Source organism: Schistocerca americana, chromosome 7, assembly GCF_021461395.2.
Source record: "Schistocerca americana isolate TAMUIC-IGC-003095 chromosome 7, iqSchAmer2.1, whole genome shotgun sequence".
Lineage (NCBI taxonomy): Eukaryota > Metazoa > Arthropoda > Insecta > Orthoptera > Acrididae > Schistocerca > Schistocerca americana.
This window is the reverse complement of record NC_060125.1, coordinates 333,936,929-334,009,017: the sequence shown is the minus strand read 5'-3', so window position 1 is coordinate 334,009,017 and position 72,089 is coordinate 333,936,929.

The following is a 72,089-nucleotide window of genomic DNA, read 5'->3' as shown; positions in this document are numbered from 1 at the left end:
TCGCAGGTTCGAATCCTGCCTCGGGCATGGATGTGTGTGATATCCTTAGGTTAGTTAGGTTTAAGTAGTTCTAAGTTCTAGGGGACTGATGACCTCAGATGTTAAGTCCCATAGTGCTCAGAGCCATTTGAACCATTTGAACGGAACAACACCTGAACTAACTGTCCAAAATAATTTAAATAATTTCGTCAGAACGCATTTAAATTAACTTCGGAAGCCGTTTCACTGCTACTTCCTGCCTGAAACGTATATTTTAGCCAACATATCGAGGGTAGATTGAAGTCATCACGAACTGTATGAGTGGGGTACCATTTTCAAATGAGACTCAAGTTTCCTTTGAAGTCTTCAGCAACTGTGTCACCCGAGTCGGGTGGTCGGTAAATGGTAACAATTTTTATTTAGTCAAATATAAGCCTGATACAAACTCACTACAAGGTAAACTACTCTTGACAGCAATAAGCATTCCACCATCAACTTCATTTAATCTATTCTTACTGAACACAATTAGGTTCAATGTAAAAATTTCGGCTGAACTTATTTCCGGCTTTATCCAACTTTCTTTACCTATAACAGTCTGAGTTTCAGTGCTTCCAGTTTGCGCTTGGAGCTCTGGTTCTTTTCCTACAATTACAACACCGATTGTTTCTAGGTCTGTTTTCTTGTGTTGATCCTGAACCCTGTTACACCAAGGTCTATCTACAGATTTCCAAGACCCTCTAACCTAAGAAACCTCCCAGCCCCTCCACACAGTCACAACCACCCATGTAGCCACTTACTGTGTGTAATGGACCCCGACCTGTTAGGCGGAATCCAGAAACCCACCACTCTATGGTGCAAGTCGAAGAATCTGCAGCCCACACTGTCACGGAACTGTCTCAGCCTCTGTTTTAAACCATTCACTTGGCCCTTCACCAAAGGACCACAGTCGGTTCTGTCGTCGATGCAACAGATGGTGAGTTCTGCTTACTTCTCGTTAGCGAGTCTGGCAGTCCTTACAATTTCCGCTAGCTTCTTGAAACCAGAGATAATCTCTTCTGATCCATGACATGAGCCATCACCTGGAGTTCGATGCACCCTCTACTCTTCATGGCATCCAGAATCTTATTTTCACACCTGGAATGAATCCTTGGAATACGCACACAGAGTGCACATTGGATACCTTCCCCTCATTGGCAGCCAGATCCCTAAGGGGCCCCATTACGCGACTAATGTTGTAACTCTGAACTACCAGTAAACCCCCCCCAGACCTTGTGGGCCAAGGAAGAGTATATATGACCCAGGACGTCATCAGCCATAGAGACCACCCGAAACCTGTTCTTAAGGTGAACAAGGATGGTCCTCTGTTCAACCCCCAGAAAGACTTTCGTACCTCCTCTCCTTGGAACGATCTCCCAAGGCACCATGAGTGAGGGGTCAACTTCAGTGCGAGCAGGACCTGGTATGGCCAAAGTAGTGGTAGATTGCATGATGCATAGGACGTAGTCAGCAACTGCGTCATCCAAGTTGCTCCTATCAAAACCATTTTATCTGTTATCCAGGGCCTATTGGTAGAAACCTTCGACTCCAAATCATTAGTGATAATACAGTGATAAGCATCTGCCCACTGCTAGAACCACATTGTGTCGGCATACTCCCCCTGCCGAATTCAAAGAAATTATATTCTAAGCTAAATTTCGAAAGGTTCACAAATTAAAGAAATTCTCCAATCCCAATGGTACTTTTAGGTGTTACGTATTTTTTAGTAACATTAAGTAGGCTGTCTAATTTTTTTATTGGTAACGCCACGTAGCGCTCTTTATGAAAATCACTGGCTGTGCTATGTACAGTCTGTGGCTGGTTTGCATTGTTGTAATATTCGCCATTGTAGTGTTGGGCAGTTGGCTGTGAACAGCGCGTAGCGTTGCACAGTAGGAGGTGAGCCGCCAGCAATGGTGGATGTGGGGAGAGAGATGGCGGAGTTTTGAAATGTGTAAGACTGGATGTCATGAACTGCTACATATATTATGACTATTAAGGTAAATACATTATTTGTTCTCTATCAAAATCTTTCTTTTCCTAACTATGCCTATCAGTAGTTAGTGCCTTCAGTAGTTTGAATCTTTTATTTAGCCGGCAGTAGTGACGCTCGCTGTATTGCAGTAGCTTCAGTAACGAAGATTTTTGTGAGGTAAGTGATTTGTGAAACGTATAGGTTAATGTTAGTCAGGGCAATTCTTTTGTAGGGATTTTTGAAAGTCAGATTGCGTTGCGCTAAAAATATTGTGTGTCAGTTTAATTCTTCTAAGGGGAAGTTTCATATGTCGACCATTAGCCGAGGATACCTCACTGGAATCTTCTGATTTTTTCTTGTAGTTTGTGTAATTAGTGTAGATTTTGTTTATTGCTAGCGCGCAATTCTAGAGAGAATCTCCTTTGTAGTTGCAGTCTTTCATTGTTGTACAGTAAAACAGGTGTGGCACATATGTAAATTTGCACCAACTATTTCGCAGCTTGCAATTAACTAGATATTATTTTCAGCGCTATGTTAATGTGTTCTCTTATTTTCTGTGTTATCGTGTCAAATATTGTGACAATAATGGCGTGTAAAAAACGTAACACTAGGCTCCAAAGTAAACAGAGAAATAATAGTGACGACGAGCGTAGCTTACCAGCACAGCTGTGTAATGAATTAACAGACATTCAAAGTAGTAATTTGGTAACTGTGCATGGGGAAATGGAGCGGGTGCCAAATAATGGTGTAGACAGTGAAACAGGTAGTGAACAGGGAAGCATTATCGATCGATCGGGCGGCAACAGCTCGCCTCAGGAATCGGGAATGACAGAACACAATATTGCAAATACTGTAGACTCAGGTTTTGGGTTCTCACCGTTTTCTCAAATGAGTCAAGACACATTTTCCGCTTGTCAAAATGTGAATGTTGCCGGTGCAAATTCACTGCCGAAAAGCACTGAGGAACATGTTTCAGACACCAGTGCATTGTTATTACAATTAATGCAACAAATGGGACAAAAGCTTCAAAAGTTAGACACAATGGAACAAAATCAGAGACAAACACAGCAAAAGCTTCAAAAGTTAGACACAATGGAACAACACCAGAGACAAACACAGCAACAGTTCCACGCAATGGAACAAAATCTTTACACCACGCTTGAACAAACACGTGAAGATTTAACTACTGAGTTACATAAAATCGAACCGAAATATCAAAAAGTCTGTAACGATGTAAAAACACAAATTTGTGAGCATTTTCAACCTATTTTTCCGCGGCATGAAAATGCATTACAGAATCACGAAGCAGCCATAAAAGAACTGCAAATTATTGTTCACGAAAATCATGAGACCTTGCAAGCTAAAATTGACTCAGTTGCATCTACCGATTCGGTTACACAACTTGCAAAAACTCAGGAAAACTTAAAGGACACAGTAGAAAGACACATGGAGGAAATTAGATCATTATCAGAGAAAGTAGTTGAACTTTCGGATCAGCTAAATAATTTATCTACGAAGGTAGATGATAATCTGAATGACACAAAAACCAGTAGTCTTTAATGACACAGTAGAGTGCGAACAAATTAGGAAATTCAAACAAAATCAGAATCACATTTACGCAACACCAAAGAGAAACCCGCGAAGTACAAGATCAGCTGACACAAGTAATACAAAAATTACGTATTTCAGAGGACACTCGCGCTCCAACACGGGAAGAGGGACTTAGAAATACAGAACAACCACAAAATAATAACACAGGACACTTCGGAAATTATGAAAGAAATTGGCAAGGCACACCGAATTTTGAGATGGAACCGCCGAAAAGACGTAACAATGACTGACATGTGACTCGCCGACATGATGATTTTGACTATAAGCTGTTCATTACTACACGTAAATTCAAAACATTTAAGAATTCTGGCAACGACATTCATCCACAAGCATAGCTCCATCAATTCTCTCATTGTTTTCCTCCCAACTGGTCATTAGAGCACATATTACAATTTATGTGTGGCTACTTAGAGAATGAACCAGCTGTAAGAATGCGATCGGTCATTCACGATTGTCGCAGTGAAGGAGAATTTTACCATGCCTTCCTCTCAGCATATTGGTCTCAAGCTACACAAGACCGAGTAAAACATAGCATCATAATGATGAAATATTTCGAACAATCTGAATTTTCCAGTCTTGTGAAATATTTTGAAGACATGTTGCATAAGAATCAATATCTTTCAAACCCATACAGCCCTTCAGAACTCATCCGCATTTGCTTAATGAAATTGCCTGAACATTTAAGAAATATTATTTTGGCAGGACATTGCAAAGACGACATTGAAGCTTTTCAGGGACTCTTAAAAGAATTAGAAATTGACACAGACCGTCGCGGGATGCGAAAACGGGAAAACAATCACTACAGGTCACATCCGTCACAATTCTGTGACGACAGAAACAATAACTGGACACAATAAGTCTATTCTTACAACGCAAATCGTGAGCAAAACAGACACCACCCATATGACAACCACTGGCAGAGTAATAATAGTTACAGAGGAAGATCGCATTTCCGTAGTTATGAATATGACAGAGATTACCATAGAAACAGACAATATGGGAACAAAAACAATTATTATCAAGGGAGACAGAATAACTTCAGACGCAACAGTTCAGCGCGCAGTTACGATTCCGGGAGAAATTCTCCACCACATGACCGACAAACAAGAAACTACCGACAAAACGACAGACCTGAATTCCATCAGAACTGGCGAGCTTCAAACAGGGCAGGGCCTTCTCGTCAAGGTGAATTTGCAGAAGTTAGGTCTCCTAATCCCAATAACGATGCGCGCCAACAAAGAGACTGTCAATGACTCGCACCGCAGGCAGCCGCGTGCGCCGGCTGGCTCAGAGAAAAATAACATAGATGCAAACCTTGAGAAAAATTCCAGTATTCTTTACCGACGTATACCGCAATATAACTGCGTTCAAGTTGAAAATCTGAGTACTATGTAGAGTAAAGGAATGCACCACATTTCACACGTAAAACTGTTTATTGAAAGATAATCTGCTTCTTAACTTTGTCTTTGCCATATAACTTTTCGCTTTACATTGCTAGTATGCTTTGTCAGACTTAGAATCTGATAACATGCAACAATGTTTGAAGTTAAATATTCAGCCTAGAACCTAGGGAACATTTTTAAACAGAAATTAATAATGCATTGTTATAGTGAACAGACGACACAGTGTTGTTATTTGAACATTCTTGCTTGTTAGATGCACGATCACGTAACGACTATAAGGCTCACATAGTTAGAACATATACTGCTAATGAGATTTTAATGCATCATTTAGGTTTACTTGAAAATACATTCTGGATTTAAAGTACTTTCTGTGAGATACCAGATGACACAGTGGTTAGTTTATGTGACAGGTACACGATTTTATCACGACGCTACTAATGAGTGACAATTTACAATGTGGCTTTTGCGGTGTTTCTGTTTTATATCTGCACAGTTTTTCTGCATTATTCTGGAAAGTAAAACATGTTTTAGCAGTAACTTTTGTGGTATAGCAACAATGAGACAGCCTTTTTCGTGGCACAACAATACGTTACTGTACAGTACTTTCTTCATCAAGCTAATAAGCATAATAACTACGATATCTATACGCAAAGCATTTCACTTTTGTTTATCATGAGGTAAGTACATTGACTTCTGCAGAACTTAGCTTTCGGAGGACGATAACTACGACACTTCCACAGAGATTATGTTGCAACAAGACGCATAGTTTAGCGCTACAGTACACGCATTTGAGTGATTAATTTTATACTTAAAACATTTATTTTTAAAGATTTTTGAATTACAAAGGATGTTTTTTGTTATACTTTTCATTCCATTGCTGTAATCTATAACACCTGAGGGTATAATTACATTAATCCTCAGGGGGGTACACGCTTACTTTGTGTACCATGTGTGTGGCAAGCACAAGGAGCCCCAGCTAATATGGTATTTGCTTATACAACTTTACACATCGGTACCATATTTCTCTAACACGAAAATTACACAGCTATCTGATCATTTAAGTGAGAGATAAACTTTTTTTTTACTACGTCAGTGACAGGTGTTTACGTAAATACACAGCTGGATAACTTCACACTCACAAAATTGTATGTTGTCTGTACTTTGTGAACTCTTCATATTTTTTCAGAACCATTGTGATACTATGAGAGCTTTGAATGATGTATTTGGTATGAGATCATGATTTTTAAGGTACGTTTGAGGTAGATGACACTATTGAAATGAGCAGAGAATATTTTTTAGGGTTTTAAATTATTGCAGAAAGCTACGACGTTTTTGAGATTTGACTGAGGTGTTATGATGTTATTTTTACGACGACGATGTGTTTTATGCTGCTGAGGTATGTTTATGGTCAATAAGCTGATGCTATATGAGGAATTTGATTATGCTATGTATCCGTTATGATGAAATATTGAAGAACAGTCGACGAATATTTATATGTTTAATAAGGCAAGGAGTAATGAATAGTGGATAGGGACTCTGACTTGTGAAAAAGGATGTTGGAAACCAAGAATCGTACTTTAAGGGTTATGAAATGTGTGTAAATGCGTGAATGTATCACAATGCTGGTGAAACTTTCTTGGACACTGTTATATTCATAAGGTTTTGTATCTACACATTTGCAATGCAAATTCTCGACCCGTGAAATTTTGTATATGAGACTGCCACTGTAGTGCAAACTGGTGTTGTAAATATTTTGGTAAGAAAGTTAAGTGACCACCTGCACGTAATGCATCGTGGGCACCCAGCTGGGCGACAGTTGCCTGGAAAAAAGCCTTTAGTGTGTACCTTTCAGAGGCACAGGTGTAGAAAAAAAAGGGAGGCCATTATCCTCGCTATTGACATTCCTTTGTAGAAAGCACCCCAAATACGACACGTTCAAACTTGAAAACATATGATTATACTGTGGAGCTCTTAATTTATGATATTTACTAAAATGCCTAATGAAACGATGAGAAACATTTCACAGATATTGTCTTGCTGTTGAGAGATATGCCATATGGCTTGCTTTATGCATTTATTAACTCATTTTGTTTAATATCTAGTTTCTAGCTGCACTTCAGTGTTGATTAAAATAAAATTTTATAGATGTACTAATATAAATATTTTCTGTCTACAGATCGAGTAAATAATAATTTTTTTCAAAAAAATGAGGGAGCACAAAAAGACATTTACCTACACAGGACCTGCATTCATAATTTTCTTTTCAAGTACATGGTAATTTATTTTGTAGAATACGTTGTGGTGCACCACTTTAATTACATAGTCGTTAAGATGTGAATAGACATTTCCCTTATATGCATTGTTGTCTTTAGTGTACTTTTTTTCTGCTTGAGCTTTGTCATGTTTAGGTATTAGTTATAGCATTTCCTGCTGCTGTTTGCCAGGCATAGTGCTACTAAATTTCACTTTGTATTACTCTGTTAAACTAGTTTTACTACTGATTTATTTTTCTTGTTGCTGCACATTGGCTCATATAAGTTGTAATGTTGCATGCTTGGTAATTTAGATTTATTGCAGCTTGCTTTGACAATTTCCATTTTTTTCATTGCTGTTTGTATTAATTGTTTTGTGCTGCTGCGTTGAATCGTTCCTTAGTTTAGCATCTGAGTTCAATAGATTTAAGTTAGCTTAAGATGGAGTAGGCTATATGAGAGAACGACTTGTGATGAATTGGAAAAAAATGCATTGAGAAGCTATAAGAAAATGGTTTGGCCAAAAAAGTATTTTGAAAGAGGATATGAGCAAAAAAGTAGGGTTTAGGGACAACAGATTTAGGTAGGAATTTCTTGGAAATAAACGATGAGGTAAGGTAATGGATAATAAATAATAAGGTAAGAAATATGTGAACATATAAATACAGAAAGCATGCTTGGATAGGATGTTTGTGGTGGAAAAAAATGTTGAACTAAGACGAAAGATCTATGGAATGAAGTTTTTAGGTTGGACTGCAGTACCAAATGTTACACTGAAAACAAACCCTGCCCTTTCCTCTTGTGTTATTCTGCTATGTGTTTGTGTACTCTTGTATATTTGTGTTTTTCCTGTCTTTATGTGTTTATCTGATGAGAGTTACGTTGTCGAATTTTTCTGATAATATGTTATTTACTTTGTAAAGACGTTTAGACATTATTTATTCTGTTTTGTTTTAATGATCATGTGTGAACTGATGTTTCAAAAGTTATTCTGATATTTTATGTATTTACTTATGTCATAATTCCTGTAACACTGATGTATATGTTATTTCGATTCTTCTGTAAAGCCTGCATTACCACAAATGTTATCTGTATTTTTATGTTCCTCGATGATGTATTTTGTACCTTTGTAATTGTATTCTTGTGTTATAAAATTGTAATTGACACCAGTTCATCATATTATTAACTTGTAAGTTCCATTTCACTGCACACGTTTCTGTTGGTCATAGTATATGGACAATATGTGAGAAGTAGGGACTGTTAGTGTTTGCACGTGTGTTAATAATTCAGCAAGGGACTGGATAACAGCATTGCTGGTTCTAAGGACATTTCAAACAAATTTTTTGTGAGTGGACATGTGGTGGTTTATGGACTTGCTATATTCTCCGCAAGACTCTTCGATGGTGATTGTGCACCTGCACAGTCGCAACAGATGGCTGCTGGCCGTCTCTACAAGGTCTACAGTGGGTCTGCATCTTTGATGGCCCACCAGTACCATTATTTCTACAAGGACTACAGTGGGTCTGCATGTTTGATGGCCCACCAATACCGTAATCTCAACCAGGACTACAGTGGGTCTTCTCTGTGATGACCTACCTACCAGTATTCTTCAAAACTTCGACTGACTCTGCGGTGGGTTTGCTCTGTTGTGGCCCATTACCTGTCTGCATGTCGAGAGTCAGCACTGTCTTTCCGTTGGAAGGACAAAACTACTTCTTCAAGACTGCATGGAAATCCACTACTTCCGTGTGCATTTTCTTTTACTGCTCAGACATTGAGAGAAACACTGCTATTTTACTGTGATGAATGATCAAGACTGTCTTTATGGACTGTGGGAAAATTGTAGCTTTTGACCAACATTGTAGCAATGAGTGTGTGCATTTGATTTATTTGTTATTGTAACGATGAAATTTTTTTTCAAATCTGTATTGGCCACTGCCCAAAACAATTTGTAAAATTTTTTGTGGGGAACATGGGGGCTATGTAAGTAGGCTGTCTAATTTTTTTATTCGTAACGCCACGTAGCGCTCTTTATGAAAATCACTGGCTGTTCTGTGTGCAGTCTGTGGCTGGTTTGCATTGTTGTAATATTCGCGATTGTAGTGTTGGGCAGTTGGCTGTGAACAGCGCGTAGCGTTGCGCAGTTGGAGGTGAGCCGCCAGCAGTGGTGGATGTTGGGAGAGAGATGGCGGAGTTTTGAAATTTGTAAAACTGGGTATCATGAACTGCTATATATAATATGACTATTAAGGTAAATACATCTATTGTTCTCTATCAAAATCTTTCATGTGTTAACTATGCTTATCAGTAGTTAGTGCCTTCAGTAGTTTGAATCTTTTATTTAGTTGGCAGTAGTGGCGCTCGCTGTATTGCAATAGCTTGAGTAACGAAGATTTTTGTGAGGTAAGTGATTTGTGAAACGTATAGGTTAATGTTAGTCAGGGCAATTCTTTTGTAGGGATTTTTGAAAGTCAGATTACGTTGCGCAAAAAATATTGTGTGTCAGTTTAAGGACAGTCATGTATAATTGTTCAAAGGGGACGTTTCATAACTATTACATTTTCTTTAGCAACCCTAAGCGCATCCTCAATAGATACATTCGTGTAAAGGTTAAAAATATCAAACGATGCCAGTGCATATCCTCAGTGAGCAGGACCTCTTTCGTTGGTAAATTGTACACTGTTCGTTACACAACAGTTCGCTTGAAACTTATACGCATTATTAAGTTTCTTTAAGAGTAATCTTTTCAATTCTACCATGGGCGTATTTCTTCCGTTCACAATAAAGCGAATACTCTTGTTTTTTTACGTAGCTTTATCTGTGCGTTCAAAGAGGGAAACCTAGGACCCGTACTGTACACTCTATTTTTTCAAAAGGGAATAACAAAAGCTTGTCCCCTCCAACTTCTCTTGGACAGCCACTGGTGAGGTCTTCATATACGGATTTTATATTAGTTTCCATTAAATACTGCAACACTTCAGCTCTGTATTAGTTTACAGTTATTTACCCTTACCTGCTACGGCTTCGGCCACACGAGCATCAGAAAGGAGGAGCAGGCATGTGGAGACAATTGTAAGCCATTATTCAGGAGTGCCATCTCTTCCGCAGTAAAGCAAATGTTAGTCAAGTTTAAAGTCCTATCAGAAATTAAGTTGTTGCTTTTTTTTTTTGCTGATAGAGTCAACACTATTTTGAGCATTCTTACGACACAATCGCTAGATTTTGTGCTTCAGAACCAAGCCTCTGCGCCTACTGTCTACAATTTTCTCGTCCCTTTCATTAAGTACATGTGACTGTAGCTAATCTATATTTGCAAAACTGTCAGAACCAGCAAACATATTCTGTTTAGTTTAGCGTTGAACCCATACGCTTCTCGTATTTCATACTTTATTCACTGGATTTCAGCCCTAGATCTGTTACGTATTGTGAAGTTCACATACATTGTGTCACTCTGTATTGCAAGCATTTACGATGTTGCTGAATCTTGCCACATGCCTTGGCCAACTATAGTTTCTTCTCTAAAGAGCTGTATGCATCGCGTACTGCCCGAGAAGGCACACGTTTACGAACCACCAACATACTGTTTGAATGTTAGTGCTTTCTGCGGTCACGAGAGCTAGCTGTATAATACACACTTTAACTTAGTGAAAGGGGTTTCAATTCGTTTGCGTTAAAAGATCTTACAAGTGTTCGGGTTTATTCTGTATTTACATCTTCTGATGCGCTCGTACAGGTTTGTTTAGCATTGTACTAGGTCCTTGCATCACTGGTCGAAACTTACATGATCCCCTTTCCAGCAGAATTGGATGGAAGTCAGATGTTATCACTGTATTGTTCGGACCTATCATGAGTTTACACTCACCGAATAATTTGTACTGTACTTTCGGCAATGAGTTCTGGTATTATGTGCTGTACTCTAAGCTTAGGAAATAACGAACTTAGTGAAGACGAGCAGCTTCTTATTAACATGCCCAGTATGGTCACAAAAGTAGAGTGAAAATATAGCATAATGGCGTCTTAGTGTTCAAAACTGGGTTGAATAGAAGTGAGAAGTAAGGTGTTTGATGCTGTAAATCGCTCATTGCCCTGTTCCAATAATTTTCTTCCTCTGCTTCCTCCAAATCCACTCATCTACTCTTTTGACTGAGCTGAGTTCCATTTGAAGATTGTCTTAATGTTCATAAACCTTTTATTCATACATGCCAGAATGGGAGCAACTGTAGATGTCACAGAACAGTTAGGTTTTATTAACCCTTCTCACTGATGACTGATGTTACGAAGGAACTTCAAACAGTAAGTTACTCATTATTATAGTAGGCAAAGAAAATTTTATTGACTTCTACACTTCAAAGTGACACAGATACATGACACTAGTTTTCAAAAAATGAACAGCGAGGACATTATTCTGAATAGCAAGAAATCATGTATGCGGTTCCACAAGGTTCAAATTTGGCTCAACTATAATTCCTCATATGTATAAGCGATATTCCATCTAGTATACGACAAGCAAAATTAGTTATATTTGCAGATTATACTAGTATAATTAGCCCAAGCTGCGACCAAACATACAGAAACAGAAGAATTAGCAAAGATGGTTCTTAAAAGTATCCTTTATTTGCTTTCTGCAAATGTCTTACCCTCAGATTTAAAGAGTCACAACATACTCAGTTCTGTACATCGACGGGTACTACACCAGTGATAACTGTAATATACGGTTAGGGAATAATAAGTAGAGTGGATGTTTCAGGATTCTTGGGTGGCTTTACTGACGAGAACTGAAAATATAAAAAGCAATTTCTGGAAGTCCTAAAACAATTTAGTTCCGCCATATTTGCACTTAGAATCATTGTAAATTTAGGAGAGAGACAAGAAAGTGGACACTTTTGCATACTTCCACGAAGTGGTGTCATAAGAAATAACGTACTGGGATAACTCACCATTAGGTAAGAAAGTTTCGATTGCTAAAAAACGTGGTGTAAGAGTAATAGATGATGCACAACTACGATCATCTTGTAGACATCTGTTTAAGGAGTTAGTAATTTTGACTACTACTTCACAGTATATTTACTCCATTTTGAAACTCGTTGTAAACAACCCACCGCAGTTCAAAAGGAGCAATGACATACATAATTACAACAGCAGAACGGAAACTGACATTCACTATTCCACATTAAGGTTGTCTTTTGGACAGAAATGTGTGCGTAATGCTACAACTAAAAGTTTTGATGATATAAAATTTCCGACAGATAGCAAAGAAAAATTTTCAAACAGACAGGAAGGTTCTTCTTGACAACTCTATCTATTAGGTACAAGAATTTCAATTACCGTAAAGTGTGAAAGGTGGTGGGTGGGAATTAATAACTCATATATGTATATTAAAAATGTGCCCTTTATACATGTCTAGCTTTCACCCATATTTAAATATTAATTTGAAGTATGAATATAAAATACCTCGTCACACATCATTAAGATTTTGTCGTGAAAACGATCCATGGAACATGAAACTAACATTACCAATGGTCGAAACTTTCTTCCAATCGTTCAGTGCCTCGACGATAGAAAACTGCTCCTTCATAACAGAGCCATGCGAAAACGGCTGTGTGAACGTCCATATGGTTGGAGAATGTGGTATTTCATCTTGTCGAAAAGACGGTAAGCACATTGTTCGAGATCTGCATCACCATATTGTGCGGCAGCACTCAAATTGTTGGTACCATTTCAATACATATGGACGCGACATGGTCCATGTCCATGGTGTATCTGTAGCAATTTACAAGTTTTGCTCACAAGAACTGCTCTGTCCGTCCTTCTTCAGCTTAGCAGTACGCTTCCATTTGACGCGCCATTTCACTCTCAGACTGTGCTGCACATATCATCCGCACCGCTGCACAGCTGTGTCTATAGGAAGCCCGGAACGTGTATATTTTTCTGACACGGCGGACTTTGTTGCGCAAAAGTTTTACCTTGGGGTGACATGTGGAAATTACTTCAAGTCCGTATGTATATAACCAGAAATTTGACAGGTCGTTTAATCTTCTCGGAAGTAGGTTTCTGTAAGTGCAAGAGGACCCAGTATATTGATACCGTGAAGAAAGTTTGTTAGTACGCAAGAGTGATTATTTCGTACTACCGCCATGATGGTTTCGGTTATGAACAACTGGAAGAGGGAGACTTGGAAATCATCCTATGGACCTCATTGAATTTCTCGTGGTGTGCCAATGAGTTACTGGACGTCGGAATTCTAGATGTGCAGTGAAGATAACCAAACCATATACATGAACCACATCGCTTTCAGCACCCTAACGGCAATGAACATGGTACATGGGTGAGATCACAGAATACCAGCACCGGATGTTAGTTAGTAATAGTAGTAGTAATTTTATCTATCAATAGCAGTCTTATTTAGCGGTAAATCACTTTTACAAGAATATTGAAGAAGCCTCGGTATTCAGAACAGCAAAACTAACACACTTAATATACACAGCCAATTACATACTTAGCGTCTAGATCAAGAGTGGGACAGGTGTAACATGACTATTTTTGATGTTATTGGATATGTTAACATCTGTAAAGGGAAATGATATAGACTATGTGATCAAATGTATCCGAACACCTGGCTGAAAATTACAAGTTCGTGGCACCCTCCATCGGTAATGTTGGAATTCAATATGGTGTTGGCCCACCCGTACCCTTGATGACACTTTCCAATCTCACAGCCATACGTTCAGTCAGGTGCTGGAAGGTTCCTTGGGGATGGAAGCCCATTCTTCACGGAGTGCTGTATCTATATCGGTCGGTGAGGCCTGATGATCTATAGGATTGAGGTCAGGACTCTGCATGCGAGTCCATTACAGGCATGTTATTGTAGTGTAACCACTCCGCCACAGGCCGAGCATTATGAACTGGTGCTCGATCGTGTTGAAGGATGTAGTCGCCATCCCCGAATTTCTCTTTGATAGTGGGAAGCAAGAAGATGCTTAAAACATCAGTGTAGACCTTTGCTGTGACAGTGCCACGCAAAACAACAAGGGGTGGAAACCCCCTCCATGAAAAACACGATCACACCATAACACCACCGCCTCCGAATTTTACTGTTGGCACTGCAGACACTGGCAGACGGAGTTCACCAGGCATTCGCCATACTCACATCCTGCTATCGGATCACCACGTTGTATACTGTAATTCGTCTCTCCACACAACATTTCTCCCCTGTTCAATCGTCCAATGTTTACGCTCCTTACACCAAATGAGGCGTCGTTTGGCATCTACCGGCGTGATGTGTGGCTTATGAGCAACAGCTAGACCATGAAACCCAAGTTTTCTCACATCGCGCCAAACTGTCATAGTACTTGCAGTGGATCCTGATGCAATCTGGAATTCCTGTGTGATGGTATTTGTAGATGTCTGCCTATTACACATAAGACCCTCTTCACCTGTCAACGGTCTCAGTCAGTCAACAGACGAAGTCAGCCTTTACGCTTCTGTGCAGTATGTGTCCTTCCACGATTCCACTTCACTATCGCATCGGAAACAGTGGACCTAGCGATGTTTGGTAACGTGGAAATCTCTCGTACAAACGAATGACACAAATCACACCCAATCACCCGACCACGTTCGAAGTCCGTGGGTTCTGCGGAGCGCCCTATTCCGCTCTCTCGTGGCATCTGACGACTACTGTGGTCGCTAATATGGAGTACCCGGCACTACGTGGCAGCACAATGTGCCTAATATGAAAACATATGCTTTTAGGGGATATCCGGATACTTTTGATCACATAGTGTATTTGAAGAATTGTGTCAGAGAAACGGCTGTTAGGCAGTAGTATCTGTGTCTGCGATGGCAGACCTGTGGAGTCGTAGAATCTTTGAAAGTCAGTAATGGAAGGCTACGGTGTGCAGCAGGCGGGATTGCGCAGAGTGTAACATATGGACGCACTTATGCAACTATGTCAGTTGCAGATTTATTACCAGGAGGAATGATGACTCAGAGACATGGCTGGACAGCATGCGGACATAAAAAAGGTTTTGAAATGCAGATTAAGATATTATTTGATGATGTAAAAGGTTTATTTTTATTTTCGTAGACTTGTAGTGTTGGTCCACTCCAGTCTCGTCACAGTGGAGTTCATAATTAGTCTATAGATCGATGTTCAGAGATAATTAACTGTACCATGAAAATTATTAGATTAAATGAATTTTCGTATTAGAGTCTGCATTTTTTTGCGATAAGCTCTTTCCTAACTGAAATTTCAGCACTTGAATGGTGTTATGTGTTTCATTGGCATTTGTGTCAATATTTTGAACCAACTTTCCCTGTACCAACTGTAGTCAGATTTTAGCAGTATTTTTTTAGTTGCTGCTGAGTCTTGCTGAGTTTCTGCTTCTATCAGTACTTCACTTTGCAGGTGAGATTCATAATACGTTTTTGTTTCGTTTCCTTTGTGGAATGTAAGTTTTATCTGTTTCTTTATTTTACCAGATCCATACGTCAGTGCAAAAATTTTGGTATGTTTCAGGTTAAATTCCTATACAGGTCGACAGTAAAGTCTTTCTTTCTAAACAGGTACTTTTTTTTCAAACGACCGAGACTACACAGCGTGAAATTATTGGCCTTTTTTTATTTTAATGAGATCGGTTTTCACACACACACAGAAGACTTCTTTTCAGTTTCATGTAAGTGATGTGTCTTTGAGCTCAGTAGCACATTTAAGTCCTCAGTTAACATTCTCAGGTTAGAATTCACGATGACACACACTGATGTGAAGGGTAGTCACTTACACTTGGCGACAGCCTGCGTAGGACACGTTCATTTTGGTTTTCTTTGATGCTGATGGGATATTACACTTTTTTGGCAACAGCAACAAGTAGTTAGTACAGTGTTTAACATCTGTGTAATTCCTTTTCAGCTTGTGATTTCCTTTATGTGTATTCTGTTGGCATAATACGTGTATCAGTTACGTAGGAAAAATTATTTTGATCATCAAGGTATGAAGTTTGTGTAACTACGGTTTCAGGTGCCATTTATTTTCGATGTTTGTTTGGTAATTAAAAGCCAACTCATTACTGAGATTTTGTTTATTCGCCGATAGGTGTAATATCAGTATATTTTTTTGCTGTCATTTTTTGAGCGACGGTACTGTCCGGCAGTCTTAAAAACCTCAACAATGGACACTAGAAATGCAAAGCGCAGCAAACCTTCACCGAACGTGGTTAAACAATGAAGTAACGCTATGACTGCGGAAACTGTTAATGTCATTCAGCAATTTTGCGTCTCTGACATGACTTGTGAATCAGGTAAGAACATAAGAATGGATTTACATGGAATTACAACAGCACGTAATATAAATCAGTTTTCTGACGTACCGGTAATAAATAGTGATCGAATCGGCAAAGAATTAAGTAATATCCAACTATCGGTAAAAATGCAAATACCGTTAGCAACATCGATTCGGGATGTGTAACGGAAACCATTGTGGGTACAAAACCTGACACAAATTTAGTAAATGGGGATGGTAGTCCAGATATGATGTCGATGGTCCAGAGTACGTTCTAACAGCTCAAGAGAAAATTTGACAAATTAGACAAAACTAGGGAAGAAACTAACACAGGGTCTGACAAGTTAGATGAACGGTTGAAACAATCTCAAGAGAAGTTAAGAAACATTCTGGGAAGAAGTAGAAAACGAGCTCAAAGTTGAATTGCAACCTGTAAGTGATCGTGAACAAATACACACATCAAAAAAGTTTTGCATCACCCCAGTTCCCAGAACTCCTGGAGATAGACGTTGACTGTGGATATTCTATCACTGACACAGTCCCTCTGGCTGTTCAGAGATGTCACTAAACTCGCCAAAGGATGTAAACCACCATGAATGAGCAGCACCCATTTGACGGAGGGGGTCCGAAAGCCGATCAGTTCCAGTCATTTCACCAGGAAGGAGGTACACGCCTTTTGTTGTCTGTAGTTCAACCATGTCTAGACGGCCAATGGTGCAGTTCGATTGCGTCCGCATTGTTGCTTTGTGTCAGAAAGGGCTCTCAACAAAGGAAGTATCCAGGCTTCTCGGGGTTAATCAAAGCTTTGTTGTTTTGACATGAAGGAGATACAGAGAGACAGGAAGTGCCGATGACATGCCTCGCTCAGGCCGCCCAAGGGCTTACTACTGCAATGGATGACCGCTACCTGTGGATTAAGGCCGGAAAACCCTGACAGCAACGGCACCATGTTAAATAATGCTTTTCGTGCAGCCACAGGACGTGGTGTTACGACTAAAAATGTGCGCAACAGGCTGCATGATGCGCAACTTTACTCCCGACGTCGATGGCGAGGTCCATCTCTGCAATCACTACACAATTCAGTCCAGTACAGATGGGCCCAACAACATACTGAATGGACCGCTCAGGATTGGCATTTTCTTCACCGATGAGTGTCGCATATGCCTTCAACCTGACAATCGTCTGAGGCGTGTTTAGAGGCCACCCGGTCAGGCTGAACGCCGTAGACACACTGTTCCGCAAGTGCAGCAAGGTAGGGGTTCCCTGCTGTTTTGGGGTGGCATTATTTTGGTCGACGTATAGCGCTGGTGGTCATGGAAGGCGCAGTAACAGCTGTACGATACCTGAACGCTATACTCCGACCGATATTGCAACCATATCGGCTGCATATTGGCGAGGCATTCGTCTTGATGGACGACAATTCGCGGCCCCATAGTGCACATCTTCTGAATAACTTTATTCGGGATAAAGACGTCGCTTGATTAGAGTAGCCAGCATGTTCTGCAGACATGAAACCATATCGAACATGCCTGGGACAGAATGAAAAGGGCTGTTTATGGACGAAGTGACCCTGAGGGACCTACGCCAAATCGCAGTTGAGGAGTGGAACAATCTGGATGAACAGTGCCTTGATGAACTTGTTGATAGTATGCCATGACAAATAGAAGCAAGCATCAATGCAATAAGACGTGCTACTGAGTATTAGAGGCACCGGTGTGTACAGCATGCTGGACCTGGTGACCCTGTATGGTGGTACAACATGCAATGTGTGGTTTACATGAGCAATGAAAATGGCGGAAATGATGTTTATGTTGAGCTCTGTTCCAATTTTCTGTAAAGGTTCCGGAACTTTCGAACCGAGCTCATGCAAAATTTCATTTTGTATGTGTGCTAGAGACGGAAGTCGAGCAAATTAAAAAACACTCTACAGAGTGAATACGAAGAGATTCTTGGCAAAATATCAAGTGTTGTGCCTAAAAATATGGTAAAACACGTACAACAACGTACTACACAACTAGAGGAACGGGTCGACACGGTAACTGTCCAACTACAAAATTTGCAAACCTTGACACGCACGCAGGCCGAACGTTTTATTGAAATAACGGAACAAATAGAAGATATTAACAATAAAATGGCAAATCTGTCAGCGAGAATCATTTCATATGGCACAACTGCATTTTTCGAAAACTGCAGGATATCCGTTACTGACACACTTCTTTCAGTAGCACAGCAATAGATAATACAGAAAACTGTCACCGTCTCTGACGTGTTGGGGGACAACAATTTATGAGAAACAATCAGCAACACAGTGATCATAGCGCTAGGCGGAGTCAAAATTTCGGCACGCCAAGACGCGAGGAAACTTTCGACTATAAACACTTAATATCAATACGCCAATTTAAAACATTCCGTGATTATAATTAGAAATACATCACCAAGCGTGGCTGAATCAGTTTTATTATGCTATTCCACTTACTTGGCCTTTTGAATAAAAATTTAGAATCGATGTGCAGTAGTCTTGAAAATGAACGTGCTGTAAGAATGCGAGCGCTAACTAGCGTAAGTCATTCCGATCAAGATTTTTACAACTCCTTTCTCTCAGCATACTGGTTACCAGAAAAACAGGACTGTGTTAAACAGGGAATAATCATGTGGCAATCAGATTTTTATAGTCCTAGACAGTACGTTGAAGATATTATCAGTCCCAACAGACACATTTACAACCCACTCAGCCTCCCTGATTTGATCAGAATTAGCTTGACAAAATTACCTGCGCATTTATGCTAAATTATCACTGCGAACGGATGTAAAGACAATACCGTGGAATTTGTTAATTTATTACAAGAATTAGAGCCTGAGAGTGACAGTAAATTGACTGGCAAAGAAGCTGTAGAAAAGTCTGACAGTTATGGCATAGTGTATTCTCGTTATCATAACAAAAAGTACGGGTAATACAGTAGGTTTCACAAAAAAACAAATTTCAGATACAACCGACAACGCCACCACTATAACAAGAATATCTGGCATCAAAGCAGCTACCAAAATCATCAACATTTTCAGAGTCACATCCACCAGCATTTTAATCAAAACAGAAATCAGTATGTTAACGCTAATAAGTATTATAACAGACAATACAACGATAACAGGCATGTATGCAATCTGCAATTTAATTATTAATTATTAATTCTGGCACAACCAAAGCCATTCAAACTTTAATCAGAGGTCGGGTCAGTACAACCAACGCAATCAGTAATAGTGGCAAAATTCTGGACTGTTCAACCAAGAGAGGCAAGGAGAGATCTTTGAAGTACGTAATCCCAAGCCAAACGATAACCAGAGAAACAAGAGAGGTATATAATGACGTAACAGCGACAGTTGGCGAAGAAAGATATTCAAAAGAACAGTCTGCTGTCATATCAATAAATTACGTGGACTTGACGATATTAGGGACACTATATTAGAAGAATAGAAAACACAGACTAACCATGTGCTTATCCTGTTACTACAATCAAAACTGCCAATCATAGTGTCATTTTGGTAGCGCAGTATATTTTACCAGCGGGGCTGCATACAACAAGTTCACTATAAATATTTTCTGCCCCACACTACCGCTGAGAAACACTAAAAGTCTAGGTGCCATCTCAGGAAGGTATGTCGATGGGCAAAACGAGACATACATTGAGTTTAGTTGTCAAGGTCATTGTTTTGCCACTGTCATTTTAATTGTGCCGCTTCTTAATATACAAGTAATCCTTGGAGTTGGTTTCCTTAATAAATACAACGCTATTATGAATTTCAATAATGCTGAGATCAGTCTCACAGGGTCAGGTGGAAAAGTTAAGTTAAAGTTTAAATACTGGTTTAGTAGTGAAGACGAGGAAGTTTAAATCGACATTGTTTTTTGTATGATGAGAGTTTCAGAAATTTTAACGACACACACAATTGTCCAGATGATTTTTCTACCAATGTGTCATTCGATAAGGTAATATAAGAAAAATTGAGAGAGGTTGATACTGTTGAACCTTTTGTGAAACAATAGTTAGAAGACATCTTACAAACTTATTCTTCGTTGTTTACCCTTAAACCAGGTACTGTTAGAGGTTTCTAGTATAAATTCCAAGTCAAAGAGCATACAAAATTTTGTGACAGGTCGTATGTTATTCCTGCATATTGTAGAGATAAGCTAAGGAAAGAATTACAAACAATGCTACAAAAAGGTGTGATTGAGCCTGCAGTTAGTTCTTACAACAGACCCTGTGCACGTAATAGAAAAACGAGATAAATCTATTAGATTAGTGCTTGATTCAAGACAGATTAACGTTATCATTATATCGGAAACAGACAGACCACAGACCTCAGATGAGCTTTTGCAAAACTTTTTCGGCGTACAATTTCTATCCTCTATTGATCCGAGATTAGCTTTTGGCAGATAGAGTTTCATCCTGACTGTCGACAACACACCGTTTTCCTCTGCTTCGGCAGATGTTATCGGGTTAAAAAGTTGCCTTTTGGATTCAGTACCTCTTTAGCCACCTTCATTCATAGGCTTAATAGTTTACTCAGTGAGATCATGAGAAACCACATAACTACCTATGTTGACAATCACATTTTGCTCAAAAGAATGTCAAGTTCCTGGGACACATTGTTTCGCCTGACGGCATGTCTCCAGACCCTGATAAGTTAGAAGCAACGAAAAAAATCCCTCCTCCGGCTACAAAAAAGTAAGTTAGAAGTTTTCTAGGAGTCAACTTCTACCACAGTTTTCTTGAAATTAAAATCATTGACAACACTCACTCTTTATATTCTCATTAGTAAAAATACAGCCTGGCTTTGGTCCGAACAAGTGCAGTTGGAATTTCTAAATTTAAAGGAAGCGCTTCTCTCTGTTCCCATCCTAGCACACTCTGATCTAAACGAAGACTTTTGCCTGTCGACAGACTCATCTAACATTGGTATCGGTGCTCACCTTGTCCAGGAATTTGACTAAACGGTACAACAGTGCAGAAAAGTACTGCTTTTGCAAGTAGGATCAGCAGCAAAGCTGAACAAAATTGTTCTATCACAGAACTAGAGGCTCTCGCTATTGCGTGGACTTTTAATAAATTCCGCTTGTACCTTCATGGCAAACATACAAAGGATTTTTACAGATTATAAAGCAGAACAATTTTCAATGAATTCTGAACTGAACCACGAATGTTTGCGTCGTTTGGCGTTGAGGCTTCAGGAGTACTACCTTAGCACTAATTACATTCCAGGATAAGAACATATTATTGCTGACACACTCTCTCGATCACCTACTGGCCTCAAAGAAAATTTTCAGAACACTTTAGACACCAAATTCAGAACTAGAAAATTTCATCACAGGTTCATAGCAGCACTTAGCACAGACACAAGTGAAAGACGGCATTGTGGGTGATATCATCGAAAAAGTCACAATAAAGACAATGTTGCAATTCCTCATTAGTATTTACTCAAAAATGGCATTCTCTTTAAACATAGTACTGTTAATGGTACAAATCGGGTAGTCTGTATCCCAGAGGATTTGATCAACAAGTTGATCTGTACATCTACCTCAGCCACGCTCATTTGGGACCTCGAAAATGCTTTAACAAATTACAGATGTCGTTCTATTTCAATAATATGGAGAAGCGAATACGCAAAGTTTTAGGGGCTGCAAACTGCATCAAAAAGCCAAACCTGTCACCACATCTTACTCCGAAACTTTATTCCCGATTACATTGTCCAAACTTAAAGATTTTTCAGCAGTTGACCTCCTTGGACCCCTGGTCAGATCAAGGAATGGTTAAACATTCATCTGTATAGCAACGACGGTTACTTCAAAATTCGTAACTTTAACACCTTTACGCAAACTTCCACAAAGATTTCCTTAAAGCACGTCGGTCACGTAAATAAAGTCATCTCAGAGAATATAGTACAATTCCGTTCCACAACGTGGTTAAACATATTACATGCTCACAGATTGCAACTAATGTTTGTATCTTCACATTCGCCGCACTCGAATTGTACTGCCATAAACTAAATAAGAAATGGGACAAATACAGCTCCAAATGATTTACCTCATGACTCTACATCTTTACCACCCAACCTGGTCTTTTTTTTTAAAAAAACAAAAATAGAAAACAAGAAACTTTCCGATAAAATAAGGGAATTGGTACGGTTCCCTCATGTAAAAAAAAAACAAAACGAGGAAATTAAGGCTCAAGGATGTTACTGAAATGGCTATCACAGACAGTAAGGACGCACCAGAAATGCGTCAAAAAATCCACAAAGCTAAAACTGAAATAAGCAAGATTGAAGTAGGACAGAGGGTACTAATTAGTCATCACACCTCCAGCAAAGGTATGTCATAAAGCAAAATGTTCTTCCTGTCATACAAATGTTCATATAGCATAAAACGAATCCCACATGAAAATGCAGTTGAGATAGAAACTTTACACGCTAAAGAAATTCGGGAAATTTGCATCACATTTGACATGTTAAGCTTTTTCTTGAATAGTTTTTGTTTATATGTGTATGACACATATTATACTTGCAGGTTCTACTGTACTTGGCAGTGAAACATGGGACATACATACTTCTATTTGTGGGTTAACTTTAGTGACATTTTGGTACATTTGTGAGACGTGATACTCCTGCAGCCCACATCTCGTGGTCGTGCGGTAGCGTTCTCGCTTCCCACGCTCGGGTCCCCGGGTTCGATTCCCGGCGGGGTCAGGGATTTTCTCTGCCTCGTGATGGCTGGGTGTTGTGTGATGTCCTTAGGTTAGTTAGGTTTAAGTAGTTCTAAGTTCTAGGGGACTGATGACCATAGATGTTAAGTCCCATAGTGCTCAGAGCCATTTTGATACTCCTGCAATTCAGTCTTTACAGTGAAACATTTCGTGACTCTATACTGAAAATATGTGTAGGAAAATAGTGTGAAGTGATGAAATCCCGTGGAACAGTTAGTTTTGTAGAGTATGGCTATAGAATATACAGTGAAAGGAAAGGTATGATAGTGTCAGTGATATAGTCATCATATTATCTACTTCCGTGTGAAGAGTACAGAGAAACTGTGATGTACTTAGCGATATGAGATTAAGTGTTGATATTTATAGGGTATACTTTATGGAATTTATGTGTTTAGTAGTAGCCTGTTGTGCTTGAAGGTTTTTATGGAACTGTAAAAGGTTATATTTCCTCTTATACTTGTAATGAGGAAAGCTCCTGTGACAACATTACATTGCTCTGACTATGTTTAATGAGAGAATAGGAAACCAGTATGTGAATCTTGGATGAACTGTTTGATTTGTTGGAGAGAACACATGTTTTACTGTGCACACATTTCCACTTACAGGTCTTACTTGTACAGATAGGAACGCCATTTGGTCTCCGTACAGTAGCATTTATCTCACTGCATCTTAATTGAGAAATTTGCTGACAGTTTTATTTTCTGAACAATTTTCTTTCGTATGAAACACACACTTTTCTGGATTTTGTTGAAAAAAGTGAATTAATTTTGCAAATATTGGTTATAATCCAACTATGACTCTGTAGTGTAATATGGTGCATACTATTAATCGCATTACCTTCATTATCAATACTTTGTTTCATAAACAACACCACACACGCTATCAGCTGATGTCACAATCATAGCGACGATGCCTGTTTCCACTTTGTATACCGCAACCTCCTGTTTTCTAGCCTGAAAATCTGAGTCAGCATACCTCTGAAATGAGTGCGATGCTGAACACAGGAAGAGGGTAATGTCTTGGTATTACACATTGCACAGGTCTGGGACGAGAGATCTAGAGAATAAAAGGTAAGGTAAAATAAAAAACAGCGTAGTGAGAAAGTGTTATGTGAAATGACAGCTGTTTTATTGTCGTTATTATTATTTGTTTCTGCAACACTTTTTACCAAACCCGTAGTCTGTGCTACCTAATGAAAGTTGCACTCTATTACATGTATTGCTTAACAAGCACTTTTTGACTACCTTTCTAAATAAGTTAGTTTTAGTAATCTCTTTAATCTCCTTGTGCAGTTAATGTTACGAGTACATTTTACTCCTTGGTAGATAAATGGTGTTTGTATTTTATGTTTATTCTTACTTGGTAAATGTAAGTTCAGTCCAGTTCTTCACATCTACATCTACATTGATACTCCGCAAGCCACCCAACGGTGTGTGGCGGAGGGCACTTTACATGCCACTGTCATTACCTCCCTTTCCTGTTCCAGTCGCGTATGGTTCGCGGGAAGAACGACTGTCTGAAAGCCTCCGTGCGCGCTCTAATCTCTCTAATTTTACATTCGTGATCTCGTCGGGAAGTATAAGTAGGAGGAAGCAATATATTCGATACCTCATCCAGAAACGCACCCTCTCGAAACCTGGCGAGCAAGCTACACCGCGATGCAGAGCGCCTCTCTTGCAGAGTCTGCCACTTGAGTTTATTAAACATCTCCGTAACGCTATCACGGTTACCAAATAACCCAGTGACGAAACGCGCCGCTCTTCTTTGGATCTTCTCTATCTCCTCCGTCACCCCGACCTGGTACGGATCCCACACTGATGAGCAATACTCAAGTATAGGTCGAACGAGTGTTTTGTAAGCCACCTCCTTTGTTGATGGACTACATTTTCTAAGCACTCTCCCAATGAATCTCAACCTGGTACCCGCCTTACCAACAATTAGTTTTATATGATCATTCCACTTCAAATCGTTCCGTACGCATACTCCCAGAAATTTTACAGAAGTAACTGCTACCAGTGTTTGTTCCGCTATCATATAATCATACAATAAAGGATCCTTCTTTCTATGTATTCGCAATACATTACATTTGTCTATGTTAAGGGTCAGTTGCCACTCCCTGCACCAAGTGCCTATCCGCTGCAGATCTTCCTGTATTTCGCTACAATTTTCTAATGCAGCAACTTCTCTGTATACTACAGCATCATCCGCGAAAAGCCGCATGGAACTTCCGACACTATCTACTAAGTCATTTATATATATTGTGAAAAGCAATGGTCCCATAACACTCCCCTGTGGGACGCCAGAGGTTACTTTAACGTCTGTAGACGTCTCTCCATTGATAACAACATGCTGTGTTCTGTTTGCTAAAAACTCTTCAATCCAGCCACACAGCTGGTCTGATATTCCGTAGGCTCTTACTTTGTTTATCAGGCGACAGTGCGGAACTGTATCGAACGCCTTCCGGAAGTCAAGAAAAATAGCATCTACCTGGGAGCCTGTATCTAATATTTTCTGGGTCTCATGAACAAATAAGGCGAGTTGGGTCTCACACGATCGCTGTTTCCGGAATCCATGTTGATTCCTACATAGTAGATTCTGGGTTTCCAGAAATGACATGATACGCGAGCAAAAAACATGTTCTAAAATTCTACAAGAGATCGACGTAAGAGATATAGGTCTATAGTTTTGCGCATCTGCTCGACGACCCTTCTTGAAGACTGGGACTATCATTTCATAGGCATGGGGCAGAGCTGCTTTTGGATTAATTACCAACGTTCTTTTTGGTGTGTACATCTGAGTGGTACATGTACTAACATGGTGTGGTTAAAATATCCACGTTTTTCAACAGATCTTTGCAATGAGCTACACTATTAGTTTCAGTTATTCTTATGGCTCTTTTCTGTAATTTGAAACCTCTTCCCTCACACTGGAGCGCTAGAAAGGAACTACACCCTTCTCCTGTTTGTTGGAGTCCGGATGAAGAGCTTTCCAGCCGAATGTGTCCCAACAGCTTCCGTGTCAAACGTATGTGACGTCCCTAAATCTCACAATTGCCGAATGCATCGCGTTGTCATTCGCTCTAACACTGTAAAATGCTGTCTGTAACACATCTGTATATTTCAGTACGATTTGTGCTATTTTTAACCTTATTCCGATGTACAGTCCGACAATTTTTCCTTCTAATTCAGCATAAATCAAGGCCAGGTGTATAATATTTCTTTTCAGATGGTTTCCACTTTTAATCACAGCGTGAATATTTTCTAGGTCGTCTCTTCTGAGAAATACGTGTATCCTTTTTTTAGTAGCTACTTTTTGTTTTTTCTCTTAACAGCACTAGTTATTTAATAGTTTCTAAAGAGAGAAACCCCCATAAGTCCATAAAGCAAACTCATACAGATGAGCATCAAATAACTTGTAGGACTAAGAAAAATTACAGATTTACTTTCGTTGTGTAGCCAGAATCCCCATGCAACACTACGTGCCAGATCGAGTTTTCTAGTAGCTTGTTTTAAAATATACATGTAGAGAAACTGTGTTCTTCCACCACTGCTATAATGAGATATTGGGACTGATGAAATGGAGATAAAAGGGAAGTTTGTATAGACGAAGAATTCTGCGATGTATTGATGGAATCATACGTTCTCAGTTCAGTTCACCAGAGTCCAGAACCGCGCGACTGCTACTGTCGCAGGTTCGAATCCTGCCTCGGGCATGGATGTGTGTGATGTCCTTCGGTTAGTTAGGTTTAAGTAGTTCTAAGTTCTAGGCTCAGAGCCATTTGAACCATTTTGCACTGCGAATTAATGTTCCAAGAAGAGTGTACTGTAATACATAGCTGTTAACGGTGTCATTATTAAACGAATCATCTGGAACCTCTATGAAATAATTTAGGGACTTCATGTAATGTCTCAATCACTATTGCTTCAACTGTGACGTGAACCCCTCGTTTCAACTGATAAAATATTCTGCTTGGTAATGATAGCACATAAATTGGACACATGACGGTCTTTTTAATTTAATGCGGGATTAGATAACCACATGCAGGCCTGATGTGTCTTTCTGGACTTTCAGAATATCACAGAAAAATTATTGAATTCATTTCTTCATCTGTAATTCCTTGCTACCTCCCGAGATTCATTATATTGCAGTTACATCTAGCTGTCGTATAACAGTTTGGTGCTATTATTGTCACGAAGTTGTATGAGCCAGCTGACACATGATAGCTGCCTCTCATGCACACGCTGTCGCCAAAGTTGGTAACCGAATGTGGTAACCCCTTTGGAGAAAAAGTTAACCAAAGGAATTAACATTTGAAGGGGGAAACGTGTAGTTAGTAGTGGAGAGAGTTGAAAGAAATAGCGTCAGTGAAAAGGAAAATAGCTAATGTTGATAAGAGCAGACATTTCACTATCAAAATTAGAGCAAAATATTCCTTCATGGCTGGTTTACGTTGTTACTGTCATTTATATTTTTACTATTAATGAGTTTTATTTTCGTAATTTCTGGTCAGTGGTGATTTTTTGACAGTTGGACATTGTGTTAAATTTATTGAGATGAATGTTACAAGTCGTAATCGTATAACTAGTTGCACATACATAAAAAGAAATTTTGTGACATTAGGAACTTCGTTACGCTCAGAAGCTTGCATTATGCTCACAGATACGACTTAATTGCGTCTATGTTTTAGCCGCGAAAAGACAGCTTATGGTATGGTTGAATAGCGTCACCAGCTGCTGTAACTAAAAGCAGTATCGTTGGTTTATATCACAACATTTAATCGTTAATGCAGACTAACTGGGTTAGACGTATCCGTTGCTACGTGACAAAAGCATTAGAAATCCATATGAAAAGACACTCAATTTTATGAATATAATCATCGTGCAGTGCAATATTCGAGATAATAATTATATACGGTATCAGTAGTTCAAACTGTATACACGTAATGATGTGGGCAACCGTATCTTCTCATGGACAGCGTTGCTTTGTTCACAAAATCTTATAAATTACATAGAATCGCAGAGGGATATTCTGAAGAACATTGTGAACTAAACCTAGTGCCAACATGTTGTCCGCAAACTCGTGTCACAGAACACTGATGCCATTTATTAACAGCTGTTACAGTAGTTAATTTCTGTGACTGTGTTGGTTCAATTTTAAAAGCGTAATTATACGTAAAAATAAAATGCAGAAACTTGCAAGTAACGTGATACTGGTTGAAGGAACTTTGTCTTCGTGTTTTGTCTATCACATGCGATAAAAATAATGGATGGGAACAAAACATCGTCTCTGGAATCAGCTGTGAGATTACGTTATAGATATGCGTAACAGAAATAACAGTCAGCACCTGTAAACTGAGATGAATGACGTCCGTGATATTTCATATCTGAAATATTTTACTCTTCGTTATAAAAAGCTTTAGGAAACATGTTTTATCAACACACATTAAAACTATTTCAGTCCAAAAAAAAAGGGGACACATTATCTCAATCGAGAAGAGAGCGCCTATACAGCGATGTAAAGGGAGGATTATGAAAACGCTCACAAACATTAAAGATCCCTGTACGTGTACTGATGTCCTACAGTGCCAAGAGAACTGTCACTAAACATCTCCAGACTTTCATGACAAATCAACCATAAATATTGAGCACGTATATAAACTAGGCGAAGTATTTATCGTCAGGTTTGAGTTCGTGTTTAAGACCCATAATTACCTCAAACGTTTATTCTGTAAGACCTCCGTAGATGGAACATTACATGCAACTTACTACCCCATATCCACAGAATACATTATTCCATTTAAATATGAAATTATTTTTGTGGAGTAAGTATGTATACCGCTAAACCAAAAATTTTTCTCATTTACTTATTGTAAACAGTAAATTTTCGCTTTCCAACTACAGTTAAATAGTTACACTTTCTAGGCCATAATAGAATAGATGAAATTTTTCCCCCATTGAAAATTGTACTGTGGAAGCACTCAGATGAATCTGAATTTAACATATATCCTTTAGGAACATTATGAATTAAGGTTGTGGACAGTTCGGAATGTGGGTATCACGGGAAGCGTGCAAGGGATAAGTCACTGCAGTCGCGCTATTCTCTGTGCCCTCGGAGGCTCAGAGGGATAGAGCGTCTGCCATGCAAGCAGGAGATCCCGGGTTCAAGTTCAGGTCGGGCACACATTTTCCGCTGTCCCCATTGAGGTATATCAAATGGTTCAAATGGCTCTGAGCACTATGGGACTTAACATCTGTGGTCATCAGTCCCCTAGAACTTAGAACTAGTTAAATCTAACTAACCTAAAGACATCACACACATCCATGCCCGAGGCAGGATTCGAACCTGCGACCGTAGCAGTCGCGCGGTTCCGGACTGAGCGCCTAGAACCGCGAGACCACCGCGGCCGGCTGAGGTATATCAACAACACCTGTTGGAAGCTGAGGGTTTCGATTAATCATCATTTCTTTCTAGAGAAGCTGCATGGTCATCCTTGGTATCTGATCTTTCGGGACAGTTACTATCTTCATACATGACGTAACAATTCCTGTGGCCTGCTTGCACGCCCATGTTCGGCTGGGAATTGAGTCAGAGCCTTTGCATCCTATCAATAAGTAACCTGGTCGACAAGTGTATTACTGGTCCTTAATACCCTAGATACTGGCACCGAGACGGAATTTCACCTCATAGCGGGTCTCACAGATCTTTTATGAGGGACAGATCTGGGGATGTTGCTGGCTATAGTGGTACCACAACCTGACCGTCTTCTAAGTGTAAATGTCGTGTGGCATTGTTGGCTGAGATACCCCACGGGATGGGTTCTGCCGCCTGCCGAAAAAAGTGATCTTTCTCGTCAAACATTGGCCCCATTTAGTTGTGGATATGTGGGAGTTTTGAAATGTCTGTTTTTGAAGGATGCTGGTGAATGTTACAGATGCATTTGTATAGGGTTGTGCTCTGTCTGTGGTGTATAATGATGTTGATGATAGACAAGGGAGAGGGTGAAACCCGGTGATGGGACACTACCCAGTTCGCTCTAATAGCAAACAATACCGACTTTAACGTCCCCATTGGACCGACGTTTCGCCGCCAACAGTGTCAAATTCCACCACTTTATGAGACACTGCAGAGATGTTGGAATTTAATCCATGACATTAGGCAAAGAGAAGTGATCAGGAACTTTACGAAACCACCTCTCCACCCACCGGTGGCCAAAAACTGACAGCGAAAAGTCCGCCCCCCCCCCCCCACCCCCCGCCCTAGTTTACTATTTGGCTTACCACCGAGCTGAGCGCCCCTGCACAGGCGTGCGTTAGCGACATCGGCTACGTTGGCAAGTTGCCCCATACTTGGAGAGGATGGTCGTCTGTGGAAGTACGGAACTCCTATTCATCTCTGAACACAGTGCAATGCCGTTCATCAGCATTGCATGTTTCCTAGACGTGTCACCACTCCTAATACTTTTACTGACAGCTTACGTTGAGACGATAATTCTCTCGTACGGCTACTGCTAGATTCAGACGAAAGGTGTGGAATGACACAGAACATTGCAGGGAGTCCATTACCTGTTCTCAGATAGCGGATGTAGATGGGCTTGCTGCAGAACAAGGCGATCCTCACTTATTGTGGTCAGACATGATCGAACGGGTGTTTGATGCTGAGTATACATGCCTTCACGTTTCCGTGCCGTCCAAAATTGTGCCACTGCCACGTCTGTATGCCCCACAAATATGGATATTGCACTATTCGACCAGTCAGCCAAATGGAGTCCTATAATGAGGCGTCTTTCAAACTTTCTCGAGCGCTTATTACGCTGTCTCACACGAGGATACGATATCTTCGTGTACTTAGCAGTGGTCACTCACCAGGTGAGCTGATCAGTCCTTTTATACACCTTATCGCACCCAGGGATAATACTCAGCAGCAACAACAGAAATGCGCTGGCATGGCTGTTCTAACTGTCGGAGAGAACTGAACATCAGTTTATTTATATACCCAAGGATGGTGGGTCTATGTACTAAGTTACACTGACAACCTACCATACGTACTGCATGCATCACTTTTTTGTCCGGCTGTGTAATATTCCTACAGCCATCAATGGAAACTTGTTTTTGAGGTTGTGCCAGCCTATTTTCACAAGATAATTGGCATCCCTCTAGGGTGTCTGGCACATTAGAGTTTTCAGAAATTTAGTTAAGGCTTTCTAAGCTTATATTAATAAATAACAGTATTCTTCTTACAAGGTAACCGATACGCACCCATATAAGCCAAACAACTCTTCTGAGGCATACGATGTAGACTTTCCCAAGTATCACTAGTGAGGAACCCAAGTTAACTCCGTGCGTTTGCGAGATTCAGTGGCCGCTATTTGGCTATGGCCACGACGATTCCTCTTAACATGACGCTGATATACACTGGGGTGACAAAAAACATGGGATACCTCCTAATATCGTGTCGGACTGCCTTTTTACCGAACTAGTGAACCAACTCGACGTTGCATCGACTCAACAAGTAGTTGGAAGTACCCTGCAGAAATACTGGGCCGTGCTGCCTCTATAGGCGTCCATAATTACGGAAGTGTTGCCGGTGCAGGATTTTGTGCACGAACTCACCCCTCAATTGTGTCCCAGAAATGTTCAATAGAATTCACGCCGGCTGATCTCAAAGCCAAAATCATTCGTTAGAAGTGTCCAGAATGTTCTTCAAACCAATCGCGAAAAACTGTTACCTGGTCACATGGAGCATTGTTGACCAGAGGAACGAGTTCATCCCATGTAAACACAGCCCACACCATTATGGAGCCACTACTAGCTTGCACGCTATCTTCTTGACAACTTGAGTCCATGGCTTCGTGGGGTCTGCGCTGCCCTCGAACCTTGCCATCAGCTCTTACCAAACGGCGTCGCACGTCATCTGATCAGGCTACGGTTTTCCAGTCATCTACGATCCAATCGATATTATCACGAGTACAGGAGAGGCTCTGTCGTGCAGTTAGCAAAGGTGCCGTCGGTCGTCTGCTGTCGCAGTCTTATTAACACCCAATTTATTCGCACTGTTCTAACAGATACCTTACCACACTGATTTACACTGTTACTTCATGCAGTGTTGCCTGTCTGCTAAAGCACAGACAACTCTACGCAAATGCCGCTGCTCTCGGTCGTTAAATGAAGGTCATCAGCCATTGTGTTGCTCGTGGTGAGAGATAAATCCTGCAATATGGTATTACCGGTAAACTCTTAACAGTGTTGATCTCGGAAAATTGAATTCCCAAATAATTTACAAAATGGAGTGTCCCATGCGTAGAGCTCCAACTATCGTTCTGTGTTAAAAATCTGTTAATTCCCGTCGTGTAGATATAATCGCGACGGAAACTTTTTCACATGAATCACCTGAGTTCAAATTACAGCACCGCCATTACACTGACCTCTTGCACATTATGTACACGATACTATCGCCATTTGTATATGTGTACATCGGTATCCCACGTCTTTTGTCACCTCATTGTGGTCCATTGCTGTCGTCTAGCAAGTAAAAGACACTCCCACTTAACACTGGAACTGAAAAGTGATTTGAAAGAATAATTCTTTGTAAACAGGACTCATTATGTCGATTCTCGTGAGGCATGGTCAATGCCGAAATTAGCATTTTATGAGTCTCAATAAACTCTCATTTTATCTTAACGACACACGGACAATTAAATGTCTTTTTTCGGAACTGAGTCAGCTATTGTCAGGAGAGTCACATCAGCAATATGGTACTTTGTGCAGAAATTACATATTTATACAAACAGTGGAAATGTAGCTAATTTTTGTCAGTTTTTGGTTCTTTTGTATGGAGGACTGTACGAGACAGTTGACACTGTAATTTTAGTCAGGGAATGTCGTTTTCTTTTCCAAACATATACCATGCAAGTAGCTGACCTAATTTATGGGTTTGGTGCCACGTTCTGTATGGATGTCTAGGGATATCAATCATGTCGCTGTCTTGCATATTCATACTTGCATAATTCGAAAGTTGTTAACTAAATTTATCGCTCCAACATTTTCCTAAACGTACATGAGGTAGCAGTTTCATAGTTTTACCTCACAAGCTAGTCCCTACTTTCTTTTTACTAACTGAAGACATTTGTCCCCACTCTGCTCATATAAATATCTGTAACACCGTTATCATAGATCCCACATCCAATAATAATGACACTGGTACTTCTGTTTGTGTCGTACGGCTGCGACGAACCAAAACTCTTGGGCATGTCACGAATATAAACATTACATTATCTTACATATATAAGGAGTCCTTGTGCAGTGATGTTATGGGATGTCTGGTTTGTAAGCGCTTTGTAATTTGCAATAATTTTAGTCAGAAGATGTGTGGGTGTAAGTATAGGGTATATATAGTCACTGGTCACCTGCCGACGAGCTCTCAAACGTTGCAGCAGTGAAAGCTTGCGGCAGATCGTAAGCTCACAGAGAGAGTACGAAGTTTCAATAAGACGTGCTGTGTTTGGGTTTCAATGACACGTAAATTTCAGTTGTACTAACATGCTATGAGATATGACAGCAGTTTTCTTGAAAAAATAAGAGTATTTATTCTATAATAGGAAAAGCTGGACCAAAACTACATTGAAAAGTCAGTGATGAACTATTACTTCAGTGGCGAAACTTTCCAATATATAATTGCTCTTACATAAGACCATGATTCACATGTGTTTACTGATAATTAACTTATGCTTTAGTTTTAGGAACTCATTTCCTTCCAAAGGATAAAAGTATTTCCAACGTTCCTATACATTTGCCACACATTTTTTCGCAAAGCATGACTATGCTTAGTCTCATCGGATGACGATAAGTGTAACATCATAATAGAATCGGAGAGGAGTTGTTTAAATTAACAAGAAAGGTACTAAAAACTAGAACATTTTAATTTCTGTCCAACACCTAGTATTGACCAAGTGCCAGTGCCAGAAATAGCACGAGAGAGAGTAAAGAGGCACGAGATCACACACACACACACACACACACACACACACATATACATATATATATATATATATATATATATATATATATATATATATATAAAACGTGATGCGATGTCAGTCGGTAGACGATCGCAGTTTCTTGAGTACTGCGGAGACAATCACTGAATCATTGGAAAATGTTCCAGATAGAGAGGGAACGGAACAGGCAACACATTTTAGAAGATTCATTCGTGATTTTAACATCTTTCTCTTTCTGTATATTTGAGACGGTATATAATATGCAGTTTCTCGATGACAGAAATGCTGACGTTTATTATCTGTAAGTATTACGCGCGTCTCAAATGATCTCGATGCCGGAGTGGAGTTAAACACTAACCTTTCTTCCATTTTTCCTTAAGTATTACGTTACAGTTTTCTACTATAACAGTTAATGCTTTGTAACCATAGACATTATGTCGCCTCAAAACTTGTGAGTAATATCTGTTAGGTGTTTGCAACTAGTAGTATACAGTACCAATAGGCGAAATGTTACGAATATTTTTCACCTTCACGAATTGTTATCTTTTCACAGACAGTTCAAGGCCAACCGACACAAAGGACACTGGAAAGGGTAACTCAAGTCTGAAGAATATTCATGTTAGCCACGCCACAGAAATAAATCATCAGACTTCATGGATTGTTAGATAGGTCTATGGATAAAGCCGAACAAACACACAGATGCAGCTCATAGAAACACAAGGAGAGAAAGGAACACACACACTTAAAGGACATAGTCGTAACTTCAGCGTCCCACTGAAAGAAATTTTTCAACGATACGGGTTTGATTAGACTAATAAAACAGGATGGAAAAATAGGAGAAGCGAAAATAACTAGAAAGGCCGTCGCACCGAAATAAATTTGTCTACGATACAGGTCTGATTAGACTAATAAAACAGGATGGAAAAATAGGATAACCTAAAATAACTTGAAAGGCAGTGTAATCCGCTTACAATGTGGATAGCAACAAGAAATTTGGAACTTTGGCTTTTAAGTGATAAACACCATGAGATAAGAAAAGCCTACTTTGAAATCTGAGGACAATAGAAACTTTTAGTTTTCTTGGGCGTCATATAAGAAATGAATACAATAAGATTGTAGGGTAGAATATAGCCAAGTTATCTAAAAAATAAGATTCAACAAAAATAGTCTGCAGTGAGAAGTGGATATTTTAAAAACTACCGTTCGTTTCCGTACTCCAGTAGGCAATTTAGTCTTGATTCACTAATAATAAACAATACAACAGAATTCGGGAAATAAAAATACGTTTTCTCGGAGTGGTGAACTGACGTATTATATCAAACAATATTAGGAATTCCGACATTAAGAACGATTTAACTACCTACAAGATGCAGTAAAGTTATATGCAGTTGTACTTGCCTTAATTTAACGACCTGTTTACACTTTCAAGCATCTATTTTTTAATTAATGTGCGAGGAGAAGCCACCATTTCGTTGCCGAATACACTCTGTAGATCAAGAAATAATATATCCTAAACCACATCAACTCCGAAGTAACACATAATCGAATGTAAAAATGTAAATTTTACCCTCAGAATTACAAGACATGAACCTGAAGAGAAAATTAACCAAGAAAGATAATGGAAAACTGAGTAACAGGAAAGAAAAATTCATAACTTGTCCTGTCTAGACATGATATTAACAACACTATGTTTTTATGCGGGTGTGTGATAATTACTACAATGTACATATAATTACGAAATGTGGTAAAAGAAATAATTACGGCGTACCTACCTGTGACTTAAAATACAGTGAAAAATGTTTCCAGAAATTCAAGATTAAAAGATCTTTGACTGGATTTGAATGTTTGTCTAACAGTCGGCAAGTGATGTTGAAAGTGATTTCTGTCAGAAATAGAAATCTGCGGATACTAGTCTTTGAATGCTGCCTCCTATTTCGATTGGATCAAAGGTGGGAATCTTTCCACACGTCGGTACATCTACATCTACATCTACATCCGTACTCCGCAAGCCACCTGATGGTGTGTGGTGGAGGGTACCCGAGTACCTCTATCGGTTCTCCCTTCTATTCCAGTCTCGTATTGTTCGCGGAAAGAAGGATTGTCGGTATGCTTCTGTGTGGGCTCTAATCTCTCTGATTTTATCGTCGTGGTCTCTTCGCGACTTATACGTAGGAGGGAGCAATATACTGCTTGACTCTTCGGAGAAGATATGTTTTCGAAACTTTAACAAAATCCCGTACCGAGCTACGGAGCGTCTCTCCTGCAGAGTCTTCCACTGGAGTTTATCTACCACCTCCGTAACGCTTTCGCGATTACTAAATGATCCTATAACGAAGCGCGCTGCTCTCCGTTGGATCTTCTCTATCTCTTCTATCAACCCTATCTGGTACGGATCCCACACTGCTGAGCAGTATTCAAGCAGTGGGCGAACAAGCGTATTGTAACCTACTTCCTTTGTTTTCGGATTGCATTTCCTTAGGATTCTTCCAATGAATCTCAGTCTGGCATCTGCTTTACTCCCAGATAATTTATGGAATTAACTGTTTCCATTTGTTGACCTGCTATTTTGTAGCTAAATGATAAGGGATCTATCTTTCTATGTATTCGCAGCACATTACACTTGTCTACATTGAGATTCAATTGCCATTCCCTGCACCATGCGTCAATTCGCTGCAGATCCTCCTGCATTTAAGTACAATTTTCCATTGTTACAACCTCTTGATACACCACAGCATCATCTGCAAAAAGCCTCAGTGAACTTCTGATGTCATCCACAAGGTCATTTATGTACAATGTGAATAGCAACGGTCCTGAAGGGGCCTGAAGGTGGCGTAACATGTAGCCGGAACTGGTAGCCAAATAAAATAAAAATTTGGAAATGTAGACGGCTGGAAGGTGTTTGATTTGACATTCTGCTCCTTAAAAAAAAAAAAAAAAAAAAAAAAAAAAAAAAACTGAGAGTATGCAAACAAATGTATTGGTCTTTGAGTTCTAATGCTGACGGATGATACTTCTGACTTCTAACTTTTGAACAGTAGATGACTGGTTATTGTAGCAGTGGCAAGTTCCCTCAAGAAGACATTTTCGTATTGACTGTATGGAGTCTTACTTAAGGATTTTTACGGGGTGCAGAATTATTTTGTTTCAGTGAAAGTGTGTTTCTGTTCTGTTGATTTTAAACAGAGCCGGCCGTGGTGGCCGAGCGGTTCTAGGCGCTACAGTCTGGAACCGCGCGACCGCTACGGTCGCAGGTCCTAGTTCTGCCTCGTCGGGCATGGATGTGTGTGTTATGGTTAGGTTAGTTAGGTTTAAGTAGTTCTAAGTTCTAGGGGACTGGTGACCTCAGAAGTTAAGTCCCATAGTGCTCAGAGCCATTTGAACCATTTGTTAAACAGAGCCGCATGTCTGCACAACCTCCAGGCCGAATGCCACTCTACCCAAACTTTGCGCTGCAAGTGTAAAACGTCGTTACAGAGGAAAAAAATTCAGAGCAGTGCATCACACCAGTCGACTGTTACATCACTCCTAAAAGCGACCGTAAGTGAACACTTGAAAGGGAAGCTCCGGCCAACACATCAGCACGAAGTACTAGCCGGCACAAGGACTCTCAAACTCGAGCTCAATTACTGCTCTCCATGTACGATTCTCGTAATATCCCGAAGTAAGAGGCCGGGGCCCATATTGTAGCTGTTGACCGCAGAAGTTCCGTGCGGCGAGAAGTATTAAAAGTTGGAGAAGACGGCCCTGGATGCGTTTAGGGCAACAATAAAGCGAGCTCTCGCAGCTCCGCGGCCTAGCCAGGGCGGCGCCGGAACTTTTCATTACGGCGGCGAGGCACGGCGAGGCATGGGGTGGGAGGAGGGGGAGGTGGTTGCGCCTCGGAGAAGAGCAGAGCGGAGGGGCCCTCTTTATTGCGACCGCAAACAGCTTCCTAGCAGCGACTCAGCGGCATCGGCCCCCACTCAGCACGGCGCCGTGGGCGGCGACTGCTCCAGATTGCCTGTGATTCGGGAAACTGGCGCTTACTGCCGCGCCCGGAGGCGACCAAAGAATGCAAGGTGTGCTATTTACGAAGCAGCAACCACGTACAAGCTGACGTTTTGTTTTAACTCTGGAAACAGCTGTAGTGGGAGTTTAGCACAGACCGCTCGAGCCCACACATGTTCAACTGTACATCTACATCTACATTTATACTCCGCAAGCCACCCAACGGTGTTTGGCGGAGGGCACTTTACGTGCCACAGTCATTACCTCCATTTTCTGTTCCAGTCACGTATGGTTCGTGGGAAGAACGACTGTCTGAAAGCCTCCGTACGCTCTAGAGTCTCTCTAATTTTACCTTCGTGATCTCCTCGGGAGGTATAAGTAGGGGGAAGCAATATATTCGATACCTCATCCAGAAACGCACCCTCTCGAAACCTGGCGAGCAAGCTACACGGCGATGCAGAGCGCCTCTCTTGCAGAGTCTGCCACTTGAGTTTGCTAAACATCTCCGTAACGCTATCACGGTTACCAGATAACCGTGTGACGAAACGCGCCTCTCTTCTTTGGATCTTCTCTATCTCCTCCGTCAACCCGATCTGGTACGGATCCCACACTGATGAGCAATACTCAAGTATAGGTCGAACGAGTGTTTTGTAAGCCACCTCCTTTGTTGATGTACAAGTGGTGGTCTTGCAGCAGCGTAAAAGGACGGTTTTTATGGAAGAAGGCCAGTATTCCCGAATTTCATGTAGTCATAACGCTATATGTTGAACATCCATTTCCAATTTTTTTCTACGTCTATAGGAGGACTATCATGAAGTTCTAATTATACCTAGAGCCGTGAGGCGAGATTCGACAAGTCGCGACACTCTCATTCCGTAGGTGCTGTCTCTCTGCCAGGAGGTGCGCATAGCTCCTTCCGAGCTCTATTGGCGGATGGACAGTCTGGTGCAGGACCAGTTTTCTCGGGGTGAAGGGTCTAACAGCGCCCGGAGACACTCTGCTGTACTGAATCGGGTTCACTGTCGAGCTTCGACGAGCACTCTGTCCGAGTGGAACGGTAGGGTTTAGCCAAGCCGAGCAGCAAGTCACCGACCACACGGAATTACAGGTAGCTGTCCGCCTTGAGCAGCGAATCCAGGGCGTTTTTCGTCTGGGCAACGGACACCAAGCACAACTTATTCGTCATGCAGGTTGCAGCCAGTTCAGACGACATGGAATTCTGCAACCTTCGAACTCCGCAGGCATACCAGAAGACACGTCAAGAGCACTCCGGCCAGGTCACTAGACATTGTGCATGGGGACAGTAGAGGCCATTGGCAAACCGCATCTCTTCATGCGTCCGCAGCGTCGCGTGCCAAAATTATCCACCTAAGTGCCCGTCCGCGATGCGCTGTTTTGTCGGATGAACGAGCTCCGGGGAGCAGTTCCATCCCAGCCAGATAACTTAAGACCTCCACTATACCACATCGGCTACTGGAGAGTATGCTGCCTCCTCAGCTGAGACTTCAAGTGATCAGCGACGCACTCGTTGAAACGTGGTATGATTGTATTGTTGTTCTTCTGGGCTACAAGATAGTGTCAGGCTATAAGATTCTTCACTTGACGGATCTAGATATTTCATTACTGTTGACTCTCAATACTTCAATTCAATACACCTTAAGAGCTGTTAACTATTTATTCTTATGGACCGAAGCGTGGATTTGGACTTAAAATCAGAAGTGTGACCCTTATATTTCCGTTTGAACCTAAAGTTTTCAAGACTTCGAGACTCTGCTCATTAAAGAGTGAGTGAAAGAACTCTCCAGGCAACAAGACCATTGGGCCGACCCGTACAAGGTGGAAAGAAGACATAAGGATGGACGTAGCTGCATTAGGAATTTCCTCAGGTTGGAGAGAGGCTGCGAGAGATAGGCTGTGGAAGCAGATCGTTGATGCAGTGCGTGGTCTGCGGGGCCTGTGATCGCTGAGAAGAAGAAGATGAAGAAGAAGACTACAGAAACTTAATTCACTACTTTTAACATACAGTTCGTTCACTGAAAAGTGTGTGATTTTTTCAAGTATTATGGACCTTCTTATTTACTTTGTGATTCTGGCCGTGTAAGTGGCTCCGTTATTTACGAACCCTCATTTACATTGTTTCGCTTGATGACGGACTAGGGGCCGGAGTGGCCGTGCAGTTCTAGGCGCTACAGTCTGGAGCCGAGAGACTGCTACGGTTGCAGGTTCGAATCCTGCCTCGGGCATGGATGTGTGTGATGTCCTTAGGTTAGCTAGGTTTAATTAGTTCTACGTTGTAGGCGACTGATGACCTCAGAAGTTAATTCGCATAGTGCTCAGAGCCATTTGAACCATTTTTTGACGGACTAGGGTACATTTTGTTTCACTCACTGAAGAATCATCCTTCCTTTTGTTTCATTGTGGAGCACATTTTTGTTGACATTGTATTCACTAAACTTCTGTTGATTCCCTATATCTGGGCTGGTTACTTCTGCCCGCCAGCGGTGGACTTATCATTATTAAATGTATCATTTTCCCTGCCATGTTGATGGCATCGTTCACAGGGGCGTTTGGCGAAGTCGGTAAATTCGAAAGGTTCGAGAGGCACACCTTCGATTCTCTGATAGAGTTCAGTTCCTTGCTCTGGATCTTGATCTATGTACTTTATTGTCATTTCCGTGTTCAATAATGAAATTTATGGGTTATTTTTACCGCGTCATTATTAGTAAATGTTTTGACGATTCAGGATTACCTTGTACGGTGTTAACAATTTGTTCTGCTAATACTGCCCAGCTTGTTAAGAGAGCAAGCCTTACTACACTAAAAATTAGTCCTTTATATCCAGTTGTTACTGACTCTCTGTTCGGTTATTGGCCATTCACAAATTTTGGAGCTGTCTGTTATTTAAAATTCCTTGTATTGAGTTACTTCAAAGAAAGAGCTTGTAAATATTAGTAGCTTAAAATAAATTTACCTCTTTCTTAAACCGTTTGTTAAATGCATAGGTCGAACCGTCCTCATACAGTTTCATATCATTTTTAAGGTACCTTGCATACGTGTGTTGGAAGTGTCCGGTATTTGCATAACCTGACGAGAGTGTTCTATGGGGGGGTCGGACTAGTGATCGATGTTGTGGTTTGGGTCCTGTCTCCTGATTATTTATAACTCGACTATTTGCACTTGACTGTTAGATTGAGAAAATTATCTTTTTGGAATTTTATGCTACAATGGTAAATAAAACAAAGTCTGTTACCATTACGATTGATGTCGAGTTTCAGTTGCCCAGTCCATCCATTCCCCAAGTAAATACTGACGGCTGACAGAGTATCAGCGTCTACATCTACATCTACGTCTCCTGCGCAAGCTACGATGCGTGGCGAAGGATACTTTGTGTACCAGTCTCAAATATACCTTTTCCTGCTCCAGTTATGTAAGGTTCGCGGAAAGAACCATTGCTGGGAAGCCTCTGTGTCGGCTCGAATCTCTCTAATATTATCGTCATGTTCCTTTCACGGAATATACGTAGGAGGAAGCAATGTATTGGTTGACTCTTCTAGGAACGAACGCTCTCAGAACTTTAAAAGTAGATCATTCCGTGATGGCGAGCATCTGGGATGCAGCGTCTACCACTGGAGCTTGCTGATCATCTCCGTGACGCTGTCGCCCTTAAAAAATGAACATGTAATGAAATGTGCTCCTGCTCTTAGGATCTTCTCTATTTTCAGGCACCGCGCATAATGGCCGCGCGGTTCGAGCCACCATGTCACGGATTGCGCGGCCTCTCCCGCCTGAGTTTCGATTCCTCCCTCGGGCATCGGTGCGTGTGTTGTCTTTTGCATAAGTAAGTTTAAGTTAGTTTAAGTAGTGTGTAATTCTAGGGACCGATGACCTCCGCAGTTTGGTCCCTTACGAATTCATACACATCTGAACATTTATTTTCAAGCATCGTGATGCTCTTCGTTTTTATCGACACAGTGTTTCGTCATATTTTTCACAACGGTGGATGATTAGGGGAGACCTTAGTTTTAGAGGTCTACATTTTGGATGCTAGGGAAAAGTTCCACCTAGAAAATCACTGCGTTATCCTCCAGAAAATGCCTTCTACGGTACCGTTTCATCATCCAAAGAAAGTGGTAAGAGTCACTGATTGTTATATTAGGAGAAAACGGAAGCTGAGGCAAAATTTGGTAAAGCAAAGAAACAGTAAGTGTGGCACGAGTAGAGTACAGTATGAGATGGAGCGTTGTCGCGATGAAAAAGTGCTCCCTTGGGTGGCTTTCCGTGACACTATCATAACAGTTTCCCATAATCTTGCCAGGAATTCGGTAGCATGGGCGTGTGATGGTTTTTCCTAACAAGGAAAATCTGTTAGGACCATACTATAGCAATACCAAGAAACTCTCGGCATCACCTTACTGCACTATACTAGCGTTTTCAACTTGTACAGAGCTGGTGAATCCGCATGTTTCCACTGGTTGATTCGTTAGTCTCGTGATCGTAGTGATACACTCAGCACTCGTCCATGATGATCAGGTTGCTAAAGGAGTCATTTGTCTTGGCGTAACAATGCCGTATCTGTTCGGAAGAATTTTCGAACGGTTGAGAGCAGTTCCAGAAACAAGCGTCCGTCGAACTTTGCTATATTCAGAATATTACGGAAGAGATTAGAAAACTGGGCCACGGCCGATTTTTACTTTTTCGCTATCACCGGTGTTATGATATAATGGTCTTTGAGCACCAGCGCCTCTTTCGTGCGATTCCTGGTTCTCCATTCTGAGAGATGGTATGCCACTTCCTTCTTCGACATTCAGACGTACTACGCCACACCGTCTGCTCCAGCGCCAACTACAGCGTCGTGTAATGGACACTTCTACCCAATCATCATGGACATTTGCTGTGTTATTTCATTTCAAGTGCAGAAAACAAATTTCTGCAAGGTACGAGTAAATCACTTCATCAGTGGGCCGCAGCATTGTCTTTTGGTCCCTCTACCAGTATCTTACGGTACTAGCGGAGTTTTTAATGTATTCCAGGACTGAACACGTATACCTGCAAAGAAAAAATATTAATCTAAATTTTTAAAGGTGATGATTAGTGGGAAGAATGGAAATGGGACATAATATGCCCGATACGGAAGAACGGAAAACAAGAAGAATGCGGTAACCGCAGGGACATCAGATTGCTGGATGTAACCTAGAAGGTATTTTCTATCATCAGAAAACTGCAATCTTAGGCAGAGAACAAGATACGGGAGTAGCAAGCTGGCTTTTGAACAAACCATTCGACAACGGATCACATTGTCCCCCGAAACAATTGTTTGAAAAACACTGGGAATATAATAAATAATGTGTTGTCTGTTCGTCGACTTTCATCGTTCATATGACAGTTTCCTCAGGAACAGTCTATACAATGCACTGACGGACTTCAGAATGCCTTAGAAGTTAGTAAGACTGGAGCAAACTTTTATAGATGGGTCTGGTCACTGGCAGCAGTGCATTTCCGAGGGATCAAGTCCGAAGCAATCGCGATTGGGATAGGTCATCTTAGAGAAAATAATAAGGGAATGTAGGCGGGAGTACAGATGGATGTTAATTTCACTTGTCTCGTTATGCGGAAGATATAATACTGCTATGTGAATCAAACCATGTGTAACTGGCATTAATTCATGAATCAAATCCAAGAAGCTTCTGCCTGTTCAACTAATTTTGAAACCATGAAAGTAAACAGGGAGTGAAGTTAAAAAGTACGAGACACTTGTATAGCTACCTGGCAGCGTGCTATATATAAAAGATTGATCATATGTGAGAGTCAGTTGACAGAACATCAAAGCATGGAGTAGCTCTAACAAATGTAAATAACAGAAAAAGGACAGGTCGTACGTGAGTGTCAAATGATAGAAACGTCAAAGTCCAGCCTAGCGTCAGAAATATGATTAACGTACGGTAATTTCGCAGATTAACGGTCGTACAGGAAATTGTCCAGTTGCATGAGTAGAAGTTGAATCAAAAGCTCAATCCTTGCAATAGTGTAACAGATATTATCGTGAGAATAGTATATGCAATGGTTCCAAAAACTGTCAGCTCTTCCGTAGCCGTAAACATAAAAACCATACAGTTCATAGTAATTTTGTAATAAAGCGATTTGATCAACAGTCGTAAAATGAGAGGGAAAGACCATAGCCTGATTTTAAAAAGAATAATCCTGCTTGGCGTATAACGTAGTCATGTTTATGAAATATGTACGATGTTAAGTGGCTTTGTCAAATGTTCAGTTTTACTTCCAGACTTGACTCCCCGTTTTTTTCTCAGGTGTTGTACAGTATTTTTGCTTCCTATTTGATTGTTCATAATTTTCGTAGGCTATTTTTCATACAAGTGTTACGGACCTGAAATTATCGAACATTGTGATAGGAAAATTGCGGTCTAGGCACTAAAAGTCTTACTTAAAGAAAATATTTGATGAACTACTAAATTATTTGATGAATTACTGTCCATGTCTTACATAATGAAGTGGGAAGAATGTTTTTTCCTGTGCAAATAAGGTATACAAGGGATGTTTTACGGTGCATCTATTTATGAAACACCGTTATATCAACTTGTTCACACTGATACTAAGCTAACTACTACCGCGTGACTAGATAGACGTGCATCCTACTGAGGACTGCCAAATATGGCGCACACACTGTAACTTGAGCATACAATCGGTTTACTTTGTTTAAGATCGCAGATCTTTGGTTATGCCAAAGTTATTCATTTATTTATTAATATCAACGTTTCCCGGAATTGCAATATTACTGAAAGATATTATTTATGACTCGTAGACTCCTCCTAACGTCTGAGTGGCAAAAGCCCACTTTTGTTAACATATGTTTAATAATAACTTGATTCGTGACAGAATAAATATACTTTACATGTATCTTTGCTGACGTCACGAGCGATTTCTGCGTAAGCACCTCATCCCACTGGCTCTGAAAGTATCATATGGTTAACCGCCTCTGCTAGCCAGCGCGGAGACCTATCGCTCGCTCCATACTCTATACTTACTGTAGTGCTGATATTTTCACTTCACGTAAGTTGTAACGACGGAAATGCATATCCTCCTATTTCCATCTATTGTACTGTAAGTTTTTTCCTTATTTTGTTACCTGAATATATGACATTTCTGTGCCTTTATATATTGTAATTGTTTTACTATTTATATATATATATATATATATATATATATATATATTTATTTATTTATTTATTTATGCATTTATGTCGATGTATAATTGGTTTGTTTCGTAAATATTATTTGTATTTTTACGCTGTGTCTTGCCTAGGGAAAACTGCTATCGAACGATTACATCGATAGGTCGTGTGAAGAATCAAAGTGTGTAGGATCTTTGGTAGTGTGAACTCTGCCGCGTGTAGCGCGGGCAGAGCATGAGGGAGTCTGGCGGGAGTAGTGAGTGGTGCAGGTGTGTTGTGTGAAGCTCCCGCGAGTTGCCGCGCTTTCGGAGTTTGGCAGCATGTAATTGCGCTCGACTTGCGATGATAGTTCCTGACATGGTGTCGCGGACGGGAAGCATTAGCTGGCGCACATCAAGAGCCCGTTTCGTCTGGTGACCGTGTCGAGAAGAAGGCGCGCCAACATCCAGCTTCTGCAACAGCGACGGCCGACAATGAGTGACTGTCGCCACCTCCTCGATCGATGACTTCAAACCTTCAAGCGACCAACAAGGAAGACTAACAGCACGTAAAGTTTCAGAACTGTACGGCAGACCTCAGCTTTTCAAATTGTTCCATTTGCCTCACAAAATTACAGCAACTTAACATGAACCTTTGTTGCTCATTGTCCCAATTGCATTGCCAAGCAGGGTCCCTTTCTTTTCCGAAATAAACCCGAGTGTCGTTGAAATTCAAACGCCAGCATTAAAATAATATAATTAGATTTCACTGCTTTAATTTCAAAGTTCAGTTAAAGTATTCATAGCTGGCTACAATATTTAGATTACACGAGCACAAATTAAGAGTGCGAGTTTTGTTAGCATATTTTAGCTTACCTGTGACTGCAGCTCAGCTTGGTACGTACTAAATTTTACTATTGTTAATTGTTCAGAATCATTTAATTCAAGTTCAAAGTTAAATCTCTTGTTTCTAAATTGCGTAGAGTCAAGTTGCTTTTGAAATGATTGTTGAGGTAGTCCAAGACTAACCGTATTTTACTGGATTTCGATGTGCTTCAGAAAGAAAGCTCACTATTAACTTCAGTCACTAAATTACTTTCGATTTTCCGGTTTTATTAATTCTTTGGTAAATTAAGTCAGAGTGTAGCGAAATTTATTACTTCTGACAAACTTTCAGTTTTCACACTACACGTGTCAACCTTCAGTGGCCACGCTTCTAGTGCTAATTATATGTGTAATAACCTTTCTTTTTCAGTTACTATAGTAATTGTCCTTAGGACTGGCGACCGTGATTTCCCCCAAATCTCAAATATCTAATTACCGCTAGTTAATTGTTAACGTAACGGCCGCACATTTACTTTCTTTATTAACTTTACCCCTTTTCAAAATTAATTTCCACCAGTTTCATTTGCATTTTTCCTTTCAAGCAAGATGTAACCCTTGTCTCCCTCTTTACTGACAGATTAACTTCGGTGACGATTGCTTTTCCCAAATTTCCATTAGGTGCACGCGGTTTAATTTTTCACTGTCATTAAGGTCGATAAGTGAGGGGGAGGTTACACGTGGCGACCTGGTGACAGGACAATCTTCGGATTTGAGGTTGTTCTGGACACGAATTTTGCATTGTACAAATCTCGTAACAAAGTACTGGTTACGAAATGGTCGATACGTCAGCGAGAATATTAGTGTGAGAAATTCTAATTAGATTTGAGATTTGGCATTTATATTGAAAAATATTAAAATGAGTGAAGGCAACAATTACCAAAATTTGGTAGACTTGGATACGGAACAATCGGTCGTACAGTGGGAAACGCGCAGCGCGGTACCCATTGTTCAGGGGCAGGCGGTTAGCATGAAAGACGCGACCGCCGAAACGCAACAAAGAGCAGAAATGGAATTCAAAACCTTAGAAAATTCTTCGGAATCGGAAGTGAAAATCAAATCTGAATCCCTTGATGAATACGGGGGGACAATTAATGAGGAAGCCGCTACGGAAGTAAAACCGGTAATTTCCGGGAATTTAACTGATTTATTGAATGTTTTGATTAACGAAATCAAGAGTCAATCGGCTGAAATTAAAGCTCTGTCTGCCAAGCAAGACGATCAGGCTGCCAAGCTAGAAGCTCAGGCTGCCAAGCAAGAAGTTCAGGCGGCCAAGCAAGAAGCTCAGGCTGCCAAGCAAGAAGCTCAGGCTGCCAAGCAAGAAGCTCAGGCTGCCAAGCAAGTAGCTCAGTCTGAAAAAATTGAACGAATGCCAGACAATCAGAACAAAGCTATTAATGTTGTTAACAACAATGTAGAAGTTGTTAACGCAAAAGTTGATAAAATCAAAGACGATATTGTCGTAATTAATACCGAAATCGGTAATCTTAAACAGGAAATGATAGGCGTTCAGGCGGAAATTGCGAGCATAAATACTCGTTTTGATTCCGAAATTAGCAGAATCGAGAAAAGTGTAGGAGACGCAGTTGCTCCGATCATCGAGAATAAGGTGACGGAACAAATTCAATTAGTGAGAAAAGAGGATCAACAGAAGGTGGAAACTTTAAAGGCTTTAGTATCCGAAGTAGATACCAAAGTGACGAAGCAGGCTAATACCTGCGAAGAGAAAAAGAGGGAAGTGGAAACGCTTGCGTCAACCACTTGCCAAGTGATTACGAGGGTGTCGGAATTAGAAAGGAAACTTGGCGAAAAACAGAGCTATGTGCCAATCTGTGCACATAGTTCGGAGTTGTTGACGAAAGAGGAGCGGTTCGACCCCTTGAAAAAAGGCGGTATACACCCGACGGATTTCATTAAAAATTGTGAAGAGTTTTACCCAGATCATGGACTAATGAGAGAAAAATTAATGCGGTTATTGATGTGTTGGCTGGTGATGCCAAGCGTTGGGGCTTAAACCTCAACATTGCGAACCTGACTTTTGACGAGTTTAAAAATTTGTTTCTGGCTGAATACTGGTCAGAGCAGAAACAGCAAGGTGTCTGGCGCGAATTTGTCGTATCGAGGCCTTTCGATGCGAATTCGCGCGGCTCGATGAAGGAGTTTTGTGATGGCTGGATCCGCAAGTTGGAATATTTGCGTGATCGCCGCACGGAATCCGAAATAGTCTGGGAACTCTACAAGAAGCTTCCAGATGATACAAAACGCTACGTAGGAAGCAATTACAGGACAATCAATGATTTCCTGGAAAGAGTTGAGGACGAGGACAATTGGCGCAATAATCGCGACAGTGGTAGAGACCGTGGTAACAACAATGGGTATCACAACTACGATAACCATGGGAATAATGCATACCGCAACCATGGCAGCAATAACAATGCCCGCATCTCGTGGTCGTGCGGTAGCGTTCTCGCTTCCCACGCCCGGGTTCCCGGGTTCGATTCCCGGCGGGGTCAGGGATTTTCTCTGCCTCGTGATGGCTGGGTGTTGTGTGCTGTCCTTAGGTAAGTTAGGTTTAAGTAGTTCTAAGTTCTAGGGGACTGATGACCATAGATGTTAAGTCCCATAGTGCTCAGAGCCATTTGAAGCAATAACAATAATGGTTCGGACCGTAATAACAATCGGTACAATGCAAATAATAGCAGGAATAACGGAAACCAGTATCATACTAGCGTGATACGGGCTTCGCGCAATAGTAATAACGTCAGAGGGTGTGATAAGCCGCCTCAGCAGCATCCGGAGAGCGTATCTGCTGGGGCGAGACAGGGAAACCATTAGCCGCGCCGGTGAGGGGCCGACCGGGCGTGGAGAAGTTTTGGCGGCCCAATAACAGTAGAAAACCGAGGTGTCGTCGTTATGAAAATTCCGTATGGAATAATCAACGGCGGGAGAGTGTGCCAGTATTAGGAGAAAGGAGTGCGCCCACAAGTAGTAGATCAGCTGTAGACACGGCAGTAGAAAATACATTCACTGTCAGTGAGAACAATTTAAGTAGTGTTCCAGAAATCGATTATAAAGTGGCAGCTGTAATACCCACAGCGGAACTGGAGATTGAGTTTAAGAATGATTCGCAAGTGTTGAAAGAAGATCAGATGTCGGATAAAACGTCCGTCATCGAGCGAGGGGATGCAGAGAGGGATGATGTCTGGTTAAGGCAGTTCGGTCGCTTATACGACGAACTAAGAGATTATAGGGGCCTATACGGGAGAAGTGTTTATGGGGAGCGCGGGCAGGATTTGCCGCGTCTCGTCCCGCAGGAAGATAGTGATTGTGAAGTGATAGAAAGTTCTGGCCCTAACCGGCAGACTTTACTAGAAATAGTTGATGTTAAGGGGGAGCACGAGCAAGATGCGTCGTGTTTCGTCCCGCAGGAGTTGAATGTTGAAGTAGTAACGGTAAGTTCTGGCCCTAACCGGCAGACTTTACCGAAAGTTGTAGTGGTAGAAGTAGCCGACCCATCCGACGCGAACATCCAGTTTAAACATTGCGAGAGTATTAAGGAGAAAGATTACGAAAATTTTAGTGATAGCCGGAAACGATTGGTAGAAAAGCACGTAGATTACAGCGTGTAGCCCGCATCTCGTGGTCGTGCGGTAGCGTTCTCGCTTCCCACGCCCGGGTTCCCGGGTTCGATTCCCGGCGGGGTCAGGGATTTTCTCTGCCTCGTGATGGCTGGGTGTTGTGTGCTGTCCTTAGGTTAGTTAGGTTTAAGTAGTTCTAAGTTCTAGGGGACTTATGACCACAGCAGTTGAGTCCCATAGTGCTCAGAGCCATTTGAACCATTTTTACAGCGTGTATGAGGTTAGAGCTGACGTTATACGGCCAGACGGTAGCAGTGTGGGTTGCGCAGATCCAGAGGAACTAATTTCAGATACTACTGGGCACATTCTTCCAGGTAGATTGGCAGCTGAAATCAATCTGACCAAAGTGGAATCAACGAAGGTGACAATTAGCGAATTGATAGCAAAGCAACACTCATTAGTTGACGAGTTACAGGAAAAGGTTTCGGTATTGGAGGCGAAGCTACAGACTAAGCCTCAGGACAAACGTGTTGAAATTAAAACTGTATGTGAACAGAGGCTGAAAAAGCCGCCTGATAAGCCGAATTTAGGATCAAAGCCGGATGGTTGTTTCTGGAATGACCTGGATATAGACGAGCATTTACTGTGGGAAAATAATGAAACAGTCGAGGACAAGTGTAGACAGATAGTAGTGTCTGTTAATATGCACGACCTACAACTAAACATGTTGATTGACACCGGTGCAGAATTGAGTGCTGTATCTGGGAAAATATTTGAGTTACTGAAAGACAGACCTGGCATCGTAGTTATGCCAGTAACAGGAGTGAAAATTATCGGTGCTACTGGGAAGCCCAGTAAACCGGTCACAAAACAGATTTTTGTCAACTTCGAGATATGTGGGGCACGATTTGAGCAAGAGTTTGTCGTCGTGCCAGACTTAACTACGGAAGTAATTATCGGGTTAGATTGGCTATTAAAGTACCGTGCAGTGATTAATTGCGAAAGCAAAACTTTGACATGTACGTCACAACATAAAACAATAGTAGTTAGCTTTGACGAGGCAGGAGACGGTGTGCATAGGCAATACCAGCCTATACACATTGTTAACTGGCCGAATGGTATTGATGTAGGTATGAATTTGAACTACTGTAATGTGAGGAATCTCGGCATTGACAATAGTGTAGAAACCGAATCGGAAAGTATTGTAGACGGTATGTCAAACGTAACACACGAACAAAGACGAGGCCTGTATGAAGTGATAATGAGGAATAAGAGTGTGTTTTCAGACAAACCGGGTCTTGTGGAAGGATATAAATGCAAGTTGCATGTAATTCCGCACGAACCATTCTTCGTGAGACCGTATGCTATACCGCTGTCCAAAAAGGAAGCAGTGCAACGGGAGATAGATAAGATGATCGAATGGGGAGTGATTGAAAGAAGTACAAGTCCATACAATAACGGTTTGGTCATTGTAGCAAAACGGGATGGTAGTGTGCGTATTGTGATTGACGCACGCACGTTGAATAGGGTCGTTCAACGTGAAACAGACAGACCAGAGAGTATGGAGGAGATTTTGCAACGTTTTCATGACGTTACGTTCATGACTAGCCTCGATCTGACGGCTAGTTATTGGCAAATAGAACTCGAAGAAGAATCTAGGCCATACACCGCCTTCTTGTTTGCGGGCAGGTGTTATCAGTATAGAGTACTGCCGTTTGGACTTATATATCTGTGTCCGTATTCATCAGGGCCCTAGATAAAGTGCTAGGACCGGCTTTGAGTTCAAGATTAACTGTATATGTTGACGACCTATTGTTGGCCAATGCCATTTGGCATGACCATTGTGACCTGTTAGATGAAGTTTTTAGAGCATTGCGCCGTGGCGGAATGACTCTAAAGCTAAAGAAATGCGAATTTGTGAAGCAGGAACTGAAATTTTTAGGGCATGTAATTACCACTGCTGGTATTACGAAAGACCCAGAGAAACTAGAGGCAATAAGAAATTGTCCTCCACCCAAGTCTAGGAAACAGTTAAAAAGTTTTCTAGGGCTCACAGGATTTTACCGTAAATTTGTAAAAGGACAAGTGTTTAATGATGAAAATTTGAATAACCTCTTACGCAAAAATGTTCCGTTTGCGTGGACTGACGGGTGTCAGACCGCTTTCGAGAGATTAAAAGACGAGTTGTTAAGATCTAACATACTATTTCATCCTGATTTATCGCTACCCTTCCATCTGGGAACGGATTCGTCGAATTACGGGGTGGGGGTAGAACTGTTCCAAGAAGTTGGTAAAGGAGAGGATAAGGAACACCGGACGATAGCGTTCGCGAGTCGAACTTTATCAAAAAGTGAGCGAAACTACACGATTTCTGAGAAAGAGTGTCTCGCTATCGTGTGGGGATTCAAGAAGTTCAAGGGTTACCTATGGGACCGTAAGGTGATTATTCATACGGACCATAAGGCGCTCACTTATCTGAAGGATTGTAAACTACTTCACGAAAGACTGACTGGGTGGTCGCTGTATTTACAGCAATTTAACTATGACATCTGTTACGTAAAAGGGACCGACAATTGCGTTGCGGATGCGCTGTCGCGGTTGCCCGAGTCTAATCAAGATGTATTGATAGATGAGTCAGATGGAGTGGTCAAATTGTACTATTTTAAAGAAGTTGAGGGACGTAAATTAATAATGAACATCTGTAAGAATCTACGTCGTCATCAGAACGAGGATAGTTGTTTAAATATGGTGAAAACCCGATATGACGAAAGGAGTCCAGAAGGAGAGAAATTAAGGAAGTATTACAAGATATACGATCATATCTTGTACATACGTAAGGGTGAAGATAGTAATATTTGGCGGGTATGCTGGCCCACCAAATACGTCACGGAAATAATAGACTACTACCATTTGGCGTATGGTCACTGTGGACCAAAGAAATGTACGGAAAAGCTGAGTGAAGTAGTGCATTTCAACAACATGTTAAAACGAGTTACTGACAGAGTGAAAACTTGCGATTTATGTCAGAAGGTGAAGGTTATCAACTGTACGAGTCGTGGTCCTATGCAAAGTATAAGGCCTAACGACACCTTTGAGTTACTGTGCGTGGACTTGTACGGACCTTTGCACAAGTCATCAGGAAACTTTGCCTACATTTTAGTAGTGCTAGAAGCTTTTTACAAGTTCATCAAACTATACCCGATTAGGAAAGCTACAGCCAAAGCGGTCTATAGCAAGCTTGTGAACGATTATTTTGTTCATATTGGTAAGCCCAAGGCGATTCTATCAGACAATGGGGCACAATTTACTTCTAAGTTGTGGAATGAAGGCATGGAAAGTAATGGGGTCGAGGTGATCCATATTTCAGCTTATTGTCCGGCTGGGAATCCCGCTGAGAGGTATATGCGCGAGCTAGGCCGACTGTGCCGTACCTATTGCCATCACAACCATAGGGCATGGGGCAAAATGTAGCAGTATTTGAGAGAATTATGAACACCTTGAGACATGAATCGACGGGATTTTCTCCAGAGGAAATCCTGTTGGATGACAGAAGTAAAAGTTTAGTGGAAGAGATAATCAAATTCCCTCCACGGATTGACATTAGTATTGGTGTGAAAAAAGATCGTTTGCGAGAAGTAATGAAGCTTAAAGCCGATGCTCGCATACGTCGTCATGACGCTAAAGCGCGTTTTGATAAGTTTGCAATCGGAGACTTAGTACTTGTAAAAGCTCATGAGAAATCGAGCGAGATAGACAATGAAATCACTAAATTTAAGTTTGTTTATAATGGACCATATAAAGTCATTGGTATACCTCACACAAATGCTTATTGCTTAGAGTATCCAAGCTCTGGAAAACGATTAGGTATACGGAATATAGTAGACTTGAAATTGTACCAACCTAGGATCGATTAATACCACACAATGGGTAATTTGTACAGTATGTAAATATAGAGTGTAAGATTTAAGGTTTGCTAGATTGCCATGCTTTTGCCTGACCAAGAGGACATTAAAGAAGTTGTGATTAATAAGTAATTAATTTTGACTAAATGATTTAAGAGAGAGTGATTATTTATCAATTGAAAAATCCAAGCTGCTAGTTTAAGTTTTCAGCTGAGTCACAGTAGATTAAGCAATGCAAATATGATTTTGTAACTAGCTGTAAGATTTCATGAATATGTGTTTTACTAGTCATTGCCGATGTACTTAGGCGCTGTTTTAAGTTTCAGGCTAGTACATGCGTGTGATGATGGACAGTGTTGAGTTATCCACTGTGATAGTGTTAATGGACTCCTTGAGATTACTCGGGAGTGAGTTTTTCCCAAAGAATTCAGTGAAGTGGACGTTCTGGAAATGCCGTTGGATAGGCGAGTGAGATCAAGCGTGCCGCACAGGCGGGCGCAACAATACTGACGAGGCGGAGCCGCTGTCGGCTCTTGTGCCGCCGTAGGCTCTCCGTGCCGCTCTCGGCATTCTTTGTACTTGCGGGTACGAAAGGCGGAATAGTTTTTCTTCCCGGACAGCTGATGTGAAAGAATTCTGCTGTCAATATTTATGTTTTTTTCGATCTACTGAATATTATTTTCTTGTTTAGCGTTACGTGGAATCTCATGACGAGATAATAATTATGAAAAGGTTATATAAAATGTGTATTCTATGTAATTAATAATTAATTTGCGTATTTTGATCTACCTGTTTTTATGACCATGTACTCTGATTGATTTTGTAAATAGTATTCCATTTCTTGATAGTGTTACGAATTTTAATGATTTTGAAGTGGCTAAACCATTTTCTATGCTTTCTATGAATTTTAATATGTTGTCAACCTGTTTTATTTTGTGCAAGATGACAGAGTGGAATAAGATTAGGACTGTCTCCACTCAAATTTTATGGTCTAAAAATTGATTTATGCTTAATTAGACGAATGTTAAATTTTGATGATGTTTTGAGCATATGCATTTCCGCTGTTTCTTTCTTGGGACATTTTCTGAGTCTGTTTAGGTTACACGAACATCCTCAGACAATGTGGGGCACTTGTAACGCCGGAAATGCATATCCTCCTATTTCCATCTATTGTACTGTAAGCTTTTTTCTTATTTTGTTACCTGAATATATGACATTTCTGTGCCTTTATATATTGTAATTGTTTTACTATTTGTACATATATATATTTATGCATTTATGTCGATGTATAATTGGTTTGTTTCGTAAGTATTGTTTGTATTTTTACGCTGGGTCTTGCCTAGGGAAAACTGCTATCGAACGATTACATCGATAGGTCGTGTGAAGAATCAAAGTGTGTAGGATCTTTGGTAGTGTGAACTATGCCGCGTGGAGCGCGGGCAGAGCATGAGGGAGTATGGCGGGAGTAGTGAGTGGTGCAGGCGTGCAGGCGTGCCGCGTGCCGCGCTTTCGGAGTTTGGCAGCATGTAAATGCGCTCGACTTGCGATGATAGTTCCTGACATGGTGTCGCGGACGGGAAGCATTAGCTGGCGCACATCAAGAGCCCGTTTCGTCTGGTGACCGTGTCGAGAAGAAGGCGCGCCAACATCCAGCTTCTGCAACAGCGACGGCCGACAATGAGTGACTGTCGCCACCTCCTCGATCGACGACTTCAAACCTTCAATCAACCAACAAGGAAGACTAACAGCACGTAAAGTTTCAGAACTGTACGGCAGACCTCAGCTTTTCAAATTGTTCCATTTGCCTCGCAAAATTACAGCAACCTGGCATGAACCTTTGTTGCTCATTGTCCCAATTGCATTGCCAAGCAGGGTCCCTTTCTTTTCCGAAATGAACCCGAGTGTCGTTGAAATTCAAACGCCAGCATTAAAATAATATAATTAGATTTCACTGCTTTAATTTCAAAGTTCAGTTAAAGTATTCATAGCTGGCTACAATATTTAGATTACACGAGCACAAATTAAGAGTGCGAGTTTTGTTAGCATATTTTAGCTTACCTGTGACTGCAGCTCAGCTTGGTACGTACTAGATTTTACTATTGTTAATTGTTCAGAATCATTTAATTCAAGTTCAAAGTTAAATCTCTTGTTTCTAAATTGCGTAGAGTCAAGTTGCTTTTGAAATGATTGTTGAGGTAGTCCAAGACTAACCGTATTTTACTGGATTTCGATGTGCTTCAGAAAGAAAGCTCACTATTAACTTCAGTCACTAAATTAACTTTCGATTTTCCGGTTTTATTAATTCTTTGGTAAATTAAGTCAGAGTGTAGCGAAATTTATTACTTCTGACAAACTTTCAGTTTTCACACTACACGTGTCAACCTTCAGTGGCCACGCTTCTAGTGCTAATTATATGTGTAATAACCTTTCTTTTTCAGTTACTATAGTAATTGTCCTTAGGACTGACGACCGTGATTTCCCCCAAATCTCAAATATCTAATTACCGTTAGTTAATTGTTAACGTAACGGCCGCACATTTACTTTCTTTATTAACTGTACCCCTTTTCAAAATTAATTTCCACCAGTTTCATTTGCATTTTTCCTTTCAAGCAAGATGCAACCCTTTTCTCCCTATTTACCGACAGATTAACTTCGGTGACGATTGCTTTTCCCAAATTTCCATTAGGTGCACGCGGTTTAATTTTTCAGTGTCATTAAGGTCGATAAGTGAGGGGGAGGTTACAATGTGAATTGGCAAAACAGGAAATAATGGAAAATAAGGTCTTCTCTGCAAGAAAGGGGTACCTTACAAGACATTGCGTAATTGTGTAAGTGGCCTTATTGTCGGTCTCCAGTTGTTTGCTTGGTCCTATTCTTCCTTATCGAGATTTATGAGACATTTAGATGAGGCAGTGGCCCACTGTTCGACTGTATGAGAACATGGGAGTAGGCGTCCTGGTCGTCCAAGTTCTTGTAGACACGTCAGACCACCACAAGATAGGATCAGTGTATTGTTCACCAAGCACATATTAGCCCATACACATCTCCATCTCACATCTGAGAACAAGCTATGGACTCCGTTCAGTATTCTTTATCGTCCTACATCATTTGTCGGTAACTAGCAGCACCGGCCGAGTTACTTACGGTGCCATTGACATGCTGTCGTTAGCACCACAACACAAATGGGTTCGTTTTGAGTGGTGCCTGCACGGGGAAGCATGGACTGCAGATGGATGTCATTCTATTGTGTTTAGCGACCAATGGCAGTTCTGTACTATCCCGCACGACTATCATCTACAAGTATGACGGCTATCTGAGGACAGATCCAATTTTGTGCCACAGACTGGAAGGACATTGGGCAGGACTTCGGGTTACGGTTGATAGTGAATGGGAGAACACTGATGACACAACAAGACGGTATGGGCGTCCTGTTTCGCCGTGTTACCTCTCATAAGGAAGTATCTTGGAACCATTTTGGAATAGGATAGTAATCGTCCACTCATGGTACATGTCTCTAAAGACTGTAGCATGAGGTTGAGATAGTAAATTGACCAGCAAGATCCCCAGACCTGTCCTCAATGTAAACAGCGTGGGAACATCTTGGTCGCCAACTCCATCCCAGTGCCGTTATTCAAGACATTAACGACCACATACAAGAGTTGTGGGCCAGCTTGCTTGACGAGAGGATAAAACAGCTCTCTGATATCCATCCAAACGAAATCAGTGAGTGCATCCAGGACAGAGGGGGTACAACATCATTCTACACTACTGACTATTAAAATTGCTACACCACGAAGATGACGTGCTACAGACACGAAATTTAGCTGACAGGAAGATGATGCTGTGATATGCAAGTGATTAACTTTTGAGAGCTTTCACACAAGGTTGGCGCCGGTGGCGACACCTACAACGTTCTGACATGAGGAAAGTTTTCAGCCGACTTCTCGTGCACAAACAGCAGTTGACCGGCGTTGCCTGGAGAAACGCTGTTGTGATGTGCCGTGTAAGGAGGAGAAATGCGTACCATCACGTTTTCGACTTTGGTAAAGCTCGGATTGTAGCTTATCGCGATTGCGGTTTATCGTATCGCAACACTGCTGCTCGCGTTGGTCGAGATCCATTGACCGTTAGCAGAATATGGAATCGGTGGGTTCAGGAGGGTAGTACGGAACGTCTTGCTGGATCCCAATGGCCTCGTATCACTAGCAATCGAGATGCCATATCCGCATGGCTTTAACGGATCGTGCAGCTACGTCTCGATCCCTGAGTCAACAGATGGGGACGTTTGCAACACAACAACCATCCGCACGAACAGTTCGACGACGTTTGCAGCAGCGTGGACTATCAGCTCGGAGACCACGGCTGCGGTTACCCTTGACGCTGCATCACAGACAGGAGCGCCTGCGATGGTGTACTCAACGACGAACCTGGGTGCACGAGTGGCAAAACGTCAGTTTTTCGGATGAATCCAGGTTCTGTCTACAGCATCATGATGGTAGCATTCGTGTTTGGTGACATCGCGGTGAACGCTCATTGGATGCGTGTATCCGTCGTCGCCATACTGGCGTATCACCCGGCGTGCTGGTATGCGGTGCCATTGGTTACACGTCTCGGTCACCTCTTGTTCGAATTGACGGCACTTTGAACAGTGGACGTTACACTTCAGATGTGTTACAACCCGTGGCTGTACCCTTCATTCGATCCCTGCGAGACGCGCGGGACTAGCCGAGTGGTCTCAAGTGCTGCAGTCATGGCAGAGGTTAGAGTCCTCCCTCGGGCATGGGTGTGTGTGTTTGCACTTAGGATAATTTAGATTAAGTAGTGTGTAAGCTTAGGGACTGATGACCTTAGCAGTTAAGTCCCATAATATTTCACACATATCTGAACATTTTTTTTTATCCCTGCGAAAACCTAGATTTCAGCAGAATAATGCGCGACCGCATTCTGCAGGTCCTGTACGGGCCTTTCTGGATGCAGAATATGTTCCACTGCTTCCCGGGGCACCACATTCTGCAGATCTCTCACCAATTGAAAACGTCTGGTCAATGGTGGCCGAGCAACTGGCTCGTCACAATACGCCAGTCACTACTCTTGATGAACTATGGTATCGTGATGAAGCTGCATGGGCATCTGTACCAGTACACTCCATCCAGGCTCTGTTTGACTGAATGCCCAGGCGTATCAAGGCCGTTATTACGGCCAGAGGTGGTTGTTCTGGGTACTGATTTCTCAGGATCTGTGCACCCAAATTACGTGAAAGTGTAATCACATGTCAGTTCAAGTATAATATATTTGTCCAATGAATACCCGTTTAAATTCTGCATTTCTCTTTAGTGTAGCAATTTTAATGACCAGTAGTGTAGTAGGTGGGCTCTTACTCTGTCTCTTTAATTACTCTCTTTACAGTGTGGCTCGGGAACTAAAGGGAGTGGTAAGTGACTGGAGGTTGCATTCGCATAACTTCTTAGGCAAATGTAATGCAGTTCATTAATAATTACAATGAGTCCAGATCACATGCATAGTAAGCAGCAACCAGAGAAACGAACACTTAGAAAAACAAAATAAAATTTACGAGGTAATACAACTAATGCACTTTTAATTAACTTGCCCAAATAGAATCACACAACGTTAGATTCTGAGTGTACTAATTAATTTACAATTTAGCAGCACATTAGTACCTAGCACAACATACAGAATGTCAGTTAACAAAACCCTATGAGTTCACTCAGGCTACTAGGGCATGGATTAAGATACACAAATAACAATGCACATGGAAGGAAAACGAGACTGTCGATAGCAGATCATACTCTCCAGAATTACCCGAATAAAGCCGACATCCTACTTAATACTAAACAGACAAAACTAGAGAGACAAATTTCGCAATGTAGCAAGCAATGTTTGTTCATTCTACAACACCCCGAATATCAGAACAGAAGAAGACTTTACTTTAGGTAGTTCTATTTCAGTTGAGTATACTAGGCCCGAAAGCGGCCTCTTTGTTTTGCACAGAATAATGACTAGGAAACTCAAGTAGGTCATCGCTGTCTCACTCGTTTGCACTCCTGCCTGCATATTTCACAGCAAGCACACATTCATTTATATGTTGAAAACGGAAACACCTTGCAGCAACCAGCCCTTTGTTCCCAGTTGTTCTGAACTGCTTCGACTCGCTGAGTTCCAGCACGGTCCGCTGCTCCAGCTGGAATTGCGCCCCTTTATGACAACAAACACCTTTCAGCCTCTACCGTCCGTTCGCCAGACTGTCTCGCTTCTCCACCTCACGTTTCCCGCTTCTTCTCTCCTAGAGGGAGTCTCGCCCTCCAAGCTGCTACCAGTGTTTCGTTCGCTGGCCGATTCCCCTCTGCCTCCGTCTCAGCGAGGCTGCACGTCGCCGACCGACTGTAGTTGCCGCACTCTGTGTTCACAACTCTAGCGTGTTTTGCAGCGGCGGGAAACGCGAATGTGCCTTGATTCACGGTGCAATCGCAACCACTGAGTTACATTACGTATCCTCTCCTCCCGAGAAGTTTCTTTTCCGTTTCCTACTCACCATCTGTCTGCTTCATTTTTTTGGGAGACATCTACATTCGTCTAAGTGGATCCTTTCCGATGTAAGCAGATCACCCTCCCTCATGTCTACTGATAGTTTGTTTCAGCGGATTAGCCAGATGCAGTTTTCACTATACGTTCCTTTTGTAACTATTCGGTGCCTAAATTCGTAACTCATTCACAAAATACATTCAAAAATTCACATTAGTTCTACGAAAAAACCAAAATTCTGCAAGATGTTAGAACAACATGGATTGTGAAGGTGTTATCACACTATTTCTTTCGACGTCGTATCAATATCTGATGTCAATAAAGCAACTAAACCCAGAAATGTCGTTTCGTCAGTTAAGGCCATTTGGACCTTCGGAAAGAGCGATGTCTTTTATAATAGCCAAATTCTTCTTAACTGCCTTCATCAGACCTTAGAAAAAGCGTCTACGCACGGTGAGTGCAGTCGTAAGCTTGTTTACGAGAATGCATCGTTAAGTGAGTCATTGCCCTTTTTAAAACCTGATGATATCAGTAAAAGCGAAACGGGTTACCGGTTTAAATAAATCAAATTGCGACATTTTGACTCAATAACGTACCAAGAAATATTTCTTTAACTTCTACAAAATAACTTTCATTTCTCCTTTGACGCTAGAGTGTTCTGCCGTTGTGTAATTATGCTGCAGAGATAGATAGTCCCAGTAGAGTTTTTTCACATTATGTCGTTTATAACTTGCTATTTTTCAGTACTAGAAGGCCTGTATTCTTTTTAAACTACTGTTCTTCAGCTTTGTTTTTGTTATGTTTAAAATAGGGTGATCAGAAACTGTCTGTAAAGCTTTTAAGTGCGTTGCAGGGTGGGTTGTGCTGAGAAACAATTATTAAGCAAAAAAAGTTGATATTTTGGGAATTTTCCGAATTAATTAACGTTGAAGTTAACCAATCAGGCCGTTGCGCCCGATTCAAGATGCTCGCATGGTACCATTCGTAGTGTAGATGAAGGGGCGCCAGACTGCTCAGCTTTTGGCCCGGATTCGGTGGTTACGACCACCCTATGTCCAATTTTTGGGTCGCTCTGTTGTGCGTTTTTAGGAAACCAAACGGTGAACACGCTTGGCGACACCAGCTCTGGCGGCCCGTTTACATCGACGGGAAATAGGGGAGATACTGTCACAGACATGATACGTGGAGTGGCAATCATTAAAACAAAGGCGTTTTTCGTTGCGACAGAATCTTCTCATGAAATGTCAATCACCAGTTTCCTTCTCCGATTGCGAAAACATTCTGTTGGCACCCACCAACATAGGGAGAAATCATCATCACGATAAAATAAGAGAAATCAGGGCTCGCACAGAAAAATTTAAATGCTCTTTATTCTCCCGTGCCGTTCGAGAGTGGAACAGTAGAGAGACAGCTTGAAGGTGGTTCATTGAACCCTCTGCCTGACACTTCATTGCGAATAGCAGAGTAATCACGTGGATGTAGATGATTGGCTAACTTCAATGTTAAATAATTTGGGGAAGGGCACGACGTACCGATTTTTTTTTCTTAACAGCTATTTTTCAGCACAATCTATTCTGCAACACCCTGATAAATCTTTAAACTGTTTCTGACCACCCTTTTTGGTACTCATATCTGCTTTGTGACACTTTTGAACTTATTCTGAAATTTCCTTTCACATCACTTACTGCCTGCATATGCGCAAGTTGGAGAACAGGAACAGTCAGTAATCGGCGGTCCAGAATTACGCCCGTAATATCAATAATTCACTCTTTTATTTTACGATATTATTAAGGAAATTTGCTTTTCCGTGAACTGAACATTATTCATAGCTGAGGTTATCAGCAGTCATAATTCGCATCTAATTCCTCTCGTGTCCACTTATATAGTAGAAGGCACAACTTGGAAAGTACTATTCACCAGTATGTTAATCCACATAACACTTTCTACAATTCATATGACAAGCTAATGTCCCTCGTTTTACTCATCTTTTCTGCTGTAATGTGTTTAGAAATCTTTTCAGATAAAGAATCTCCTGCTTCATAAATTAGGGTTACCAGGAAAAATGCAATTCTGGTCTGTGTACCTCAAACTGGTTTTAGAGATATCAGTTGAATTTAATTCACTAGATGAATTTAATAGAAGCAGTCGAGGTAAGATCAGTGAAACGCTTGGAGATAGACATCTGTCACATAAATTTGGAAATAAAGAGGCTGCAGTGACGTATGAAAACCGAAATCGGCTACGTGCCTACCCTGGGCAGGCACTCTATCCCATTAGGCTATGCTAGTACGTCTCTAGGTATCTCGCAAACCTTCAGTGTGATTGTTACTAAAGATTACAACTAGAATTTCTTCCATGTGACACGTGAGAGTAGATCCACTAAAAAGACTGTATTGGAAAACAGTACTTTACCATCGCTAATAATTTATATCTGGTATTTAAAAAAAACGAACAAACAAAAAAAAAAAACCGCTGTGATACGTGGAAAAACGCACAACCTTTGCGCTGGAGAGTGTTGCAGTCTGAGTACGAACGGTTGTGATGGTTTGCTCCGATTCGGTTGAGTCCTGCAGCCCTTTAGCCATCTGTGTACTGTGGATGGACGAAATTCCATCGTATGTGGTGTTTTCCTTCACACAGCCACTGTGTGCATCCTTCTGCGGACCTCGTGTGGTGTCCCAGCGCAGTAGCGTTGTTGACGGTAGCTGCGGAAACTAACCGACATGGTGCTTGCATACAGTAATGCATATTGCTCTAGTAGAGCGGCTGCGAGATTGTACGATGAAGCTACACGTAATAGACGTACTCCACATCATTCCACGTTCGTACCCATCGAGAGTCGCGTACGAGAAGCCAGAATGTTGCACGTAGGTGTTTTCTGCCTGAGGTGTGTCCTATCTACGGTAAAGACGTAGAATTTTGTGCTTGGTGCTCGTGAATACTATCTTCAGTCTACTGTTTGTCCTCTGGTAGGTGCCGATTTGATGCAGGTGGTCCACGTTGGACGTGCTGACAACGTTCAAGGAGGACCTAGCCATCAGCACTCGGCAGATAGTATAGGCGCTGTGCACGAGGAACAGTGCCATGTGTTGTATTGTCCACGAACACCGGCTCCATGCATATCATCTGCACTATGTCCAGGGATAAAGGGAGAAGGACTACCCCCGACGGGTATAATTGGCACAGTGGTATTTAAAACAGTGAATACACCAGCCACTATTCCCGACCTTGGTGCTATTAACGGAAGAATGTACATTTACTAGAGACGACATGTTAAACTTTGTTCACTTACGTGTTTGGGCGAACGGAAACCCCTGTGCACAGGTGATTCAAAATCACCAACACATGGTCGATGTTAACATCTGGGCCAGGAGAATGGGGACCATATCATTACGCCATATGTGGAACCAAACAGACCAACAGGACCGATCTACCTCAAATTTATTACAGATGTTTTTCTTATCCTATTAGATGTAGTGCCACTAAATGTTCGGATGGACATGTGGCTGTAAGGTGAAGGAGCTACAGGACACTTGGGTGCCTTGTGAGAAATCACAACGTCACATACCCCTATCGACTGATTGGCAGGGATGGAGCAGCTCCGTGCCCATCACGGTCGCCAAATCTGACACTTTATTTTATGGGGGTTAGTATGAAGAGTATGGTGTATGGCACACCTGTAACGTCAGCGGAGGACCTTACCGTCCTAAATTCTTGAAAGACAATCGCACATATTGTGTCATGTGAGTGAGGCTCAGCACCACCAATGTAGGCTCTGCATTGACGTAGGCGGTACAGGGTTCGAAGCACGCTTGTAACGTACACAGTGCGATGTGCTACTCATGTTGGCTCTATTGACGTAATGTGGAACGCACACCAATCACAGCTTTCGTAGCTATCAGCGGGCAAGCAGTGCGGTTCTGGATATGTGTTCCTTCTTGAGAATGGATCAGTTTCCCTTCTCGCAAACATACTAAGTGCTGTCGGATTTTTTTTCAATTTTTTTTTTTTTTTTTGTGGGCAAATACATAATGGGACTAAATTTTGTGAAATGAATGGAATCAGTGGCCTTCTGACTCATTCTCAGTAGGTGGTAAAAACAGGTCAGTCGTGAATTATTAGTTCTGGTAAACTAAACAAAAATTTCATTTCCAGTAAATTTGTTTATTTTGTTATGATTTAGTTGTATGCGTTATGCTTGTCGCAGCCTCTCTCGAAGTATGTATTTTATTGATGCTTCGCTTGTGGCAATGAGATGTTATATATTGAGGTTATCAGTGATAGTTAAGCCTCTATCCATCCCACGTTAGACCTGCCCTGTCACGCTTACGTCCTCTTCTGTACACAGAAACACAATCTCCTTTACACATTTGTTTTTGTTTCATAGACACTGACGGGGCATAACAGCACAAGGGTGCAGACCAGAATTTTCGTGGAGTAGCATGAATTCATACAAGCCCAACTTGTCGCGGAATGCCAGACGAATAAATATAATTTCAGTAAACACAAAGTTTCAGTAGCAATTGTCGGAAAAAAAAGTTGCCGAAAAAAGAAATGTACAGTGAAATGCGTTGTGTAGGATGCGGGAATGAAGTGGTCTCTTGATAACTCTCACAAGCCGCTTTTCATGTGTTTGCTTCCCTCCTACCTTTCAACCGTCAGAGTTAAAACTTCGCCTGTGGCAAATGAATCTCATATTACAGAGGTGCTTTTCCGTCACACAATGGGTCACCACAGAGAGCTTGCATTTCGATGAAGTGCCTCATTTTTATAGCGCCGCAACTAAATTCCTCTCCACCTGAAGTTCCCTGTGACAGAACGACGGAAGATAGCAGACATGCGTAGAAAGGCGTCTTGCAACAATTGAAGGTCTTCTCGGAAATACAGCATTGGTCTAAAAATCAAGTCTTTGCGAAGCGAGACGAAACAGTTCACCATCGCAATGTAGCGATACATATAGAATTTGCCATTTCATACGGATTCGCTTACACAGTAAGAAACGTAATGTACATTTACAAATACATAAAATGTTATATTTCACACAAACTACGATGGATACATGTCAGTTACGCTTGAGAAATACAGATTTATAAGGATTTTTTTTTTTTTTTTGCTTTTATGCGTGAATAAGTGTAACACTGTACCAAAACATACAAAAATGATATTATATTTAGATTGCTTTTATATGTAACTCTCTGTGACACAATCAGACCGCAAAACTCAAATCAAGGAGTCTTAGTACCATTTCGGTGAACTGAACGTGCAGTACACGCAGTTTACATCCGCAGAACAGCTGCCGTCAGCTGCTCTTTCATCACAGACACTGCTATTGTCATCAAAGTCAATGTCAGCTTCTTCATTGTAGCCTTCAGGTGCCTTGCAAAGGTTGTTATAAAATGCTCTGACGTCATGGGTGTTCAAATGTTGCATTAAGTTTTGGAGGTCCCCAATCTTATCTGGTTTTATTGGTAACCTTGCACTGTATGCTCGTTTTATTTCAACTTCCTGTGGAAAAGGAACGCTATTGGGGATGACACTAGTTCCCACGGACATGAATATGTATGCCTGAGTTTTACAGCTGGACGTTTCTGCTCTGTCTTAAGTATTCTCATTGTTTTAATTTTTATTGGAGGCTTGTGACGATTCAGACAGTTTGGGGCCAAAGTTGCTCTGAAATCAATGAAATCGCTGTATTGCATTTCTTGTGCGTGGTGGATTTTGTCGTGATCTTGATAGTACTTCAAACTAGTCATTAGCAGATTCTGCTGCATTCAGCTTTATTTTATATTCTTCTATGAGGGCAAAATCTTGATCATTTTGGAGGTAGCTGTGTCGGCTCGTTGGAAGTAAGTACGTTATGTTACGAAACATTTTCAAGGCATGCAGTAGAAAATACATTACATGGTTTTTGTTCTGTCCGAAGGCACCATCACCCATTAGAACTAGATGTTCAGAATCGTAATTCAAATGTTCTAGGTAGGTAAGTAGCATTAATGTAACATCATTGGCTCCCTTTTTCCCGTCGGAAGATTTTGCATATGATCAATGCTAAGTTATGTCACCTCATTAGTTTAGGCTTCTGCCTTGAAGCATTCTCTTCTCTTATCTGAATGCTTCTGCTTTTCGCAAGATAAGTTCCTTCCCTGTTTCAACTTCTGTTCGTCTTCCAGGGTCAACTCTGGATTGTTCAATGTCTGTTACAGTCAATCACAAAACATGCATGTGTACGACCGTGAAAAGCCAACCTTAATGGTGTGATTGAAGAAGACGTGCCAATAGAGTGTGTAAGGAATATTAATTTGGCACTGTTCTAAAAACAGTATGTGCGACAAGTCTTCCGTTAGATACTTGACGTTGGGATAGTATGGGAGCGAATAACGAGACTCTTGGACAGGAAATGATTTGATGTGGTACGTGATAAGATCTGTTACTAATGACGGGTATGCATTATGCAGGTTGTCATTCTTGCAACTCATATGTTTGTTGGACGTGCCATTAACTAACAAAGAAATTCGAATTTTTGCCCACACACGCATTAGCTATGGCATAAAGGATTATAAATGATTTCAGAGAAACTAGCATATCCCTACCACCCACCTTTACTTTGTACGTATAAGCGTCACAATGATCTTTGCCACTGGATTCTGCAGTACTGGGAAGTCTTCGAAATACGTGATGCACATTAGTCAATCCAGCCAAGATGGAATCTTGCTCATTTTTGTTGTTCAGTGCATTAAACGTTTGAAGGATACGCTCTCTTCCTTCATGTCCTATCTTCTGAAAACAGAGAAAGCGCGCACATCTGAAAATGAAATCACATTCAATGTGAGGTTCTATGATACCAGTACAACACACCATACACATTATCCAATTGAATCAGTATATAAACACAAACAACAGGATGCAAATTTCACAACAAACGTTTGGGAAATTGTCTTATTTCTACCTGTAGTTCAAATGGTTCAAAAGGCTCTGAGCATTATGGCACTTAACATCTGAGGTCATCAGTCCCGTAGACTTGGAACTACTTACCTAACTGACCTAAAGACGTCACACACATCCATCCCCGAAGCGGGATTCGAACCTGCGACCGTAGCGGTCGCGCGGTTCCAGACTGAAGCGCCTAGATCCGCTCGGCCACCTCGGACAGCTTGCCTGTAGGCGGCTACTCGGTTCGGTACAACACGGCCCACACGGTCTGTATGCCTTACCCCAGCCACCTTCTCCTTTAGTATGTATCTACTTCTTACGGGAAGCCTAGTCGTAACCTTGAGGTTCTCCATTTGCATTCATAATTGTACAACCTCTCACAAGCACCGTAACTTCGAAGGGCAGCACGTCTTTTCGGAAAAGACAACGTCTCTGTTGTCAAGATTAGTTCCACGGCCTGCCACTGTACTGCGGCACCACGCCCCCTCTTTCATTCAAAAACAACAGTTGTCCATGACTAGCGTTGTTTTCCTCAGACTCAGGTAACCCTCGTTTTCTGCGGGACTAATGCCCTTTCAATCGACACAGTATTACCATATGATACATTCATATACATACTGAAACATCGCAACACTAGCTCAATTTATGCGATTTCGAACTAATGCTGTTTTTCCGAGAAGCCCTTCAATTTTTAGTGTCATCATTTATACAGCTGCATGCGCCTGTCCTATACAGCATTTATATTTGTTGTGACTGACAATTCGCAATTTTTCACAAACACAACTTTTATTGATGTAAGTTCACAAGGTTGATGACTGAACAACAAACGAAAGGTAACAATAACGATGCCAATAGAAGTCTCCTAATTGAGGCAAACAAAAATTCACTTCTAATTTTCCGCAAAAGTTCGTGGTAACAGACACACACACACACACACACACACACACACACACACACACACACACTAGTAACAGTTCTATTCAGAGACGAAGAAGTATTCTCCAACGGTCGAAGTACATGAGGTCGGCATCTGGAGTGATTGATTTTTGGGGCTGGTTCTCGCCCCTAAATAGCTGTTTCCAGCCAATCAGATTTTGGCGTTGTGATACTTCCTGCTGCCCGTGGCTCGTGCTTCCCCAGCTGTAAGTAGTACTCGGAATGTGTGTTTCCATTATCTTGTGTGTAAATAGCCGGTGTTTACCATGGTGCTTGTGGCACGTCTTGAAACTCGACAACCTCGTCCTCTGTGGTGTAATATGGGTTGCCGGACCTCAGGGGCTACCTTGGCTCCGGTATAACAATATTTATACCTATGTGTCCACTAATAAAACAAGTTGCTCCATTAGCTTTCGTAAGTTAATAGACAGTCACACCAACTTCTACATCTGTAACTCTACATCAACACTCCAATGCTCATAGCTGCTATCATAAAAGATATTATTACTTACATTTCATTCTACGTCCATATTGATAACCATGCGTCCACTTTCCCGCTACATACAGGAACAGTGCATGAGAATAACGCCTGTCTATTACCTTCCACCCTGGGTCTAATTGCACTAATTCTCTCGTCATTATTGTTTCGCAAGACCTATGCAGGGGGTAGTAAAATGGATCCCGACGTGTATTCTGACGCACGCCTCCGGAATTTCAACAGTAAACTTCTCCTTTATATACACGGTATCTCTTGTTCCGAATTCCACTAATTCGTCAAGTTGGCGCTTTATAGCAAGCCGGAGGAAGGCAATGGCAAACCACCTCCACCAGTATCTTGCCACGAGCGACGGTACACGATTCCTCTCATTCCACATTTCTCAGCTTCGTGTTCAGTTCTGTTGACGAATTATTAATAGTATTTACATTTTCACTAAGTAATATCATTTCATCAGCAAATCTTATAGCCTTCCTGCTAATTTCACACAACACTCGTAGAAAGTGGTTTCTATCTATATCATCTACGTAAACGTCTAACAGTGTATGTGAATGGTAATAGCATTTTCTCACTTACTTCTAATTTTAATTCAGTCCTTCATCTAACTTCTGTCCTTACTTATACTCTCTTTTTTCTTCAGTTAACTCCTATGTGCTTCGGGATATGGAAAACGTAAGTCCATTAAACCGTCTCAAAGGATTTTTCCAAGTTGGCAAAAAACTGTACAAGTTTTAGTATCGTTTTGTAGGTATCTTTCCCAATTATTCGTGACAGTCCAATCCCTTGTACAACTTGAAAGGAGTCTACTGGGTTTCACCTGCATGTGGCACCCGAGAAACAATAGCACAATGTAAGCACACCACCTGCAGTTACAACACGCTACACGATAACTCCAATTTTGTTTCCATTCCACGGTCACGCAATCATCCAATAAAATATTAAAGTGCGTTACAACCTGCTCTTTCTAAACATTCGTTCGATTCAATCGATATACCATCTCCACCAGCTACTTTTCCACGTATTTTACATAATTCTTCTCTCATAGATTTCTCAGCAACTCTTCAAGTTATTCATCGTTGCTCAAGGCAATAAGACAGCTGAAGCCAGAAATCTCAAATAAACGGGACGTCTAATTGGTAAACGTGAATGTAAAACGAAACTGTTCCACTTACCCAATCCTTTCCATCTAACCCAATAGTTGAGGATAGCATGTTGAGACGATTTAACGTATTCCTGCGTTTCACACTGGTCTTTTTGTCCTATTTGCACCTTGTGTGCAGCGCTGACGTGAAACACGAGGAAATAAACACCACTGCTTAACGGAAATGTTTGTTATTGTGGTTCTGCAATCAGCGGTAAGGGATGTCGCTTCGTGTGTGGTGCTGTGAGTCATTCGTGTGACCGTGCAAATTATCAGTTCAAAATTGTTGTCCATAAGACATGGTCCTCATATGAACGTATCCCACATTAGCTAGATGTAAACTGAAATGCCAAAGAAACTGGTACACCAGCGTAATATCGAGTAGCAACTCCGCTAGCACTCAGAAGTGCTGCGACACGAAATGGGCTCGACTAATGTCTGGAACAGCTCTGGAGGGAAATGACACCATGAGTCCTGCAGGGTTGTCTATAAATCCGAGAGAATGAGGGGGTGGAGATCTCTTCTAAACAGCACGTTGCAATCCATGCCAGATATGTTCAGTAACGTTCGTGTCAGGGGAATTTGGTGGGCAGCGGATGTGTTTATGTTCAGAAGAGGGTTCTCGGAGTGACTCTGTAGCAATTCTGGATGTATGGGGGTGTCACATTGTCGTGCTGGAATTATCTAAGTTCGTCGGAGTGCACAATGGACATGAATGGGTGCAGGGGAAAGACAGGATGCTTACGGACGCGTCACCTGTCAGAGTCATATCTAGGCACATCAAGTATCCTATATTACTGCAACTGCACACGCCCCACACCATTACAGAGCCACCACCAGCTTGAACAGTCTCCTTCTGACATGCAGGGTCCATGGATTGATGGGGACGTACACGTCCATCGACTGGATACAGTTTGAAACTCGACTCGTCCGACCACACAACATGTTTCCAGTCATCAACAGTCCAATGTCGGTGTTGACGGGCCCAGGCGAGGAGTAAAGCTTTGTGTCGTTGAGTAATCAAGAGTGCACGAGTGGGCCTCAGGCTTCGGAAGCCCATATCGATAACGTTCCGTTGACTGATTCGCATGCTGACAATTTTTGATGGCCCAGCACTGAAATCTGCAGCAATTCGTGGAAGAATTGCATTTCGGTCATGCAGAGAGACTCTCTTCAGTCGTCGTTGGCCCCGTTCTTGCTGGATCTTTTTACGGATTCAGAAATGTCGGAGATTTAATGTTTTACCCATTTCCTGATATTCACTGAATACTCATGAAATGGTCGTACGGGAAATTCACCAGTTCATCTTTACATCGCAGATGCTGTGTCCCATCGCCAGTGCGCAGACTGTAATACCACGTTCAAACTCACTGAAATCTTGATAACGTGCCATTGTAGAAGCAGTAACCGATCTAACAAATGTGCCAGACACTTGTTGTCTCGTACAGGCGTTTCCGACAGCAGTGCCTTATTCTGCCTGATTACATGTCTCTGCATTAGAATACACATTGTTTCATACCTGAAATATTTTGAATAAACGTGTTGATTTGATGCAATAAGGAAATCGTTCTCCCCACGCAATGTGCGCTTTTGGAATGAGAAAAAGGAGGGCAGGGGCGGGAAAAACAGTCAAACGAAACGTGGTCACGCTTTTTATGGTGGCTTACACAATATACACGCACTCTGAGACCGAAAAAAAGAAGTGCGGCACTCTCACAGCACAACGGTACGTCAAAGATATTCTACGCCCCGCTATGTTGTATTCCAAGCCGTTCTGAGCATACAATTCAGCAACATAATGCCCACCCGCACACAGCGAGTGTTTCCACTGCTTTTGTTCGTGCTTGCCAAACCCAACATTGGCCACAAAGGTCGCAAGATCTCTACTTTATTGAGAAAGTTTGGAGCATTACGGGCAGGACCCTACAACGAGCACGGTGTTTTGAAGATGTAACCCACCAATTGGATGGATTTCGGCACGATATCCCGCAGGGGGACATACACCAGCTCTGTTGATCATTGTCAAGCCGAATAACTGTTGCATGGGGTCCAGAGGTGAACCAACGCCTTATGCTGTTTCTCTTGAATAAATCATCCAACTCTAGTGAAGCTGCAATCATTCGTTTTTCTGTACATATAATTCCGTTACATTCGGATAGTTCCTTCGTGGTGCATCGTTTATTTTTATTTTGTCTTAAAGTATATATTATAAGTAGGAAGTGATTTAAATAAAAACGTGTTCAAATCATTGGAGCTG